The sequence below is a fragment of the Rhinolophus sinicus genome, linkage group LG11 (genome assembly GCF_036562045.2).
Source record: "Rhinolophus sinicus isolate RSC01 linkage group LG11, ASM3656204v1, whole genome shotgun sequence".
Lineage (NCBI taxonomy): Eukaryota > Metazoa > Chordata > Mammalia > Chiroptera > Rhinolophidae > Rhinolophus > Rhinolophus sinicus.
In genome coordinates, this window is record NC_133760.1 from 7717869 (window position 1) to 7787957 (window position 70089).

General features: G+C 49.0%; 4 protein-coding genes and 1 long non-coding RNA gene across 5 annotated transcripts in view; 4 read left to right on the top strand and 1 right to left on the bottom strand.

Moving 5' to 3' along the window:
* The first annotated feature begins 216 nt into the window (after window positions 1-216).
* Window positions 217-4403, top strand: PTGIR (prostaglandin I2 receptor). Its single transcript, XM_074316223.1, has 2 exons — window positions 217-1532; window positions 2506-4403. The coding sequence occupies exons 1-2, from the start codon at window positions 765-767 to the stop codon at window positions 2890-2892; spliced, it is 1155 nt and encodes a 384-aa protein (XP_074172324.1). The 5' UTR covers window positions 217-764; the 3' UTR covers window positions 2893-4403.
* Window positions 4404-9297: 4894 nt separating this feature from the next.
* CALM3 (calmodulin 3) lies at window positions 9298-18390 on the bottom strand. Its single transcript, XM_019752615.2, has 6 exons — window positions 18183-18390; window positions 13954-13984; window positions 11586-11729; window positions 11345-11451; window positions 11003-11138; window positions 9298-10919 (listed from the first exon to the last, which is right to left on the bottom strand). The coding sequence occupies exons 1-6, from the start codon at window positions 18183-18185 to the stop codon at window positions 10891-10893; spliced, it is 450 nt and encodes a 149-aa protein (XP_019608174.1). The 5' UTR covers window positions 18186-18390; the 3' UTR covers window positions 9298-10890.
* Window positions 18391-18562: 172 nt separating this feature from the next.
* LOC141567730 (uncharacterized) lies at window positions 18563-20423 on the top strand. Its single transcript, XR_012490566.1, has 2 exons — window positions 18563-18859; window positions 20144-20423. It is a non-coding gene; the product is annotated as an uncharacterized LOC141567730 (long non-coding RNA).
* A 25778-nt stretch (window positions 20424-46201) lies between these two features.
* PNMA8B (PNMA family member 8B) lies at window positions 46202-50314 on the top strand. The gene has a single exon (XM_019752655.2). The coding sequence runs from the start codon at window positions 46666-46668 to the stop codon at window positions 48541-48543; it is 1878 nt and encodes a 625-aa protein (XP_019608214.2). The 5' UTR covers window positions 46202-46665; the 3' UTR covers window positions 48544-50314.
* A 15902-nt stretch (window positions 50315-66216) lies between these two features.
* The window catches only part of PNMA8A (PNMA family member 8A), a 4572-nt gene continuing 699 nt past the window's right edge, over window positions 66217-70089 (top strand). Inside the window, exons 1-3 of the mRNA XM_019752664.2 lie at window positions 66217-67028; window positions 67153-68519; window positions 69045-70089. The exon at window positions 69045-70089 is cut by the window's right edge and continues 699 nt beyond it. Coding sequence (XP_019608223.2) covers window positions 67241-68519; window positions 69045-69061 — 1296 coding nt within the window. The 5' untranslated portion in view covers window positions 66217-67028; window positions 67153-67240 and the 3' untranslated portion in view covers window positions 69062-70089. The remainder of the gene's footprint in view (window positions 67029-67152; window positions 68520-69044) is intronic.

Genomic DNA, 70089 nt, shown 5'->3' on the forward strand with positions numbered 1-70089 from the left:
TGATGGGGACCATGAGAGGACACAGGGAGGGGAGACAGAAGGGAGAGATGGATGTGCTGGGCAGGGGGACAGAGGGAGCACTCCAGCGAAGGCGGGAGGGAGTAGAGGGGGCCTCTGGAGAAAGCAGGGGGAAGGAAGGCGGGGCAGAGAGAGGAAATGAAAAAGCCTGGGTGAGCCGGCATGAGTAGGGAGGGAGGGAGGAGGAAGGGAAGTAGGGAGAGCTGTCACAGGGAGACCTCACAGACAGCAGCGAGACCAGACCAGACCAGGCATGAGGGGACAGAGGAGGGACTGAGAGAGCCAGCAGAGGTGCGGTGAGGAGGGGCTGCAAAAGCAGAAATGCAGAGAAGGGGATAGAAAGCAGTGGGGGGTGGGGAGAGAGAGGGAAGGAGGGAGAGACAAAGGGGTTGGGCAGGGGAGGGGACAGAGACAGAGATAGTAAGAGACGGAGAGACAGAAGGAAACAACTAGGACCTGGAGAAGGAAGGAGGAAACAGAGACAGAGAAGGAAAGAAAGGGGGGCAGAGAGAGAGGGAGAGACTGGGGAAGACGGAAGGGAGAGAAGCATAGACAGATAGGCAGACGCACAAGAAGTGTGGGTTGACTGGGAGACACCCCACCCACCCACCCTCTCTGCTGCCATCAGGACCATGGGGAGGTGGGCGGTGGGCATCTGAGTGGCCCTAAGGGCAGACGGCTCCCCATTACCCCCTACCTCCCACTCTTGGGGCCCCTCCAGTCCAGGCCGGCAGACAGAGGCCGGGATGGCAGACTCGTGCAGGAACCTTACCTACGTGAGGGACTCGGTGGGCCCGGCCACCAGCACCCTGATGTTTGTGGCCGGTGTAGTGGGCAACGGGCTGGCACTGGGCATCCTGGGGGTACGGCGGCGGTCACGCCCCTCTGCATTTGCCGTGCTGGTCACTGGACTGGCGGCCACCGACCTGCTGGGCACGTGTTTCCTGAGCCCAGCGGTGTTCGTGGCCTACGCCCGCAACAGCTCGCTGCTGGGCCTGGCCTGGGGCCGCCCGGTGCTGTGCGACGCCTTCGCCTTCGCCATGACCTTCTTCGGCCTGGCTTCCACGCTCATCCTGTGCGCCATGGCTGTGGAACGCTGCCTGGCGCTCAGCCACCCCTACCTCTACGCCCAGCTGGACGGGCCCCGCTGCGCACGCCTGGCGCTGCCCGCCATCTACGCCTTCTGCACCCTCTTCTGCTCGTTGCCCCTGCTGGGCCTGGGCCAACACCAGCAGTACTGCCCAGGCAGCTGGTGCTTCATCCGCATGCGCTCCGCCCAGCTGGGCGGCTGCGCCTTTTCCCTGGCCTACGCCAGCCTCGTGGCCCTGCTGGTGGCCGCCATCGTCCTCTGCAACGGCTCCGTCACCCTCAGCCTCTGCCGCATGTACCGCCAGCAGAGGCGCCACCAGGGATCGCTTGTCCCCAGCCCCCGGCAGGGTGAGGACGAGGTTGACCATCTGATTCTGCTGGCCCTCATGACGGGCATCATGGCTGTGTGCTCCCTGCCTCTCACGGTGAGTCCCCTCTGCAGCTGGGGTGGGCACTGGGAGGGTCCTCAATTGTTTGTGCCCATTTCATGGATGGGGAAACCGAGACTCAAAGAGCTCAGGGGCTCTGGCCACAGTCAAACAACTCCTGAGTTTTTGGAGACATCTCTCCCCAGTTGCTTCTGCCCCATTTGACCCCTCCTGACCCCTTGAATACCCTCCCCACATCTCCAGCCCCCCCTCAAGTGCACGCTCAACCTTCCCCTACCCATTAATGATAATAAGAGCCACGATTCATCGAGCACTTGCTCTATGTCTGCCCTGTGCTCAATGGTTTACAAATCTTTTTTCAGATCGTCTTTAAAATGACCTATGCTCTCATTTTCCATTTACCACCAAACAGGACAAAGCTTCTGTCTTGTCACCAGTTTTATAGACAAGGGGCAAATGTCTCTTGCCCATGATCGCACAGAGTCAGGTCTGGACCCCGGGCTCTTTTGATTCCAAAGTCTGAGCTCCCCACTACCCCACCCCCCAAACTTCCCTACCCCAGCCCCACCCTCTGAGTGCCCATGGACTCTCCCAGCTTCACCCCTTTCCTGGAGGAGTCCACTCAGCCTTTTCCTTATTGAAGTACCGAGGCACCCCGTCATCCACCTGTACCTGGGCCTCAGTTTCTCTTTCTGTAAAATGTAAGGCTGGGCTAGATTTGAGGGTCATCAAATGTTTAGGGGATTACCATGACTCAGGGGCTGGAAGCTGTGGGTAGACGCACCCAGGCACAGCCACAGGACCCACCCCATCACTCACTCTCTAGGCCTCTGCTGGCTATTTCCTGAGGCTTTTGTGTCTCTGCTCCCCGGATGCATTTATCTCTGAGTTGTCATTTTATCTCTTTCCCCTCTCTTATTTCTGCAGCAAGCAAGTGGGTGAAAGGGAGTGAGGATGTGGTGGGGTGTGGGGAGGTGGGTGCTTCTTGATGCCCTCACTGTGTCCTCAGATCCGCGGCTTCACCCAGGCCATCACTCCAGACAGCAGTGAGATGGGGGACCTGCTGGCCTTCCGTTTCAACGCCTTCAACCCCATCCTGGACCCCTGGGTCTTCATCCTTTTCCGCAAGGCCGTCTTCCAGCGCCTCAAGCTCTGGTTCTGCTGCCTCTGCCCCAGCCTTGCCCACAGCCACTCGCAGAACCCCCTCTCCCAGCCGGCCTCAGGGAGGAAGGACCCAAGGGCCCCCACCACTCTTGGGAGCAAGGAGGGGAACTGGGTGCCTTTGTCAGCCTGGGGTGAGGCTCAGGGGTCACACCTGCCTCCGACACAGCCATCTGGCAGCACCATGGGACCACCATCCAAAGTGGGGTCCACGGCAGCCTGCTCCCTCTGCTGACATGTAGGCTACCCCGTAATCTCCTGCCCTGTCTTCCGGGAGCAGAAGCTAGATAATCAGGGGCATGGCTGGTGGCTGCAGATAGGTGATCAGAGGGACGGATCCTGGAGCCCTGGCCTGCCAGAACCCTTGAACCTCTGAATTCAGGGGGTGACCAGCTGCTATTTCTTCTCCTTCAGGGTGGCCACAACAGGCTCTGGGACAAGAGGGAGTGAGGGAGGGAAGATTTCTCTTACAGCACAAGAACAGTTCTCTCAAAATAACCAGTGGCCTGGCCGGCCTGGTCTGGCCCTCACTTGGCCATCCATCTCACTGTCTAAATATTTAGAAGGCAGAAAAGTTCCCAGGAGCTCCTGTGCACTTGGGTCTGCTAGGATTTGTGTTCCTACGCTGGTGCCTATCCATTCAGAGTGCCCCAGCTGCCCATCCCAAATCCCCAGGGGATGATCCTGCCATCTCCCAGGCCACTCCAAGAGCCAGGGACTCCCTCCCTGCCTCTCCTCCCTTCTGATTCTCCATCACACTTGGGAGTCCTGCGCCGCCCCAGGAGAGGCGGGAGGAAGGGGAGATGCTGCATTGTGTGGCTTGGTAGTCTTAAGATATGGACTTTGGGTGCATGGGGGTGGGGGGACCACGGGTGTGGGCAAATCCCAGGTACAGCCCAAGAACACAGACCTAAGTCCTTTGTCTGTCTTCAAATAAGTAGCTGCCTCCTGACAAAGCCAACCTCACCTCATGTGTCCTTGGAGCCCTCACAAAAATTTCATTCATTCATTCATTCATTCATTCATTCATTCATTCATTCATTCAACAAATAGTGTACACTGACTCTGCCAGGTGCTGGGAACACAGACCAGTCTCTGCCCCAACCTGGATTCTGCTGAGTGATTTCTAGCCTTCCACCCATCCCCTCGATGGTTGCCATCCCTTGCCCTCAGAAACCTCAGAATTGAGGGTGCTTCAGAGTGAGCCAACTGGCATGAAAGGAAGTGGTGCTTAGGGTGGTAGGAGGGTGAATGGGAAAGCACCACCCTCACCCCGGCTTGTCCCCACCCCTGCCAGCCCCAGTTCCTCTTTCTCACTTGCTCCTGGGTTAAAACAATAAATCCACACCTGGGGAAGGGTGGGGTACGCAAGGCCAGAGCCTTCTACAGCAGCTAACATCAGCGAGTCGTTCTCCATACGAGGTGCCTCCTCTCACTCCAGCCTATTTTTAGAGCCTTTCTACACATGTGGAAATCCAGGCCCAGAGGGGGCAATCACCAGCCCCGGGTCACACAGCAAGAAGAAAGCACGCACAGCCTGCGGTGGAGTTGGTCTATCTCTGGAGCCCAGCACTTGTTGGGCTGGTGACTGCCTCTCTGTACCTTGGCTTCCTTTTACATAGAAGGGCGATCATAACCTAGTACTTAGCTTACAAGGTTATGCTGAGGATGAAGTGATTCCCCCTGAAAAGCAATTTAGCACAAGGTCTGGAGCACAGCCTACAGTAAACACTGCTGTTATTGCCACTGGCCTTATCTTTTGCTATCTGGGCAAATGTAGTTTGACAACAAAGCAATGCTTTGCTCCATTGTTTTGACTATTTTTCAGTTACTATGTTTCAAATCACATTAAAGAAGAACAAGGGGTGCCTGGGAGAGTTAAAAATCTGTCAAGATGACAACCAAATGGGTTCAGGGCTTCCTTTTGGGGTGAAGAAAACGTTCTGGAACTAGACAGTGATGGTTTCATAACATTGTGAATGTACTAAATGTGTCTGAAGGATACAATTTAAAATGGTTAAAATGATACATTTTATGTTATGGGTGTTTTACCACAGTAATAAATAAAACTGTAATACTAAAAAAAAATTGAGTGCATAGAAACTTTTACAGCAGTCTTGACAAAGTAATATTATATTGGTTGAATTTAATGATAAAGTTGACACATACAAAAAGCAAAAATGGCCCAGAATCAGTGGGAACTGACCCAAAGGGACTCCTGGAGGGAGGTGGAGAAGGAATAGGGAGGAGGGGGCTGCAGAGAGGTGGCAGCAGAGAGAAGGGGCCTGCTTGCCCAGGCATGAACCCTAGGGGCCACTCCCCTCCTCTTTCTGTGAGGCCTCCAAAGGTGGGTCAGTTCTGTCCATCTTAGATCTCCTTAAATGCCAGTGCAGGGCTGGGCATTGGAACCCACAGCATCCTGGCCTGAGGGGGGTGCTATTACCGTGACCATTTTTCAGATGCGGATTAAGGGGAGGGGAGGATAAAGTGTTGAAGCGGGTTTTCTGGTGGCTGTTACCCACCAGGCCTAAAATCTCAGGAATTCGCCCCCTCCTCTGCATCCCACTGTTTATCTCAGACCCCCACCACTCTGGCCTGGATGTCTATACTGTCTGCCAGGTCAGGGGGATTCAAACAACTCCCACCCTGTCCACCCGCAGCCCCTCAGGGATGATTTGGGAACTCATCTCCTACTGGAGGATGTCCTGACCCGACTGCCCGTGCATCCTGCTAGCTGCCAAGGTCCTGTCTGGAAGGTCCTGTCTGAGTGGTCACTCCCCTGCCTGCAAAGCTCCAAGGGCTCCCATGGCCTGGAGGCCAAGGGTCAACTCCCACGGGCTCTGCTCAGCCACAGCAGACAACCAAATTTTCCCCAAACAGCCGGTGACCTTTTGGGCCTCCACCTCTTTGCTAATTGAGTTCATCCTTCCTGGAACAGTGTTCTTCCCCTTCTCCATCCGTCAAAAGCACCCTGGCCCTTCAAGAGCCTGCTTAAACTCCTCCTCCTCCTTGAAGACTTAATCACTCCTCTCTCAAGTGTGCTCAGTGCTTTTTAGGCTGCATGGTGACACTCACTGCAGCCTGCCTCGTACAGACATTCATTCACTCAGCAGGCTCTTATTGTGGGCTGACTGTAGGACAGGTCTTGTCCATGTGATGCTGCGGACATGGCAGTGACAGAGACAGCCCTGGCCCTGCCCTCCTGGGGCTCACAGTCAGGCAGACAGGGCTGGAGGTCATGGAGGGAGAATCTAGGGAGACATCAGGGAGGGCTTCTTGGAGGAGGGGACAGCTGAGGATTGGAAGAAAGAGAGCCAAGAGGCGGGTTTCTGTTGTGGTCACAGTTTTAGCTCTGGCCTCAAGTGCCTCTCTTCTTTCGGTTCTCTATTTATTAATTCAACAGATCCCCTTGAACCTACTCTGGGCCCTTGGCTGCTGTGTGCCTACTGGAGATGTAGCAGTGACACTGCCTTGGCCCTCCCTCACTCACGATCCAGTGGGGTGACAATTTTTTTTCCAGTGTTCTTTTTATTTTATTAGTTTCAGGAGTACAAAACAATGTAATAGTTAAGACATTTACCATTTATATTCCTCACAAATACCCCTCTCCCCCAATATACTACCCCTCTGACATTGCATACAGCTGTTACATTTCCACTGTCTCTATTCCTAATGCTGTACTCAGTGGGGTGACAATTTAGTAATCACAGAAATATGTATTGCAATAGGCAGCAAATATACAAACTGATGAGCTGTGATATGTACCAAGACAGCACAGTGCAAGGATCTGTGAGAACACATATGAGGCACTTGCCCTAGTCTGGGCTGGGGGGTCAAGAAGTGACATATTAGGAGACTTTATTCATTTTTAACTTCATTTCGTTATGCATTTCTGTTTTCCTAGCTCCGGGCCTGGCCCACAGATGGGACTTAGCACACACACATACACACCCTGGCTGGTCCTTGGGAGTTGCAGTTCACAGGGATTTCTGTAGTCATTGCCCCACCTGCTGGTCACACTGGGAGTGACATTTAGAAGTGGCCCCAGAGCCATTGCCCTTGGGAAGTGAGGGGGAACCTGGATTTCCATAGTTTGGGTGCTGGTTGGGCACTTCCCAGTGTGTCCCCTCATCTAGTCACCTTGTCAGGACAGGTTTTGAGCTGGTCCCACAGATCTGTGAGCCTGAACTGGAAACGATCTTCACTGCAAGCACCTCTGCTTTGGGCCAGAGTCAGCTCCCTTCAGTGCCTGCCCAGGGTCCATTAGAAGCTCTGAGTGCTGTCTATGTGTCTTTGATTAATAAAGAATGGGAGAAGGAAGTTATAATTATTTAATAATGCAGCCTGTCTGGGAGTAAAAGTCTTTCAAACCACAGGGCCCGAAGGGAAAATGATGACAGGCAGTAGAGACGTTCGGGCACTGGGAGGTGGTGGGTAAAAGCATGGGTGTTGGGATCCGAGTGATCTGGGGTTTTGAGACCCAGCTCAGCCACTTGCAGGAAGTGTGGTGCCAGAGACTTTCCTTGCCTGGGCCACCATTCCTGTACTGTCAGATCTCGGTATTAACTTACCTCATGCCCACCACAAATAGGTGAATTTTATTAGGACTCAATCTGGCCTGGATGAGACTTAAATAAGATGATGCTTACAAAATGTTTGGCGCAACCCTCCAAGAGGGATATTTTATGATCCTTTTATAGATCATTCTCCATTTTGCAGACTAGTAAACTGAGGCCGAGAAGTGAACTCACTGCGTGGTCACACGGCCTGGAGCCCAATTCTGTGGGTCACCAAAATCTGTCTTCCTGTCAACTACGAGGCCAGACTTTTCCACAGGTCTCCTGGAGGCTGAAAGGGCAGCTCCCACCTCAGATCCCACCACTGTGACCTCAGCCTAACTGGCTCTCTCTGGCCTGCCTTTTTTCTTAAATTTCCCCTTTCTTCCGCGTCCCCCCTGCCCCGCAGTTCAAGCCGTTGTTTCTCAGTCTAGTTGTGTGTAGGACACAGCTCCCTGTCCCATGCTGGTATTGAGCCTTGCGCTCTACTGAGGCAGTCCCTCGGCTGCTCACGGCAGCCCAGCTCCAGGGAGGGCTGTTGTTCACAATCTTAGCTGTAGAGGGCGCAGCTCACAGGCCCATGTGGGAATCGACCCAGCTACCTCGGAGTTAGGAGCACGGCACTCCAAACACCTGAGCCACTGGACCGGCCCTGCCTCCTTTTTTTTAAAAGACCCTTTACTCTAAAACTGGGCAACTGAGCATGGACTACTTGGGGTCAGATCTCGTTCAAATTCCAGCTGTGCCACTTTTGACTTAATAACCTTGGAGTTGTCTCTTCATTTCTCTGGGCCTCAGTTTCCTAGGCTGCAAAATGGGGACTAATTGAATCCAGCCCCAATGGTTGCTTGAAGGACTCAAGATCATGGATGTAGAACTTCGAAGAGAATCTGTGAGGTAGGAAACACCCCACATAGAATGCCGAATGCTCACTGGGCATTCACTGGACCCCAGGCCTTGTTCTTCTGGCTCATTCAGTCCTTGACTCAGCCCCAGGAGGCAGGTGCTATTATGCCCCCATTCTACAGCCAGAGGCATTGAGGTCAGGACCAGTCATCTGCTTGAGGCCAGAGAGGCAGTTCGGTGCTGGAGCCAGTGGTCAGCTGCTCTCATCCATTACACCCACTGCCTTACTGTGCCAAAAGCCCAACCACAACCAGATGCAGAAAATCAGGGCACAGACACTGGGGCTCTGGAAAAATGGCTTGCTGCTCCCAACTTCCTCTCCCAGTGCTTGGGCTCTGTGGAAGATGCTTCCCAGGCCAAATCTCTGCCACAAGGAAGGCCCCTGAGGTTGGGTGGGCCCTGCCAGGCTTCTCCATCCTTCCAAGGCCAGGTGAAGATGAACAGAAGGCAGGAGTCTTTATTCCACTGAACTCTTGTCTCTGCTTGACTCCTGTCCAACCTCTGTGGTCAAGTGTAAGCAGCTCAGAAGTTACACAGTTAACTGTTCATTCCCCGAGCCCTGTGGGTGGGGGATGAGTATTTTGGGAAAACCCCCCACCCCCATTGTTATATCCCTCCCCTACAGCACTGCTCTGGATCGCAGGCCTTTCTTCTTTATATCCCTTACCCCTGGGAAAGTTAAGGAGCTTTCTGTAATTTGTGGTTGTTTTGGGCTTTTGTTTCACGTCTCCGTCCTGGGCCCTCTCCTGGAGGGGACTGAAGCTCCATGAGCTCAGGACCACACGGCACACTTAGGCTGCCCAACTGACAGCGACTCACTCAGTGAATGCCACCCTGTCCCCAGAGCACCCTGCTGAGAACCCCCCACTGGGCCTAGGCTCCCAAGATCTGCCCCGCCTTTGCGAACCTGAGGACTTGTTTTTGTCTGATGTCCCCCCACCCCCCAAGGGTGGGCTTGGTCTCTCACATGTGCACGTCCCGTGCTGATGTGTGGTGAGCACTCAAACCTGAGCGGCCTCGCTGGCTGGGACCTGAACTCCAGCTCACGGGCCCCCCACTGGTCGCAGTGATGAGAATCCATCTTTGGAGGGAGCATGGAAGAAAGGCTCTTCCAGGCCTCGGCTGCAGGGTCCGTGTGGGAGCAAGCCCAGAAACCAAGACAAGAGGGCCAGAGCCCATCAGGTAGTCACTGTATTTTATTGGAAAACATTGATATATATTTTTCTTCACAGCTTGAACTGAACACAATATTGCCCGGTTTAAAAAGAAACAAAACCCAAACCAAAACACTCCGAAAATGTCCACAGCCTCATGCCTACCTGCCCTGACCCTCAGCTCTTGGCTGGGTCTCCAACTATGCCCCCCCTCCCCTGGAGGCTGGGTGCCAGAGGGTGGATGACAAGAGATTCTCAAAGCTGGGCAGGTCCCAGGAAAAGCCACTTGAACAACCTGGGGGTGGGGGTAGGGGGCAGATGAAAAGAACAGAAAAAGGAAAACAGAATCCAGACGAGCGAACTGCCCACATTAACTTACTCGTCCCACAGTCAGAAGCAAGGTCACGGATCATGCTGTCCGCTGCAGAGGGGGGGGGGGGGGCAGGCGGGCGCGGCGGGGGAGAAGAGGGCACAGAGACAGCACAGGTGAGGGAGCCGGCAAGTCACCATGGAGGGGGGGGCCGCTGACTGGGAAGCAGAGCCATCACAGGCTGCTCCTGGCAGCTAGCAGACAAGACTGTTTATTGCAGGTATATTCTCTCCAGGGCGGGCGTGGTGGGGTACATCTTCCCTCTCCCCACCCACTAGCTAGCCCAGCATGGTTTTAGACAAAATTTAAAGTTTTCAGGGGCATAAATGAAAAACAACCAGCACATTACAAAGCGACCATCCCCACATTGGTTCCTTTGAGGGGACCTCAACGCGGGGGGGCGGGTGTGTCATGAGGGAGCGCGTGGGATGTTAGCACCAGGTATTTACAGAACAGCTTGAGATCGCTTTAGGGACACGGGCAGGTACAATCTGCAGAGTGGCCAAGTGAGCAGCCCCCACCCAGCCCAGCATCGAGAAGCCAATCAGATGATTTCAGAATAGCAGCCAGTGGGGTCTGAGTGTTGTCCACTCGGTCCGTCCCCTTCTGTGAGTTGGCCCCCTCAAGTGGTAAAAGAATGCCAGCTTCCAAGACTCCCTTGCCCCTCGACCCTCTCTGGGGCCACATCCAGCCAACACAACTCCTCACTCCGCCCAGTCCTTCTGGAATGCCTCTCTCCGCACCCCTGCCCCAAAGGCTGCTGGGATTTGCACACGGAATCACAGGGCTGGTTGCATGCAATGGCGTAGGCATGCTCTTCGGCCTGGGTGAAGGCCTTGTCCCCTCCCTAGCAGGTCCCGAGACAGGGCTGGCAGCCACCCCAGCACCCAAAATAAGATGACAAACCAAAGGAAACAAACCTAAACGGAGGAGAGCCACCCGGGCTGGAGGAGGAGGGCAGAGGCTCCCCTGGGGGGATGGGAGGGGTTATCTTATGAATGCATCAGGCCTTGGAAGAGGTGAATGGAAGGGGACAGGGCAAAAGGAAGAGATGAGGGGCATGAAAGGAGACTCAGGGAGGAGGGAGAAAGGGCAGTCATGCAGCTTGGGACAAATCTTTTGTTGCTTTTTCAGATTCTCAGTCAACCGATTGGTGTTTGTTAGAACCGGGGTACGCAGGGAGTGTTGAAGAGAGTGCGCGCGAGAAGAGAGATCAAGAGAACGGGCATCACCAGCTGCCCGGGCGCTCACTTTGCAGTCATCATCTGTACAAACTCTGGAAGGAAGCGGAGGAGGGAGGTCAGCAGGGGAGCGGGGCCCTCCCTGACACGAGGGACCCCGAGCCTTGCTCCAGCTCACCTTCATAATTGACCTGGCCGTCTCCGTCGATGTCGGCCTCTCTGATCATCTCATCCACTTCCTCATCGGTCAGCTTCTCACCCAGGTTCGTCATTACGTGACGCAGCTCTGCTGCGCTGATGTAGCCGTTGCCATCCTGGTGTTGGGGGTCAGGTAAAGGCTCTGAGCTCGAGGCAGTTGGCTGGTCTTCCCCGGGGGCAGTGGGAGAGGGGGAGCAGGGCAGGAGCTTCCTGTGGGGCTGGCATTGGGACCCAGGCCTCCCGGGAGCGGTGACTCAGTGGCTCCAGCTGTGCTGTGCGTCCCTCACCAGAGTCCCAAGCACTCTGGGAAAGGACTGCTCACCTTGTCAAAGACACGGAAGGCCTCTCGGATCTCCTCCTCGCTGTCGGTATCCTTCATCTTTCGGGCCATCATGGTCAGGAACTCCGGGAAGTCAATGGTCCCGTTCCCTGGAAGGTGGGGAGGGAGCTCGAAACGCCCGCGGCCTGGCCTCTGGGAGATGACCTCCATCACCCCGAGGAAGATGCCCTGTGCTTGGAGGGCGGACCAGGAGGGGGCTGCCCACCCGCGCCACGGGACTCACCATCCGCGTCCACCTCATTAATCATGTCCTGCAGCTCTGCTTCGGTGGGGTTCTGTCCCAGGGACCTCATCACCGTCCCCAACTCCTTGGTGGTGATAGTGCCATCTCCGTCCTTGTCAAAGAGGGAGAAGGCCTCCTTGAACTCTGAGGGAAGAAAGGGAGTGAATCAGAGGTGAAGGAGCGCAGGGAAAGCCTGCCGTCAGGGTGCGGACTTGCTCCACAGAGCAAGGCCGAGGGTCAGGCCCACCTGCAGAAGCCAGAACCCGACTTCAGTGCCGGTCGCAGCCTCTCGCCTCAGCGCTCAGTCAACTTACTGAGCACATCCTCTGGGCCGGGTAAAGCTACCTGTCCCACCACCCTAGCTCCGTGAGGACAGCGGGGGGATGGGCTGACGGCTGTGGTTAGATAATTCTACACTTCTTTGTGGTATCTGGCTTCGGCCTCTCCCTCAAATGATGAAACGGACCAATATCACGGAGTGGATGAGAGCCAAGGGAAGTCTCGATCTAAAGTATGCCAGCCAAGGTCAACTGTCTGGGAAGGAGAGGGGAGGCTACAGAATCCCTCTGGCTGGCACTGTGTCCCTCCTGACTGGTACCACCAGCCCAGCTCCTCGGGCCAATGCTACCGGCTTCCAGAGGAGCGAGTGAATGGCTGTGTGTGGTGCAGTGTGGGGGTGGTCAGCAGCAGAGCACGGCTGACGGACGGTGCGTGGGGCGGGTGGGGGGATGGAAGGAAAGGGGAGGGCTGCCAAGCCAGGAGGATGAGGAGCTAGTGGTGCTGAGTGGGAAGGCCACAGCTGGGGACGCATCAGGAGCGGGGAAGAAGCACGTGGCTCCTGCCCTCCCACTGGGCCCATTTTGGCACCGGGTGCTCCCTACCCCCAAACCTTTAGAGAACAGATGCCTGGCAGCCTATTCCCAGAGGGTGTGGGCTGGGGTGAGGTGGTGGACAGTTTGCTAATGGGGACAGGGTGGAGAGTGGGGTGTTTGTATTACACAAGGGCAGAGAATTGGGGTGTGGGTGGCACGTGTGCTGGGAGCCACACACATAACCGAGCTGTACTCTGGGGCCTCTGGGCCCTGGGGAGAGGGTGAGTCTCCTTGGGGATAATGGCACCTCCCCGTGCTGAGGCCTTCTTGTTCTTGGGGTGCAGGGAGAGTCATGTGTGCACGCTGAACTCATGACCACTAAACAAGGCAGTTCTCTGGCTTGCCTCAGAGGGTCTCCATAGCCACTTGGGGCCAAAGTTTAGAAGCTGAAAGTGTGACTCTGTGTGTTGGCGGTGGGAGTGGGGTGGGAGGGAGGGTTGAGGAGGAAAGGAGAGAAGGCAAGTCCATTCCTGCCTCCTCCCAGTACAGAAGCTGGACACCCACTACCCATCACATAGCCTAGTGATCCTGACCGCAAAGCTACAGCTTGGGTAGTGGCTGGCGCCCAGGGGCCCCATTCTCGGGACCTTTGCTCCTGTCTACTGGACTGGCCCATGGCTATGGAGATAAACCGAGAGCTGGTTTCTGTCCTCAGGCAGTTCAGTCTGGGAAGGGGGACCTGGAAACCCACTCAGTCACATACTAGTTCCTGCAGCTGTGACCTTTTTGGCTAAAGAAGTGAGTTAGATGGGACCCAAGGATTTCTTTCAGCTTACTGGGAGGTATGGGACGGCTCCTTTGTTCATTTATTTAGCCGACAACAATTTACGGAGCACCTACTAGATTCTAGGCACTGAAGGTACAGCAGGATCAACAGAAACAAAGCCCCAGCTCCAGGAAGTCCCATCTAGTGACAGGAGGTATGGCAGATAAAGACATCATGAAATAATGTCACACGACCAGAAAGGCTATGAAGAAAAACCCCAGAATGACGTGAGAGTAAAGGAAGGCTGTCTATGTGGCAGGGAGTCAGGGAAGGCCTCTCCGAGGTGACCGGTGAGCTAAGACGGAAGGAGGAGAAGTTGCTGCCATGCAGAGAACGGGAAACGCACTTCTGGTGAGTGTGAGCCCGTGCAAGGGGGAGTGCAAAACTGGGAAGTGCAGAGGTGGGAGTGACCGGCATTTCCTGGGTGGCTCCTAAAGTGGGACAGGGAGGCAGGGAGCTGACCTGCTGAGCCTACCTGGCAGGAGCTGGGACTGACAGCACAGCTCCCCCTGCAGCCCTTGCTGTCCGGTGAAGGCCTGTGTCAGGACCACGGGGCTGGGTGTCACTGGGGCACTGGTGTGCTCTTATAGGCCACTTATTAACATTCTAAGCACAGGGCAGAGCACTAGGTGACGTAGGGGACACACAAGTTGGCCTGTCAGATGTTACCCCTGGCCAGGAATGCAGAGGCCTCCTGAGGGAGGATGAGGAGTGGGGTAGGTAAGCTCACCTGCAATCTGCTCCTCAGTCAGCTGGTCAGCCTGGAAAAGCAGGAAGCAGAGAGTTAGTCACCGGGAGGGCTAGCTGCCATCAGGGCTACACCTTCCTCGCTCAGCCCAGCCCCTGTTGGTGAGGCCAGCTCCACATGGCATCCCATGCACCTGGGCAAGGGGGGGACATGCCTGAGTCAGGGTGCGGGAGAAGTGCTGCTCCAGCCCCAGACCAGCCACATTGGCACAGCAGGTTCCTGTCTGTGTCAAAGCTGCTGCTGGGAGCTCCAGAGGCTGTGTGAAGGGAGCAGTTGCCCTGGAGGCCTAATCAAGCAGCTCTATAAGTCTCCAAACTGAAACAGGCCAGTCCTTGGGTAGGGCAGAGGGAAGGCGTCTGGGCTGCCAGCTAGTTTCTGTGTCATCTATTTGGAGGCGCTAGGTCCAAGCACAGTGTACCTAACTGGCAAAAATTCTCCTATATGGTGGCTCTGAGTATCTGAAAGAACCCCGGTTAGGCTAGAGGCAGTTGCTCTACTCCCTTGCACACAGGGATGGCGCAGAGCACCATTTTGTCCTGTTTCTTTTGGGCAGGAGGGCCAAATGTCAGGGAGGGGACTGCAGCGGGCAGCAGCAGTGGCTGCAGAGGCTGTAGGACTTCCCCAGCTGCGCTGCAGTTTTTAACCCTTTCCAACCCTTGCTGCATGCGGGGTTTGGAGGTGGGACAGAGGAGGGGCAGACTAGCTTTTCCTGGCCGGTGTGCTGGGAAGCAGCCAGGTACAGGGATCCTCTGGGGGAGGAGAAAGTGGGGGCCGAATCCCAAGATTTAGCTTTAGGCAGTGAAAAGATGAATTTTCCTTGGTTTCTGTAAACGCTGCCAAGAAGGTACCACCCTCCCCTGACCACAGTGGGTCCAGACTGACTGCTCCCCCTCCTTTACTTCCTTTCATAATTAGGGGAAGGCGGCTCCAAGTCTACAGCAGGTTCTTTCTTTAGGTCTGAGGGCCCCCCAAACCAATGCACCCTGTTGTATGCATTTGCATTATTCTACATAGAGGTTCCAGAGCTTGTATGGAAGCTAGCAACAATCCCCACCCTGTCCCAAATATTAAGAACTGGTCACACTGGAACTGGTCTAAAATGTCTTTTTTTTTTAAAACCTAAGGGAAGAGGAACTTGAAGCCAAGCCCCAAATAGGCAGAATGGGAGGGGAAATCAAAGTAATGGTGACAGAGGAGAGATGGCTAAGGGAGGGGACAGAAGGAAGGTAGAAAAGGAAAAACACTACATATGCACATTCTAGAAAAGTCTAAAGTCTAAAGAGAAGGGTCGGAGGCCAAATGGAGACACTTCTTTATTGCCTGAAAAAAAGCCTCGGCCACTGGGCTCCTAACACCCATCAGGCAGCCCCAGGCTCATGAGCCCTTTGCTCCACGCACTTCCGCTGTTTCCTAAGAGCAAAGCCTGGGCCCACATCTCCAAGTCCTGTCACCGAGGAAGCTGTTCAGGGAAAGTGAGAAGAGGATGGGCTCTGGTTACCAAGGCCAGGCAATCCCAGGGGAAGGGAAGAGGAAGATCAGAGGAGAGGAGCCGTCTGGGGAGGAGGGCCGCCATGCCACCTGCTTCCATCCTCTCCCCTGGCCTAGATGGAAAAGCTAGCCCAACCAGGGACCTTCCTGCCCAAACCGCACCACTAGGCAGGAAGCCCAACTCTCCCCTTCCTTTGGGCAATGCTGTCAGGGGTGTGGGGCCAAGGGGCACGGAGGCCGGGGCAGGTTGCAGAATGTCCTGGAGTGGCTCCGAAGGCAGTGTCTGCTACTCCCCACCCCAGATGGGCCAGAAGGTGCAGGTGAGGCACTGCACACTATCTTAGGGTTGCTGCAAATAGCTGTGGCTCGGCCTGCAGAGCTGGTCAGACACTCTCCCTCCAGGTCAGGAAACCCTCCCCCACCTCCCGCCTCTTCTGCTGGGTGAAGGAAAGTCCCAGCTCCAAGCTACAGATCTCAAAGCATGGCAGCTGCCCAGAAGGGATTGTTGCTGGGGACCCCTTCTCAGGGCTTCTTTCCTTTGCAGAGCTGAAGATCAATAGTTTGCACCAAAACCTGTCTCCAAAATAACCCAGCTGGTCTCCTACTTCCGTATTCCTCATCTTAGGTTCCAGCAAGACGCTGGACAATGAAAAAAAAAGTGGGGTGGGTGAAGGAAGAGGGTATTATTTCTCTGCCTTGCCCCAACCTCCAGCCAATGCCAGAGAGCAGTGTTAGATGAGCTCAGAAACCAAGGCCAGGGCCCCTCACCAGGGCCAAGGAGGAGCCACAGTTCTCAGGCCAAAGTCCGTCCAAGGCTAGTTAACAGTGACTTGTCCCACCCATACCTTGCTGATTATAAATGGAAAGAGAAACTAGCTGGGGCCAAAGTTTGGGTCCGATTTGGGAGATGGGGGGGGCCTCTTGGCACCTGCCAGTGCTTCAGCACCCCTTTTGCAAGGTTCTGCTGGAAGAAAGTGGGGTAGCAGTGAGAAGAGCCATCAGCTCTGTGGCAGCAAGTCTGAGATCTGATACACAGCAGCGGCTGCCTGTTCTCCCCAGCCCTGCCAGGGAGGAAGGCTGCGCACGGTTCTGAGCCTGAGCCTGGGGGGGCTGGGGGTGTTGTGGGTGGCAGGGAGTAGGAAAGAACCAGTTTGCTGGTTTTCTCTCAAAGCTCAGCTGTGTGAATTAACAGAAGCATTCAGTACCAGCCCTGAACAGAGCAAGTGGCCCTCAGGCTGATGAAAGGGTCCCTCTGGAGGTCCTCTCTGGTCAAGCTCTGCAGCCCCCACCCTGAGGCCACACAAACAGGCTGTCTGATTGTCACCGACGCCACACTGTACTGCACTGTCATTTGGCACAAGTGAGGAGATGCAGAACAGTGAGTGGAGCCGGAAATCATGAGAAAACCAGCATTCCTGTTTGGGAAAAGCAGCTCTCCTGGTCTGAAAGGGGCAGTCAGGGGGTGAGGCTTAAAAAGCTGGGTCATTTGATGTATCCTAAACTTTGATCCCTCACCCCCATTTCATGGGACTTCAGTGCGCAATAAGGGCCTGAACAACTCCGCCCACCTGCTCCAACTGCCGGGGTGCCTTCTGCCCAGCCATGTTCTTCCTGGAGAAGGGGAACCGTAGAGCCACTCCCTCTGGCTCTGCAGCCCACTCCCCATCCAGACTGAACAGTCTTTGTCCCGGCCTTTTCCCCAGAGACTTCCAGGGAGCTACCCACATCCACCTCCAAACCGAGGCCCACCTTGGCTGCCATTCATTTTCTCCTCAAACTCCCCCACCCCAAGCTTCCTTCCATTTCACTTCCCACCACCCAAGCTCAAGTCCTCTCCCACCCCTCACCTTGTAAAGCCCCCTCTTATGGATCCTGCCTGCCCCCCTAACCCCCCCCAACGGCCTCTTTCTAGAGCAACAGCCTTTACCCACTGGTAACCTCAGAACCTTTTCGGGCTGCCCCCAAATCAATCATGAGGGCTCCTGTTGCCCCACCACTGGCAAACACCAATCTTGCCATCATCCCCTTTTAGCTACCTCCGTGACCCCAATTCTTTTCAGTCTCTGCAGGTTTCAAGAGCATCTTCTAACCTCCACTGCCACCCACCCCAGGCCCTTCCTCCACGAAACATGTGCCTCACCCTCCTCCTTCCTCTGCAATGCTGATTTTCGGAGAACCCCCACCCCCCTCCAAAGCTCTGATCTGCAGAAGTCAACCCCATCCCACCCAAGGCCCAGCTACCCACAGCCCCCTCTCGGGGAGCTCCCCAGCAGCGCGGCCTCCCTCTGGATCCCCCTTCCCTGCATCCTCTCAGGACTCCAAACCTTCATCAGGGCCCAAATAACCGGCTTCCCCAGCCAGCGTTTCTTATCTCTCTCCCTGGGGTTCACCTCAGAGACCAAACGCCCTATCCAGGGTGCAAAAGCCCTTGGGGGGGGTCCAAACGCCCCTCTTAGGGTCCTGATGTTCCATCCTGGGTTCAAATGCCCCGGTACAGGGCTCAGGTGCCTATTTCGGGGTCTAAACAACCCACTTGGTGCCAAAAGTAGCTTTTGGAAGCCCCCAAACCCCTTTCTTGGACCCAAACGTCCCGCTCCGGGTTCAAATGCCCCGGATTGGGGGCCAGAGAGGGTGGACAGGCGTCCACCGGCCCTCTCAGGGGTCCTGCCCCGCCGTGCCCGCCTCACAGTCCCCAGCCTCCGCGGCCCTCCAGCCTCACTCACCATGGTAAGGCCGGGGTGTCCGGAGCGGGAGGATCAAGGTTCTTCCGGCGGCGGCAGCAGCTGCAGCAGATCGAGCTCCGCCGCGCGTCCGCGCCTCCACACTCACTGCCCGCAGGGCTCGCCGCCGCCGCCGCCCGCCCCAACGGTCCCTCAACGGCCGCCGCGCGCGCCCCGCCTCGCCCGGCCCCGCCCCGCCCGGCCCACGTGCCGTCGCACTGCGGCTCCCGCGGATCCCTCCGCGCCTCTCTCCGCGTCGCCGAGCCCTCGGATCTCCAGTTCCCTCCCGGTACAGTGCCGAGGTTTGCTGCTGGCCGCGCGTGCACGCACCCGCCGCGGGACTACTTTCCGTCGCCGCGCGCCCCCAACCCCTGTGGCCTCACCACTTTCCTCCACGGCGGAGGGGCACGCTCGGCGGCGCGTGACGAGTCCTTGTGTGAGCCGCGCCGCTATTGGGCTCGGGCCATGGCGGAAATGAGAGCGCGGCGCCGATTGGTCGGGCCTTCCCTGCAATGCGTCAAACCGGGACGAGCCACTGCGTGGTGGTGGTGGGGGAAGCCTGAAACGTGTGGCCGCGTGGAGCCGTGAGGCGGAACGAAGTGAATGGGGAAACCGTGTGGCTTCTAGAGAAGCAAATACATCGTCTTAGTGGCCAGAGAGTGGAGCAGGGCCGGCGGAAGGTACAGAAGGAATTTCTCGGATCTCCCCTCTAACAGATGGAAGATGGTGCAATCCAAAATGCTGGGGTCTGGAAGCCCCGCCCCCAACTGGGTCCTAAAAGGTGGCGGGGTCTTCAAGGTTTTGTCTGTCACCTGAAGGTTCCGCCCCCTGGGACAGGTGTCTGCGCTCTGAGACGCACTGCACGGGTGTGCGGGACCCATATCCCCGCTTCAATCCTGATCAGCTCAGGGTCTATGAAATTGGGGCGGTCCCAGGGCAGCCTCTGAGAATAGAGTATTAATTCAGTCATTCCCTCAATAAACATTAATGGGGCACCTGCTGTATGCAGGGACTCGTGCTTAGGTGGACTGGGGAAACCATACTTCCCAACCATTAGCTTGTCGTCTTCTAAACCACCTGACTCTTGCATTTCTTGTTCCAAGCTTCCAGCCATAAGAGGAAAAAGAATTAATGAGGTTAGCCGAGACAATTTATTTACCGGGGCTCAGAAATGCACCCCTACTTCTCTTGTTTAGAATAGGAGCTGCCATTCGCTCGTGTGCCCCTCCCTTCCTCACCGTGATTGGCTGAGGGATGGGCAAGTGAGTCAAGCTGGGCCAGTTATTATGCCCCCCCCCACCCAACAGAATGTAGGCTAAGCTAATGAGAGTCCTTCTCTGGGCTTTTGGATCTGGAGTTTGGGGGCAAGAAGCTTTTTCCTTTAGGGTGGGGAGGCTGTGAAAGAATAGTTTCAGAGCTGTCAGTGGCCATTTTCCTACCTACCGGGAGGAGAGATTAAAACTGACACTGGGAGGAGCAAAAGAGAGATGGGGTGAGAGTCCCGTTGGCATTCACCTCCCCTCTCTCCGGTACTCTTAAGGCCAGCTGCACCCCATCATGCCGGAATTGTGATGACATGAGCTATTCAACTTTCCCTTTTATCCCAAGCGAGTTTGAGTTGAATTTCTGTAACTTGCAACCAAAGAATTCCTGATGGATATGAGCTGGGCTAAACTTTGTCTTGATCATCTGCACTGGCCCCGAAACAGAGAAGGCCAAGGAGCAGCCAACATTTGCTGAACAAATAAGTAAAAGGAATCCAGGCTCCTGTTTTCTCCCCCTTCTCTTTTTTTGATTCTCAATTTCACCAGAAAGATCTTCTGAATTATTTAGGGCTATGAAATAATAAATATGCTACCACTAACGCCTTTGAGCGCTTACTGTGTTCCAAGTACTTCGTGTGCATTAGCTCATTTAATTCTTACAAGCTCCCTACAGGCTTGTTTCTTCCATTTTTCCACCAGATGAAACTTTTAGTGCCGCTGGAATTAGATGAAACCAAGGAGGTAGAAAGGCTTGACTAAGAAGAGAGAAATGAAGCAACTTCTGGGTATGGCCTTAAAGGGAGGGGACATGTCCTCCTTCTCCTTTTGCCAGCTGGAGGAGCAGCCATCGTGGGCATTAGATGAGAGACCGGTGGTGAGCATACGCACCCGCGACCTTGATGATTTCCTGGAGCACCGCTCACTTTTCCATTCCCAGTGTCCAACTTTTATTTAAGAAATAAACCTCTATATTGCTTAAGCCACTGTTGCTTTGGATCATTTTGTTATGGCAGCCAAACATATTCTTGCCCCACATTTCTACTCCTTTTTAGTTACTGCTCTTGCTTGCTTTGGTAGAAGATGACTCTTGTGGGTACTTCAGTGAGTGGCCATGAGGTTCAGGCGTAAACCAATCAGCATGCCCTACTTCCATACCTCTGATTGGTTCAGTCAGCTGTATGACTCATTTTTTGTTTTGTTTTTTGCATGGGTGGCTTAATTTACATACAATAAAATGTTATAGATCTTAAGTATTCAGTTCAATGAGTTTGACAATTGCATGCAACCGGGTAACCACCACCCAAGACAAGCTCTAGAATATTTCCATCACCCCCAAGTTAGCTCCCTTGCAGCACTTTCCAGTTAATTCCTGTCCCCTTCAAGCAATCACTGTTCTGGCTTCTGTGACTAGAGATTAGTTTTGCCGTTACAGAGTATTACAGAAATGGAATCATATAGCATGTATTGTTTGTTTTGGGCTTCTTTTGCTCAGTGTAATATTTTTGAGCAAAAGTTGCATGGAACATACTTATACTAAAATATATATTTTTGTTGTTTATCTGAAATTCAATCGGAGTCCTGTATTTCTAATTGCTAAACTTGGTCACCCTAGTCTCAAAGCACCCTCTTTCCAGAGAAATGATCTTATTGACCTTACAGGGGACTTCCTGGGCCCAGGTTGTCTTATGCTACAGGTAGGCAAAAATACCAAGGTAGTATCTTCAAATCTTTTGAGCTTTAGGAATGAACAACAAACTAATGCTGAACCCCATTATAATCAGGGAAGTTCAAATTACAATGACAACAACACACCATTTGATATCAGCTGGACAAACACCAAGGCCAACAATATTATCTATTGCTGGACCCACAATCTGGAGACCCTGTTATTTCCCTGAACTCACCTCCCTATGGTCTTCCTCTTGCTCTCTCTGTTACAGCCACACTGACCTCTTTGCAATTCCTCCAACACTTGTTGCTGGCTCCTGTTTCAGTGCCTTTGTCTTATTTCCTCTCTTTCACATGCTCTCTGCATAGCCATGTGGCTTTTCCCCGTCTTAGCTTCAAGTCTTTGTTCAAATGACACGTCCTCAATGATGGCCTACCATGACCATGCCATTTAAAATTGTAACCCAACACTCCCCATTCCCTTTATCTGGCTTTTACTGTTTTTCGTAGGAGTAGCCACCATCTCAAGTATAATGTTCCTATTTATTCTATTTATAGTTTGAGTCTCTCACTGGAATATAAGCTTCACGAGGTCTGATCTTTTTGTTTTGTTCACTGTTGTATCTCCAGTGCCTAAAACAGTGCCAGGAACATAATAGGTGCTCAATAAATATTTTCTTAATAAATATGGGGAGACAGATATACTTCTACAATACTGGTGGGAGTATTTATTGATACAATCATTCCAGTGAGTGTACCATTTAAGATACATTAGGTTATAATGCAGTAACAACTGTAAAAAATCTCAGTTAACACAATTTGAGTTTCTCACTCTCACACAGTCCACATGGGTCTCGGACGCTCTGCAGGACAGCTATCCTCCATGTGGTGACTCAGTGACCCGGACTCTTTCATCTCTCCTGAAGTTCTCTATGTTGACATAGCAGGGGAAGACAGAAACCGGAGATTCTCATAGCCTAAGTGTGCAAGTGACACATGTGACTTCTGCTTACTTTTCATTGTCTGGAACCAGCTACATGGTTTCACCTCATTGCTAGGTGATCACTAGGGGGTCTCACACATAACTAGTGTGTTCTGGGGCACGGACACGTTTTTTGTGTGCCCCAGAAGAAAAAATAAGGAACAGAATTTCATTGCCATATCATGGTCATGGTCGCAGAGAGCCATTTGACAATCTCTACAGGCAAGTTGCACATGTCCATTTGCTCAGTCTTAACCTAGCAATTCTACTCTTAAATGTATCCTTGATTGGTGGCTTTCAAACTCTTTTGAATAAGGTTCACAGTAAGAGCTACTTTTTACATCATAATCCATCCATCCATACACACACACACACACACACACACACACACACATTTTCAAAAATTTCAGAAGCAGAACTTAGTCTTACCATGAGCAAGAGACTCTATTTTCTTTTCTATTTCATTTCATGTTTCAGAAATGATGCTTGTTGTGAGCTACTGATGCCACCAAACCTATAATGGATTGCAACTCACAGTTTGAAATATGCTTCCCTACACAGAAGTCTCATACATGTATATTCACAGGAAATATGCCCAGGAATTTTGGTCTTTTATCTTCTTGACTTGCAGAAATAATTTTTATCTTTCTTGATGTTTATTTAACGAACACATAAAGCATTTCCAACATGCCCAGGATGGTTCTAGTACTTTAAGAGCTCTTCTGCCAATGTGGTAGCCACTAGCCACACATAGCCATTGATCCCTTGAAATGGGGCTAATGCTGCATATTGAAAATAGGTATTTTGAACATATTGGGTTAAATAAAATATACTATTAAAATGAATTCCCTCTGTTTTGTTGTATTGTTTTAAACAGGAGATGATTGGTTTTAGATTTCATGTCTTAACTACTACACTACACTTCCAATCCATGGTAGGTTTTTACCTAAAATAAGCACTTTAAAGCTATACGTTTCCCTCTAAGCACAGCTTTAACTGCATCCCATAAATTTTGGTATGTTGCATTTTTATTTTTATTGAGTGCAAAATATTTTCTAATTTCCCTTGTGATTTCTTCTTTGATCTCTAGATTATTTATAAGTGTGCTTAATTTCTAAATACTCAATGTTTTCCATATATCTTGCTATTGATTTCTAATTTAATTCCATTTGATCTCTAGATTATTTATAAGTGTGCTTAATTTCTAAATACTCAATGTTTTCCATATATCTTGCTATTGATTTCTAATTTAATTCCATTTGATCTCTAGATTATTTATAAGTGTGCTTAATTTCTAAATACTCAATGTTTTCCATATATCTTGCTATTGATTTCTAATTTAATTCCATTATGATCAGAGAACACATTCTTCAATCCTTTGAAATTTATTGAAACTTGTTATATGGGTTGCCATGTGCTATGTATTTGTTATTATTCTATGGAAGTTGGAAAGAATGTGGTTGTTGTGTATTCTATAGAGCCTAAAGTTAGGTCAAATTGATTAATAGTGTTGTTCAAGTCTTCTGTATTTTTATTGATTTTTTTGGTCTACTTCTAGAAATTACTGAGAGAGTAGTGTCAAATCTCCAACTGTACTTATGATTTGTCTATTTTCCCCTTTAGACTTGTCAAATTTTGCTTCATGTATATTGAAACTCTGTTCTTTAGTCTATATGCTTTTATGATTGGCATGTCTTCCTGACAAACTAACCATTTCATAATTATGAAGTAACCCTCTTTATTTTTGGTAATATTTCTTGTTCTGAAATCTACTTGGTCTGATATTAGTATAACTATTCCAGAGTCTTATACTTTCTGTTTGCATGGTATATATTTTTCTATCCTTTTACTTTCAACATGACTCTCTGTTTATATTTAAACTTTTTTTTTTTATTGGACAGCATATAGGTGGGTTTCCTTTTTATCTAGCTGGACAATCTCTGTATTTTAATTGGAGTGTTTAGCCCACTTACATGTGATTAATCATGGTGTGGTTAAAGTTTGCCATCTTTCTGTTTGCTTCCTATTTGATCCATCTGCTCTTGTTCCTCTTTTCTTGTCTTCTTTTGGGTTACTTGTATAATTTTTAATATTCTGTTTTTCCTCTGTGTTGTTTTTTAAAAGTTCGTATTTAGAGTAGTTTTAGATTACAGAAAACTTGCAAACATAAAACAGAGTTTCCACATACTCCACGCCCAGTTTCCTCTATTATTGAATTTTCACATTAGTAGGGTACATTTGTTACAATGAATGAACCAATATTGATGCAATGTTATTATTATTATTATTATTAATCTTTTATTGGGGAATATTGGGGAACAGTGTGCTTCTCCAGGGCCCATCAACTCCAAGTTGTTGTCCTTCAGTCTAGTTGTGGAGGGTGCAGCTCAGCTCCAACTCCAGCTGCCATTTTCAATCTTCAGTTGCAGCAGGCACAGCCCACCATCCCGGCAAACTTGTGGTTGAGAACATGACCAACTGAGCCATCCGGCTGCCCCTCCGGCAGCTCAGCAGCAGCTCCTTGTCTTCAATCTAGTTGTGGAGGGTGCAGCTCACTGGCCCATGTGGGAATCGAACCAGCAACACCATTGCTCAGAGCTCGTGCTCTAACCAACTGAGTCATCTGGTTGCCCTGAAACAATATTATTAACTGACATCCATTTTTCAGTTTTTATCTAACATCCTTTTTCTGTTCCAGGGTCACATCCAGGATATCACATTACATTTAATTATCATGTCACCTTAGTCTCCTCTGGACTATGACAATTTCTGAGACTTTCTTTGTTTTGATGACCTTGACAGTTCTGAGGAGTAATGGTCAGGTATTTTGTAGAATGTCTCTCAAGTGGTGTTTGATGTGTTTCTCATGATTAAACTGGGATTATGGCTCTTGGGGAAGAAGACCACAGAGGTAAAGTGTCATTCTCATCGCATGATATGAAAGGTGCATATTATCAATATGACTTATTGCTATTAATGTTAATCTTAATCACCACCTGGCTGACATAGTATTCGTCAGATTTCTTCAGTGTAAAGTTACCCTTTTCCCCCTCCCTTTCCATACTGTGCTCTATGGCAGGAAGTCACGCTGCACAGATCACACTGAGGAAGTGGAGAGTTTTGCTTCACCTCCGTGAGAGGGCAATATCGACATAAATTATTTGGAAATCTTTTGCATAGGAGATCTGTCTCTTCTCTCCCATTTGTTTATTTATTCAATCACTTTATTTTTATCCGTGTGGACTTGTGAATATTTATTTTATATTGTGGGTTATAATCCAATTCTACATTTTTATTTTGTTGCTCAAATTGTTCCAGCTTTGACTGTTGTGTGCTCTTTTAGTTGGCTCCTGTGTCCCTTTGACATATCCTTATCGTGTGTGTGTGTGTGTGTGTGTGTGTTCTAGTATTTCCTTATTTTTTTGGCACTATAAGATGTTCCAGGCTCATCTTGCATATTTCCTGCTCCATTCTTAGAACCAGCCATTTCTCCAAGGTGCCCTGGCTCCTTTTATTGGAGAGTAATGTTGGAAACCAAGATCTGGACTCTGAGTGTGCTTATTGCTGTTGATGATTGGTTTTTTAACTACTTCTTTGCATTATATTTCAGTGATTATTCCATGTATCTTAAAATGGTCACAGTTGGTGACCTATCTGTAATTTTTACCTCATATTAAAGTTTTCTTTAAAAAATCATATTTTCTTTTTTAAAAAGTCACATGAAGTTTTCATATTTATCTATTATCTATCTATCTATATCACATAACAGAAGGTCTGGAGGCAGGGCCAGCCCAGGACTGATTCAGTGGCTCAATAATGTAATCAAGAACTCAGACTCTTTTTCTCATTCTGCTCTCATAGCCTCAGTATATCCAGTTTCTTGCTGTGTGGCCTTGGGAAAGAGACTTAACCTCTCTGTTTTTGGAGTCCTCGTCTGCAGAAAGGGAGGCAGTCATAATTCCCTCTTTAAGGGGTTGCCATGAGGATGAAAAGTGTAGAGGTCATCGCACGATGCCTGGCACAGTGGACAGTAGGTGAACATAGCACGTGCGGAGAGAGGGAGGGCATATTTCTCCACCCTCAGCAGAGTCTCCGGGATTTCTGTCCTCGCTCTGCACTCCACCACAAGTCTGGCCGGGTGGGTGGTGGTGGTGAGCACTCTACAGAGGAGAGGACGAAAGGGGGTCTCCCAGCAGCGACAGTCCTGTTGTTTTCTTATCCCCCACCAGCGGGCGCTCTGGTGAAGTTAAAATTGCAGTTCACCTCCAACGTGGTAACTACAGCTACCATTTGTGCAGACCTGGCTGTGCCCGCGGATGAACGCTTTGGTTCATTTAAATGAGACAGGACTCTCAATGTCCTTGTTAAAATAGGAAATCTAGCAGAGTCACAGGCTTTGATTTCCATTACGTTTGTGGGAGAAAAGTGCCAACAATCCTCTTCTGATTGAGCGCGGGAAGGAAAACCTACAAGCATTTATTCCCTTCAATAAGAGAGATATGCTGTTATCACCATGGCAACAAATGATTAAGGAAGACGACCAATCGGAATTGCAAGACTCTCTGGGAGGTTGTTTTTCTCAAGCTATGGCAACAATTTCTAGGGAACTCTCACAAGACTCTTTTGTTCAAATTATCCTTCCAAGGACAGCCGTAAATGAACAGATCAGGTTGGTGACAGGAAGTCAAGCCTCCAGGTTGCCCAGGAAAACAAGATGGGGGCTCTTGAAACTGCTCTCAGTTTGTTACCTTATGGAGTGGATTCTTCAGCGCGGCTTGGTTATGCAAATCAGTATCTTTCTGTCTGGAGCTGCAGGAAAGAGAAGATCTTAACCTCTTTTCTACATTTTAAAAGTTACGTTTATTTTTTAAAGAAATTATCACTTTTTAACACCCCTTTGTTAATAGTTGGGGATTTGCATTTTAAAACGCTGGCTCTGAATTTACTGGGTTGGCATCACAGGCAAAAATGATGATTTGGGAGCTCAATTTCACTGGCAGAGCTTTGAGCATTTTCTTTCAACAGTTCATAGACATTCATGCAGTCTTTCCTCACTGTCCTCACAGTTCTTCTGAGGAGCTGTGCTCAGTGTGGCCACAGGCAGAGATGCCGGATCATGTGAGAAGCCATAGAATGTAGGTTCTGGAGCCAGACTGGTTGGATGTGAATTCGAAGCTGTGTGGTATTGGACAGGTTACTTAACTTCTCTGTGCCTCAGCTTGCTCATCTGTAAAATGGGCATAAAATAATGCCTACTTGTGATGATTTTAAAACATGTTCACAGATTCTTTACAGCGCTTTCATAAAAAGGGGGGTTCTTTTAATATTCCCATCCTCTTGATTATGGGCCAGCCCTTTTTGCTTGCTTCTCATGAATAGAATGTAGCCGACAGGATGCTGAGTGACTCTGAGGCGAGGTTAGAAAAGGTGACACAGTCACTGCCTGGGTCTCGCTGTCTTGGGACTTGCACCTTGGCATCCCTGAGCTGCCAAGCTGGAGATACCTCATGGGAGACCCTTGCACCAGCATGTGGATTAAGAAAGCTTCAAGATGGTCCCAGACCTGGCCACCATATGGCACCATATGGCAACTTCAAGCTGGGACTGCCTCGCTGAGCTGCTCCTCAATTCCTGCCCCACAGACCCTCTGAGAGATAATAAATGCTCGTTATTTCAAACACTAAATCTTGGGCCTATCTGTTACACAGCAAGAGATAACTTACACACAATCTCAGGGTCATGGTCCTTGAGATCATACATATTAGCTGTCTGGCACATAGGAAATGGACTGAAAAACCAGGAATTATTATTATTATCAATTTGTGCTTACTTGAGTGTTATGGATTGAATGTGTCCCTCCCCGTCCCCAAATTCATATGTTGAAGCCTTAAATACCAATGTGATGGTATTTGGAGGTGGGGCTTTTGGGAGGTCATTAGGTTTAGATAAGGGCACCCGGGTGGGGTCCCCATGATGGGATTAGTGTCTTAATAAGAAGAGGAAGATGGACCAGAGCTCTCAGTCTCTCCTTGGGCACAAACTGAGGACAGGCCCTGTGATGGCCCTCACCAAGAACTGAATCTGCCAGCACCTTGATCTTGGACTTCCCAGCCTCCAGAACTGTGAGAAATAAATGTCTATTGTTTAAGCCGCCCAGTCTATGGCATTTTGTTATCAAAGCCTGAGCTGATTAAGACATTGAGTTCCCTTCTTCTGCCCATAGGCTCAGCAGCTCACAGAGTAACACACACCCCACCTCCATCCCCACTTCCCATATACCCCAGAAAAAGGGTTTTTGTCCCAGATCAGCCTGAGTGGGCAGAGGTTGAAAAAAAGTTCAGTTTTCCTAGAATTCTTTAGTTGTGTCATTGTCCTAATAACCACCCTTCACCTTGCTTCTTCTCCAGCCATGTTCTGCCTGGAACAGAGATTTTCATACAGAAGCTGAGTTCTGTGGAGCCGTGGCCTTTGTGTCTGTCTTATTTCACTTAGTATGTCTTCAAGGTTCACCCACATTGTAGGATGTGTCAGCTTTATTCGTTTTTTATGGTTGAATAACATACCATTGTATGGATATGCTGACTTAATTTATTCATTTATTTGTTGATGGACCTTTGGGTTATTTCCACCTTTTGGCTGTTATGAATAATGAATGTGGCTATGAACACTGTTGTACACGTGTGAACACCTTGTTCTTTCTGTTTGGGGGTAATGAAAATGTTCTCAAAGTGATTGTGGTGATAGTTTCACAACTCGGTGAATATACTCAAAAGCATAGAATAGTACAATTTTACAGGATGGATTTTATGGTATGTGAGTTATAGATCAGTAAAACTGTTACAAAAAATCTGAAACTCCTTTAACTGAATTTTTCATTTACTTACATAAACTTACGATGGAAGGGAAGGCACACGGGTTCTTTTCGTAACTCCAGGAATATCTTGACCATTTCTGCTCGAGGTGAATTAATTATAACTGGATTAATGACAATATCAGGGGTTAAATATTACAAGCTCAGGAAATAAATTCTATTTCCTGTCAAAAACACATAATAATTAAATACACCTCCCTATAGCAAACACGTAAGCCAAGCTTTGTGATCACCTCGGCCTCAAGGTTAAAAATGAAATTCCAGGGGCCGGCCCGGTGGCTCAGGCGGTTAGAGCTCCGTGCTCCTAACTCCGAAGGCTGCCTGTTCGATTCCCACATGGGCCAGTGGGCTCTCAACCGCAAGGTTGCCAGTTTGATTCCTCCAGTCCCGCAAGGGATGGTGGGCAGTGCCCCCTGCAACTAAGATTGAACACAGCACCTTGAGCTGAGCTGCCTCCCAGATGGCTCAGTTGGTTGGAGCGCATCCTCTCAACCACAAAGTTGCCAGTTCGATTCCTGGACTCCCGCAAGGGATGGTGGGCAACACCCCCTGCAACTAAGATTGAACACAGCACCTTGAGCTGATCTGCCACTGAACTCCCAGATGACTCAGTTGGTTGGAGCGCGTCCTCTCAACCACAAGGTTGCCGGTTCGACTCCAGCAAGGGATGGTGGCCTGCGCCCCCTGCAACTAGCAACAGCAACTGGACCTGGAGCTGAGCTGCGCCCTCCACGACTAAGACTGAAAGGACAACAACTTGACTTGCAAAAAAGGCCTGGAAATACACACTGTTCCCCAATAAAGTCCTGTTCCCCTTCCCCAATAAAATCTTTTTTAAAAAAAAATGAAATTCCAGCATGAATGAACACAGACGGTTATGGGGAAAGGCATTTCTCATTGGGAAGCTATTCAAGAAACCAGGCAAGAAACACTATTTTGTCACAAAATTGAAAGCATTTGTATAGGTCCAACTTCTCAAGAAATATTTTTGAGCAGCTACTGTGAGCCTGGCGCTGTTCTGGGACAGACTTTTTCGGCCCCCACTCTATTGACATTTAGGACCTTTGTTAGCTTCCTATGGCTGCTGTGACAAATGACCACAAATTTCCTGGCTTAAAACAACACCAGTTTATCCTCTTATAGTTCTAAAGGTCAGAAGTCCAAATGGGTCTTAAAGAGCTAAAATCAAGGTGTCAACAGGGCTGTATTTCTTTTGAGAGGCTCCAGTGGAGAATCTGTTACCATTTGCTTGTTTCAGTTTCTAGAAGCCACACACTTTCCTTGGTTCATGGCCCCTTCCTCCATCTTCAAAGTCACCAACATCAGGTCAAGTCCACCTCATACCGCTGTCTCTCTGGTTCAGTCTTCTTATTCGCTCTTCCACTTCCAAGAACTCTTGTGATTATATTGGGCCCACCTAGATAACCCAGGATAACTCCCTATTTTAAGGTCAGTTGGTTTAGCAGCCTTAATTTCATCTGCAACCTCAATTCTCCGTTACCATGTAACTTAACATATTCATAGACCCTGGGGTTTAGGACACTGACATCTTTGGGGGCTATTACTCTGTCTACCGCAGGGCAGGACCATTCTTTGGGGTGTGTGTGTGTGTGTGTGTGTGTGTGTTGGGGGGGGGCTGTCCTGTGCACTATAGGACATTTAGTATCATCCCTGGCCTCTACCCACTAGATGACAGTAGCCCCACCACCAACCCCAGTTGTGACAACCAAAAGGTCTCATTGGTATATGTCACTTGGGGGACATAATTGCCCCAATTGAAAGCCACAGCTCTAGGCCATAGAAATCCAGAAGTGAGCAAAACAGACAAGTTCTTGCTCATGTGGATTTTCCGTGTTTACAACAGAACCAGCCCATTTATCACATCTCACTGGGAAACACTGTGTGCCCAATCTCCCCATTCAAGTGTCCCATTTATACCGTTGGAACTTGCAACCTATGATTTCTAGATAATTGCAACCAAGGCCAAATGGGGCTCTGGCAACAAGGCTGGGCAGGAGAGCCACATGGGGAAGCCGTAAGCATAGAAGTGACATTGGGACCTTCCCTGAAAAGTGGGAGTTCCACACTGCCTACATGAGAGACAGGTGTCAGCCCCTGGCTTTTGTCCTGCGTGCTCCTGTCGTCTCTGTGATTGCTTTGTACCAGCCTCCCTCGGGACCTCCTCTTCTGTGGTCAGGGCATGGTACATGGCTGCCCCATGCCAAGGCCCCAATGCTACCTTCACCCTTTCGCCCTGATCTCATTCACTCCTACACTTCTATCTCTAACTACTTCCTCTCCTTGCCTGCATCTTTGTCCTCAGCCCAAAGGTATTCATTTCCGATTGCTGCTATAAGAAATTACCACAAATTAGTGGCTTAAAATAACACGTCTGTATTACCATATAGTTCTGGAGCATAGGAGTACGACACGGGTTGCATGGGGCTAAAATAAGGTGTCAGGATGGCTGTGCTTCTTCTGGAAGCTCTAGGGGAGAATGGATGCACTTCCTAAACTTTTCCAGCTTCTAAAGGCTGGCTACCTTCCTTCCGTGGCTCGTGGACTCTTCTCCATCTGCAAAGACAGCCATGCAGCATCTTCAAATCTCTCTCTCTGACCTGTCACCTCTCTCTCTCTCTCTCTCTCTCTCACACACACACACATCCTTACTCTATTACCGATCTACACCTGCTGTAACAAAGTACCACAAGCTGGGTAGCTTGAAACAACAGAAATTTATTGTCTCATGGTTCTGTAGGCTAGAAGTCCAAACTCAAGGTGTCAGCAGGGCCATGCTCCCTCTGAAACCTGTAAGGGATTCTTTTCTGGCCTTTTCCAGCTTCTGGTGGTGGCCTTGGTGTTTCCTGGCTTGCAGCTGTGTAACTGTATTGTCTATCTCCGTCTTCATATGCCATCCTTCTCTTGTATCTTCACCTCATCTTCTTATAAGGACACCAGTTAAGAACTAGATTAAGAGCCAGCCCACCCTACTCGAGTAGAAATGTAAGGGTGAAATTCGGGGAATCAATAGCGCAGTTAGACTTACCTCGTTTGCAGTTTGACTCACTGCAGAGCTCGTTATCTAGCCGTCTGTTATTAGACTTAGTTTGTTTGCAGTTTGATCCATTCTGATAGTCATCTATTTTCTCTTTGTTTCTCCCCTCACTGATTGACTTAAGAACTCTGTTTTATTTCCTTTCTCAAGGAAATTAACATTTAATTAACAGAATCCTAACTTGGAAAGAACAATATTTTCATCTTCAGATGCCCTGACACCAGAATCCATTTTGCAACTCCCTAGCAGTTTTTACTGGTGATGCATGAAGCCCCAGGCCATGGTAGCCTAGGAGTTCAGAGTCAGAGTCAGGAGATAACATTTGTTATCTTTTTTTTTTTTTTTTTTTTTTTTTAAGATTTTATTGGGGAAGGGGAACAGGACTTTATTGAGGAACAGTGTGTACTTCCAGGCCTTTTTTGCTAGTCAAGTTGTTGTCCTTTCAGTCTTAGTTGTGGAGGGCGCAGCTCAGCTCCAGGTCCAGTTGCCATTGCTAGTTGCAGGGGGCACAGCCCACCATCCCTTGCGGGAGTTGAGGAATCAAACTGGCAACCTTGTGGTTGAGAGGATGCGCTCCAACCACCTGAGCCATCCGGGAGGCAGCTCAGCTCAAGGTGCCGCGTTCAATCTTAGTTGCAGGGGGCACTGCCCACCATCCCTTGCGGGAGTTGAGGAATTGAACTGGCAACCTTGTGTTTGAGAGCCCACTGGCCCATGTGGGAATCGAACAGGCAGCCTTCGGAGTTAGGAGCATGGAGCTCTAACCGCCTGAGCCACCTGGCCGCCCCGCATTCATTATCTTAAAACAGATCAGACGCCCGGGAAGCAGGAAGTGATGTCAGCCCTCAGACCTGCCTGACTGAGTCCCCCTTTCCTTTGTTCTTCTTGAGTACCTATAAAACCTTCTGACCAGTCTAGGAAGGGGGGAGATGGCCTTTGGACAGGAGTCCACCCTCCTCTCAGAATGCATTCTGTATAAACCAACTTTTCTTTTGGCCAACTTTTACTCTCGATTTTTAACTTTTTCAAGCAGCAGGGAGCTAGACCGTAGCCTGGTATCAGAAACCCATTTTAATTTAACTACCATGTTTCCCCGAAAATAAGACCTAACTGGACCATCAGCTCTAATGCGTCTTTTGGAGCAAAAATTAATATAAGACCCAGTCTTATTTTAGTATCACATAAGACTGGGTCAATATAATATAATATAATATAATATAATATAATATAATATAATATAATATAATATAATATAATATAATATAATATAATATAATATAATATAAATATAATATAACATAATATAATACTGGGTCTTAATTTTTGCTCCAAAAGACGCATTAGAGCTGATCGTCTGGCTAGGTTTTATTTTCAGGGAAACACAGTAATTACATCTGTAACAACTCTATTTCCAAATAAGGTACCCAGGGATAAGACTTCAACATATCTTTTTGGGAAGCACCATTCAACCCATAACACTATTATATAGACCATTGTGTTTAATGGACCCACAGAGATATAATCCAGAATAATCTCTTCATCTCAACAGCCTTAACTTAATCACATGTGCCCATTCCTTTTTGCCATGCAGCATCCACAGGTTCTGAAGATCAGGGAGTGGATATCTTGGGGGACCCATTATTCTGCCTGCCACGCTAGCTCTCTCTCTCTGAACACCAGGCTTGGGGAGCCAAAGACCTCCTGGATGCCCCTCCCTGGATAGTCAACGAGTTATTTTTAGCATAAGTATGCCCTAAATGTTGCGTGGGACATACTTATACTAAAAAAGGCATTTGCTGTTTTTCTGAAATTTGAATTTTCAAGTTTAACTGGCTGTGTGAACTGTGTTTGTTCTGGCAAATCAACAATGGAGTCAAAAACTTCCCACCTTGTTACATACTCTGTTGTTTACCATCCTTTCCCATTAGGTGGAGCCGTGATCACATTTATTATCACTTTAACACGGCTCCTGACAGGCAGCCTGTACATGGCCTCCAATGACTCTACCTCCTGGTATTCACGGGCTTTTGGGATCTAGACCCCTTTGCCTGTAGGTTGGACACAGTGACTGGCTTCTAACAAATAAAATATGGCAAAAGTGATGGGATGTCTCTTCTGGGATTAGGTCACAAAAGGACTCTGGCATCTGTCTCACTTGCCCTCTCTCACTCTTCTGCTTGCTCTGTGGAGGTCGGCTGCCTCATTGTGAGCTGCCTGATGGAGAGACCACGATCAAAAACTGATGTCTTCTGCCCACAGCCAGCAAGCATCCGAGGCCTGCCCACTGCCACCAGAGTGATTCCGTGTAATGCAGGAGCTTGACTCCTAGCACGTTCTTGAATTCAGTGAGGCCAAAAAAAGACAACGGAGCCGCAGGTAAGGGGTTCATACCACGGGTATATTCTCAAGGGCAGCCGGTTGACACACATGGACAGCACCCGCTGGGCATCCGCACGATCCACGCCTACTGGGGCAACACCAACAGTTAAATAGCATGCAGAACAAAGGTGGCTTACAGTCGCTGGTTACATAAGGGGGTTGGGGGCATCCAGGTGGTCTGAGCAGACATGGGAACAACCAGTGACTTGTAAGCAAGGCCAAGAGCCTGAGAACTGCTCTTCTGGACCTTTCTCTACAGTGTGGAAGCGAGTCTTCCACCTTGATGTGACTGCAGCTCAACCAGCTGTTTCTGGTATCTGTTTCTCCTTTTGTTGTTCTGTCATATTCTTTCCTCGGCTTATTTAATAATGCTCTATTGAATGCTGGTCATTGGGTATAAAAATTGTAGCTATTTTAGATAATTTATCTTCCTTCAAAAGAAGTTCAATCTTCCCTATGCTACACTAATTGAATTGTGGATGCTTACTTTAGTACAATCAGGAACTATGCTAAGTCAAGGCTGGGTTGCAGTGCTGATAATTCTTAGTCTACCTTCGGCTCACCCATAGCCCTCTCAGGTTTTCATCTGAGAATCTGTTATCTACTCCAGGGCTCTTCTTTGGTGAATCATGAACTCTAATCTTCATCTGTGAGACCATGGTAAGTTCCACTTTGCTTTTCAGAGACTTTTTGCTTAGGTTTTCAATTTCATGCATTATATAATGTCTGACAGTGGGGCAAATGTGTAATGGCCACCATAGAAGAAGGTATCTTCAGACCAAAGAACAATGCAGGCAACTCCATAGAATATAACATAATTTATTATAGGGTAATTGCTTACAGGGAAGTAGGAGCAGGAAGACACAAGACCCAGTAGTTCTGTGCAAATTATTCTCTGCTAACAGATCCTTGTTAGTGTACTTTCTTATTGTTTAACTCAGTGCTAATAATTGACAAGACAAAGGGACAAAGAATGAAGTACCGCCAGTGGCCATACCTCCTGGTGGTCTTTGATAGACGATTGTTTAAAATTGATACCATCACCAGTTGGATATTCATCTCGGTTGTCATGCCATTCTGGTGGTTACTAATAAAAGTATTTGTGGGGCAGAGCCAGGAGTGCAGTTTCCAGGGTCTTGGCCTCACGTGGAAAGGTGCTGGCTCAGGTAGTAAATGGCCATCAACTGTGATTGGATGGCCATTAGCTGTAACCAGTGAGCCATTAGCCACTAATATAACTGGCGTGGCTACGCGAGCAGAAAATGGGGGCTAGCAAGAAGATGGTGGCCGAGCTAGCAAGAGCAGATTGCAATTAGCATGGCGGATTGCAGTTAGCAAGTGAGGTTGGTTGGCAGAACAGCGGACAGCAGGTTGCACGTCGTGTGAATCCAGCCTCCAGTGAGACTACAGTGGTATGACTCCCCTACCTATGGCTCCGTGGGTGTTCCTTTTTGGACTCACAATATCCTGTGTTCTTGTGTGGGGAGTGGGAGCTGAGACCCTGCCTGACACCCTGCATGACAGTATTTATGGCTACATTTTAAGGAACACAAATAATCATCACCTAGAGAGTTATTATATGCTTGCTAAGAACACTGAGGTTGGGAAGGGCCCCAATGCCAACTCTTAAGTCTGTTGTAATCTTGGATTTCTCTAATAAAGCCACTTAACCCAGTAAAAACAAACAAACAAACAAGAAACAGTCAAAGGTCACAACATGCAACTTAAAAATGAAATGACATCTGGGACACAGAGAGAGAGTTGGTTTTGTTCATATCTACATCTATACACATAGATCCAGGTTTTGCAAATAACAAAAGGGAAAAACACCTGTGTCCTTGAGGCTTCCCAAGTGTCTGCCAAAGTGTCTGATTATGGCTCTGTCCTCTAGCAGTGGTTCTCTGTTGGTGCAAACCCAGGTTCTCAGCCTCCTGTTTACTCGCAGAATCAGCAAATGCCCCAGGGTAAAAGCAGCTGTAAAAGTCAGCTCACTTCTCTGAGATACTGAGCAATTACAGTCTTCAATAGGCCAGGCTTATGGTTTCTTTTATAATAGAATTCTTTCAAATACTTGGTTGATTTTTGGTCTATTTGTTTCCCCTCAGTTCCATGTCTGAATCCCATACCTAAAGGTCTCTTTTCTTTGTATTTTTTAAGCATTAATATTTTTCTTTTTTTGTTATGGGAAAATTTAAACTATCCCAAATTAAGAATAACATATAATGAACCTGTAGGTATCCATCAGCTGGGTTCAATAATTTTCAATATATGTCAATCTCACTTCATCTATATCCCCCTTACTTTCCCTTAGATTAGATTATTTAAAGCAAATCCCAAGCATAATAATTAATCTTTAAACACTTTACTGTGTATCTCCAAGAGATAAGGACGATTAAAAATAATTAAAATACCATTATCACACTTAAAAATTAATAATTTTTAATATTGCCAAATGTCTAGTCAGTGTGCAAAGTTTTCCAATTGTCTCATAATTTTAAAACATTTTCAATCAGTATCAAACAAAGTCCACATATTTCGTATGATCAATGTGTTTCAAGTCTCTTAGTCTAAAGTTTCCCTTCCCTTTTCCCCTTGTGATTTATTTTTCAACAAGCTTTATTGAGCTAAAATTCATATACCATATAATCCATCCATTTAAAGTATACAACTCAATGGTTCTTACCATATTCACAGAGTTGCACAATAACCACCATAATTCATTTTCATACATTGTGATCACCCCCAAAATAAACCCTATCCCTGATCAGTCACTTCTTATTTCCCTCTGCTTGCAGTCCCTGGGAACCACTGATCCACTTTCTGTCTCTATAGGTTTGTTTATTCTGGGTATTTTATATCAATGAAATCGTACAATATATGGCCTCCCATGACTGACCTTTTTCACTTAGCATGTTTTCAAGATTTATCTATGTTGTTGCATGGATCATTATTTCCTTTTTTGCAATTTATTTTTTGAAAAAAACTAAGTCATTTGTCCTATAGCTTATTTTTCTTTTGTCCTATAGCTTTCATATTCTGAATTTTGCTGACTGCTTTCCTGTGGGGTCTGTTAATGTATTCCTCTATTCCTTATTTATCCTGTAAACTAGTAGTGAGAAGCTTGATCAAATTTTAAATTCCATTTTTTGGCAAGACAGCTTAGCAGGTGATGCAGTGAGCCTCCATAAAGTGTCCACAGGCCATTGCTAGCTTCTGTGATCACTTCATTTTTATAGCAGCTATTGAGGCCATTGGAAACAACGGTATTGCGTGGAGGAATAATATATAAAATCTGACCTTTGCAAGCAAGGACTCATGATTGTCCAGGTTAGGAGCTTGCCCCTTGGGTCTCACACTGGCTGAGGTTTCCCTAGTCCATCTGTGGACTAGTGGACCTTGACTCCAGCAACTCTGATGTAAGCTGCTGCAGGTCACAGCAGGTCTTTCACAGACCCACTCAGAGGTGCTGCTCTGTGAAGAGGGGCTTCTTTGTCATCCACAAGGACCCAGAGAAGACTGAGGCTGAGAACTGCCAGAGCCACACTGGGTAAGACCCAAGATGCACCCCTCATCCTCTTAAAGGTGTACCCTCCTGACAACGTCTCCTTTCCAGGCCTTGTGCTTCCTGCCTGCTGCCATCCGTGGCCTCTCATCACTAAGTGGCTAAAGGGGATTTGGGTCACAAGGCCTTGAAGGATCCTTTTGACAGCGCTCCGGGGAGGTGTTGATTAGGGCTACTGGCACCTGGAAATCTTTTATTTCTGCTTTCAAGAAACCAGGAACAGCTTGAGATTCTGAGGCTGCTGCTTTGGTCCTGCATAAGCCCATCTCCGCTTCTCCCAGAGCTACCTGGCTGGAGACTTGTCAGTATGTGAGTGAAGAATCTTAGAAAAGATTCCTTTCTCAGTAGAGTCACCCCCAGCCAACGCCACACGAAGAGATGAGCATTGCTCCTGGGTCCTACCTGTTATATTTATGTACAAAATAAATAACAATTTAAGGCATTAAGTTGGGGGGCAGTTTTTAATGTAGCAATAGATAGTCTCATCTATAGTAACCTCAAGAACATATATGAAATCCTGTTTACTGCCTATCCAAAAAACTATCTCCCACCACTCTTTCTTTCTAACAGAACCTGGGTTTTGTTCAGAACTTCCTTAATCAGCCCCACCCTTGGTAAAGGGGGTAACCATGGGACCCAGTACTACGGTAGCCAAAGAGATATAAAAGGAGGTCTGCTGGGGCCTTCTGGTAAAAGGCATTCTCACCCTTTAGGAAAAGAAATTTCCCGCTATCTGCTTACCCCTACTTCCTATCTTTGAACATGGTGTGTGAGTGTCTGGAGCTGCTGCAGACATCTTGTGACTGAGGAGAGGCCAGGAAAATTGCAGACTCTGACAGTGCGACGTTGTTGAAGTCCTATATCAACCCCAGCAACTCCCACTGTGTGACTGCTTGCTATGTTTAAGCCACTATTCGCTGAATAGTCTGTGAGTTGTCCCTGAAAATCATCCTAATGATGCACTGGGTTTCCTTTTTGCCCTGTACTGAATCTCTGCTATCATTTCACTACCTGTCTCACTGTTCCCTAGATTGAGACAGGACAGAAACTGTGTGGATTCCTAAGCAGCCAGAAGGTGCTCTTCAGAAAAGGAAGATTTTGCCCATGAACCCATTACACACCTTTTAACCTCTTAGCCCCAAGTCAAACCCTTATACACATGAGTGTGTGCTGGAGTGGAGACTGGAGAAAATCCACTGGCAAGTTGCTCCTCCAGGAACTAACAAGTGAACAATTCCTCCCCACTCTGCTTATGTAGCTTTAATTTTTATGGGTTTGGCAGAAAATGAGCCAGGAGATGATAAAAATGTCTGTGATGGTTTAACAATATGTCCACACAATTTTTGATGCTCTTCCCTTCCTTCAAGAGGTGGAGCTTAATTCTCCTCTCGTTGAGTGAGGTCTAGATTTAGAAACTCAACTACTAATAAATAGAATATAGCAGAAGAGGCAGTGTGTGACTTCTGAGTGTAGATCACATAAGGCATTGTGGGCTCCTGGCTTTCTCTCTCTGCAATCATTCGCTCTGGAGGAACCAGCTGCCAGGTTGTGAGGACACTCAGGCAGTCCTAAGGAGATGCCCTCGTGGTGAGGAGCTGAGGCCTCCAGCCAACAGCCATGGGAATGAGTCATGGAAGCTTGTCTTCCAGCCCCAGACAGGCCCTCCGATGACAGCAGCCCCAGCCGACATCTGACCCAGACCACCCAGCTAAGCCACTCACCAATTCCTGACCCTCACAAACTGTGAGATAATAACTGTTTGTTGTTTAAAGCTGCTAGATTTCAGGGCAATTGCTAACCTAGTAACAGATGATGAATACAAGCTCTTTAGGGTGCCCCATCCTAGTTCCTAGAAGATATGCTCTGTTAATTTTGTACCTTACAAGCAAAGAGTTAAGTTGATTTTCCTAGGTGGATGGATAATCTGTCATTCTCAGTCTGTTAGCTTGTTTTATTATTCTCCCCTTCATCTCTCATCACCCCCCCCCCCGCCCCCAAAGAATCCACATCTGCACTTCATGAGACCATCAGCAATTGGAGGCCCAGTTGGAGTCAGTGATGGCTGTAGAAGCCACAAAACCAAGCCAAGACCATGACATTGACCAGACAGATCAGAGATGTGTCTGTCTGTACCTTCCTCCTTCCTGTCCAAAACGACCAGCAGTAAGACTTCGAAAGAAGGGGGGAGGAGGAAACGAGGATGGGCCTCTGCCAGCTGCTAGTCCCAGGGCCAGAGCTGAAGAAGGAGAAAGGAGGATGGAGCTTTAAACAGAACGGATAGACTTTTTCCCCCCTCACTAAATGTGATTGAGCTGGGCCCTAGATATCATGGAGGGAAAGGGAAGATCCTAGAGGAGGGAAAGGGAAGGCACAGTGACTGGAATAAAACTAAAATGCGTCATTGTTCCCCACCTCCTGCACCCACTCAATCTCAGACCTCTCAGTTAATTAGTTATGTACCAAAATGTCAATGTGTATGCCCTGGAGATGGGGAAAGCCATATCTGATTGGATTTCTCCACCCAGGTAATTGTTGGGAAGGGAACTGGCCTCTTCTGCTAATTCTACTTCTTCTAGAGAAGAAAGCTGGAGGTGAAATATTAAAACTATTTCAACCAGTATTCTCAAGTCCCAGCCATCAGAGAAATGCTGGCTGAAATCGGCACCACAGGTGTAACCAGGCACCCAGGTGGACTATCAGCTTTGACTCTGGGGCTTCTTAGACTGCAAATTGCAAAAACACCCCTGTTCTGGGCCTACTAGGGCTGGGCTGGTTGAGATGATCCTAGGGGTAAGGACTGAGGACTGGGTGGGGGCACAGGCACTGAAGCAGAAAGGACAACTGGGTGTAAATCAGTGACAGGGCAGTCCCAGGATGTTCTAGATGAAAGTCAGCCATAATAGGTGGGGCATTGGTGGCCCAACTTCGGACACTCCTCGCCCCCACTGCCCAGAGCACAGAGAGACCAGGTCGGAATACTTAGTTCACTTTACTGAAGGATCCCAGGTGACAACAAGTGCACAAGGAGCGGGGCCTAAACTGCTACGGGAGAAGTTAGAGAAGTTACACGCGGGACCCTCCCCAGCCCACGCATCTCCGGAGGCCACTCAGCCCACACCAGGCGCTGAAGTCCCCAGGGAGGACTAGACTTCCTCCCCAGCCCTAGGCCCACCCTGACTCGATGCACGATGCACGGGAAACTTGTCTGTCCCAGGGAGGTCCCTGAGCGCAAGGGACCCACCTCTAAGCAGTTCCCAAATCTGCTTCTACACCGAGATGTCTGGAAGTGGGGCTTGGACAGTCCATTCGGGCTGTGAGGAGATGCACAGGCCCCTGTGGCTTCCTCAACACGTGCAGGGAGGACCCTCCTGGCACGATGGACTGGTCACTTCCTGGGGACCAGAACTGGGACACAGATACACACAGCCACAGGGTAAGAAGACTTGGAGGGGCGTGCAGTGGAGGTTGCTATTGAGGGAAAACATTGAAATGGGCAGAGAGGGCCGATGCACACGTCACCACATGTACACTGACATGACACAGGAGCATCAGCACTTGGGACAGCAGGTGCTGACCTGGACAGTGCCAGGCCAGGGTACTGGTGTTGTGTGTGTCTGTGTGTGTGTGGGTGGGTGGGTGGGTGGGGGGGCGCGGTGACTCCAGGGCTGGACTGTCGCTCCCTCCCAGGGACATTTCCTCCCCTTTAAACACACGATCTCGGGCAGCTCCTACACTGGCCAGAACCAGACCAGCAGGGTGTTGAGTAGGGTATTGATGTCATTCATCTTCATTATCATAATTCCTTTTTTTACGTGGAGCAGGCCGAGGCGCCTCAAAAGGGATTTGCTGGGTCAGCGTGCCCTCTGGTGGGCACAAGGAGACACAGCTCAGGGAAAAAAGACGGAACCAGCGATTCAATTGTAGAGATTCTCCCTCTTTCTCTCCCTCCCTTCCTTCCTTTCTTTCTACCATTTTCCTTTCTTCTTTCCACACGCAAATCCCCCCAAAACCTGCTCCCACCTAGCTAGAGACCCAGAGATGACTGAGACAGTCCAGCCCTGCCCTCCCGGGGTTCACAGCCCAGTTGGGGGTTGGGGAAACATAGGAATCTCTTCTGAGTAAAGCTTAACACCGAGGTGGGGGTAAGGGAGTGGGGGATGGGGGTAGAGGTGGGGGTGGGGGCTTTAGGCTGGAAAGATACCACAGAGAAGGGCGGGGCTGCAGTATGCAGGGCCTAGGAGGCCATGGGGCGGAGTCTACAAAGAAAGGTTTAGGGTAAGGGAGAGGCCAAGGTCAAGTTTGTGATGTCTTGTGGAGGATGAATTGGAAGGGCTGGAGTGGGTCTGAACCCAGGGAGGAGGCTGGATGGGGGCGGCGTGGGTGGGGTGGGGCAGGCCTGGGGGGGAGCCGGAAGGAGGAGCTGGCATAGTCCAGGGCACCCACCCCGTTCCTAGTTGGAGGGTAGAGTCTCCCTTCCTGTTCTCGGAGGACATTCCCACTCTGGTAGTTTGATGGGGGCTCCCCACACATACCTCAGGACCAGGTCCAGGCCTCCAGCTTGGTGACCATGTAGAGACAATCCAGCAGTGCACTTAACTCCCATGATTCATTTGTAACCCACTGGAGGACCCCACTCTCCCAATAATCTTTTTCTTATTTGAAGGCCTCAGGGAACGTTGTGTTGTAATCTCTAATACGCAGTACTCAAACTATTTGGTCTTGGACCTCTTAGAGTATTAAAAATTGTCAAGAACTTAAAGGAGTTTTTTTGTGTGTGGGTTCAATCTATCGATGTTTATGGTGTTAGGAATTTCAGCCAAGAAATTAAAAGTATGTATTATAGTTATGAACTCATTTTTTATTTTTTTATAGGTGGCTAACACCAGGAGGGGGAGAACCAGGAGAGTCCCCGAGATAAAGAAGTTTTCTGCAGCTGCAATGAGCTCTTTTTTAAAAATACCAGTAAAAACATATGTTATACGTCCGTGAAAATAACATATATAAATAGCTATATTTTCCTAAACAAAAACAAATTGTGAAGAGTGGCATTGCTTTACGTTTTTTGCAAATCTCTTTCGTGTCTGACTCAGCAGAAGATGGCTGGATCCTGGTACCTGCTTCTGTCATTTGTGGTATCGTGCGCCATGTAGCCTCTGGAAAATTCCACTGAACACTCGGGAGAGAATGAGAATGAAAAAGGCAAATAATGTCTTGATATCTTATGAAAATGGATTTGATCTCATGGGCCCCCTAACATGTCCTTGGGGATCCTTAAGGGTCCCTGATCCTCTGCCATGGAGCTGCTACAATGTCACAGGGGCCCTCAACTTCTTGGACTCCTCCTTCTTCTGGAAGTTTCTGAGTCTCTAATTTTCTACTCCGCTTCTGGGATCACCTCCCTACCCACTCTGCCCTCCCCCACCAGGGGGCAGAGCAGCCAGGAAATGAACGAGAGGACAGATTGTCACACTTGCTTTTCATGAATAAATGTGGCCTTAAGAGAAGTGGAATTGTGCTGGAAGCATGGCGGGGCCCTAGGATAAAAGGTGGCATAGTCAGTGTCAATTAAAACCACATTTTAAAAAGATGCTCTATGTTTGCATGTAGAACAGAGTTAGGTTCTGAGCTCAGATCATTGTAAACTGATTTTCCCCCCCACAGATATGAAGGGCTGGTGGGGTTTCCTAGGGTCATGGAAGATGTGGGCCAACTCACAGTTCCTGACAATTCCTGGGCATCCCACACACTGAGCATCCCCAGAATGCCCAACGGTGCCTGGATTATGACAAAAACCGCCTCCCAGGAGGTCAAGCTGCTCCCAATAGGAGCTCCTGAAATACACTTCTGGGAGAGGGACTTGCTACTGAACCTGTAGGTACTGGGTGCTTTCCTGGGGTGTCCCCCCCATAGTCTGCATGCAGCCCAGAAGGCCATGCTGTCCTGTCCCCTGGTGAGAATGAAACCTTTGTCCCAGTAACACTCAGGGCTGGGCATTGTTCCAACACCCACTCAAGGCACCTCCTGCATCCTCAGCACTTCATGATAAAGTGGAGACACTGAGGCAGGAAGAGATGAAATGACTTGCCTGGTTAGTGGCCCGTTTTGACAATAGGGCTTCCAGGTAACATTACAGCACCTTTCTGAGGAAGTAGAAAAAGACCCCTTGCTCTTAACCAACTCTTATAAAAAGTGCCTTTTCAGTTCCTCAAATGGTTAAACAGAGTTACCATGTGACCCAGCAATTCCACTCTTAAGTATCTCCCATGAGAAATGCCCACACAGAAACTTGGACATGAATATTCATAGCAGCATTACTCACAATAGCCAAAATATGGAACCATTCCAAACGTCCATCCACTGGTGAATGGATAAACAAAATGTGGTATATTCATACAATGGAATAGTATTCAGCCATAAAAAGGAACGGAGAACTGACACGCTACAACACGGATGAACCTTGAAACCATGCTGAGTAAAAGAAGCTAGACACAAACTCACCACGTATCGTATGAATCATTTCTACGAAATGTCCAGAAAAGGCAAATCCATAGAGATAGAAAGTAGAGTGGTGGTTGCCAGAGGCTAGGGGGAGAATTGGAGGGTGATGATTAAGAGATGTGGGTTTCTTTTTGGGATGATGAAAATGTCTTAAAATTGATTGTGGTGATGGTGCACAACTCTGTGAATATACTGAAGCCACTGAAGTGTGCACTTTAAATGGGTGAATTATATGGTATATTAATTTTCATTTTCATAAGCACCTCACCCATATGCCAGCTTCCTGTGCCTCTGTTATTGGGCTTCCCAATCTTTCAGGGTTATAAATAACAGGGAGGAATAAACTTCTGCTGTACACACACACACACGCACACACTCACTTTTACACACATCCCTAATGAATTCCTCAGAATAAATTCCCAATAGCCTTGTGTGGCCGTTGAGCCCTTGAATGTGGCTGCTCCAAAGGGACTCATTATGAAAAAGGGAATGTTCAGTACCTCATTAATAATTGTTTTATACTGATAACCAGTGCAAATGATAATATTTTCTCTATTCGGGGATAAATAAAATCTTTTCTTAAAATTCATTTCCTGCTTCTGTGTGTTTATTGGTGGTGGTCACTAGCAATTTAACACTGTGCATGTGGCTTGCGCTTGGGGGAAGCATTGTATTTCTGTTGGACAACGGCTGCTCTAGAGAGAAGGGTAACATCCATTGGAGGATCAGGAGGGTAAAAGCAGAAGAGGAAAGCAGGGAAATCAGAGCTGCAAGGGGGTTGGTAGGAGAGTGAGTAAGCAGTTTGGTTTGCCATAGGCCCTGTTGCCATGGTAACCTTGCAATTAAACTCTCTTCCTGAATTTTAAAAAAACAGTGTTTTGGTTATTTATTTAACAAATGCTTACATAATGGTAAGTCCTCAATAAATAATTCCCATAGTCACATTTTATGGAGCACGAACTATGAGCCAACCTCTCAAGTGTTTTCATGGGTCACCGCTTTAATCCCCATAAAGACTCTATGAGGTAGGGTTAGTAGTTACCACCATTTCACAGAGGTGAACACTGAGGCTTAGAGACTCTCAGGAACCTTCCTGGAGTCACAGAGCAGGGGTATGCGGTAGAGACAGAAACCCAACAGCTGGGCCACAGCACCTGACTTACATAGAGTGGGGCCGGGGACAAAGGATGGTGAAGCAAAGGTATGTCTCATGTTCCTGTCGGTGGACCCAGTTAAGGGAAATGCTTTCTTGCAGAAGTCCTGTCTGACCTCACTGATGACCATACATCTGTACAAACCATATACCAAAGCACAGGATTAATTGCCCATGCATCCTGTTGAATAACGGAACGTAGGCCTGATTTCATTGAACAAGGCCTGCACCCCGTCAGTGAGGTCTGTGCACCCTGAATAGTGCCGGCCCCTGACAAATGAGGCCTGTGTACAGCTACTGAAGCTTGTTTCCACTGAGTGACACCCGTAAACTCTAAACCCAAGAGTGAGTCCTGGTCCTATTATGCGAGACTAGAGCCCCTTGATTTAGGTCTCTACATCCTCGCCCCTCATGAATTTGGCCCTTTTTGGGCTCATCACTGAAGATGGTGCTACCAACAACACCCATATTCTCATTTCATTCATGGGGTTAAGAACTGCTTCCCAGACCCCTACTCCCTCCAGCCGGCCCTGTTGCCATGGAGACCTGGCCAGCTCCGGGAGGGGGCGAGCCCAAGTGCGCAGGCGCAGAACCCAGTAGCCGCGTTGCAGCGGAACTGCTGAGATTGGAGCGGAGGGTGTGAGCCCAGACGCCACGGGAGCCCGGCCCCCGGCTGCTTCCCTCCCTCCGCCGCTCCAGGTGCCAGAGCGCCGCCTTCCCCTGCACCTGGCCCAGCGGCGCGTCACTTAGGCCAGGGACAAAGGGCGGAGCGGCGGGGCCCGCTACATCCCCGGGCCAGACACGTAAGCCCCCTGCGGATTGTCGGACAGTCCTGGGGAGGGGACCTCGAGCAAGGCGGCTGCGTCAGCCGGCCAGACGCTGCGGGAGCCCCCCAACCCCCATTCCCGAGCCCTCAGTCCCTCCATATTCACCTGAACCTGAACTCCAGGCCCTGTGGCGCTGTTCCAGGGTGGGATTTGCATAGGGTGCTGCAGCCCGCGTCAGCCTCGGGCTCCCTCCTGCCCCGTGATCAGCGCCAGCGGGCTGAGCACCATGGCTATGAGCCTTTTGCAGGACTGGTGCAGGGGGCTGGACGTGGACGTGCACAAGGCTCTGCTGGTCACCGACATCCCCGAGGGCCTGGAGCAGGCAGCCATCGAAGCCGTCTTGCAGCCCTCTTTCCTGCCCCTGGGCACGTTCAGGCTGCGGAACACGAGAGCCATGAGGGACGAGAAAGCCAAGGCCGCCCTGGTAGAATTCATGGAGGACATTAATCACTCCTCCATCCCTAGGGAGATCCCAGGCAAGGATGGCGTCTGGAGAGTTCTGTGTAAGGACCGCGCGGAGGACACAAGAGTCCTGAGGCAGATGAAACGCTTGCTGCTGGATGAAAGGCCCAGGCAGGCTGAGGTGGCCAGGGTCCCCGGGGACACACCCACCCCTCCCACCTCGGAGACTGAGGCCCAGGGGTCGGAGCCAGCGGCCAGGGAGACTGGCCCTCCTCATAGTGCAGCCAGCAAGGCTAGGAGGGGCCGTCGGGCTCGCAGAAGCAGAGCCAGAGGCAACAGGTTTACCCAGAAGGGCAAGAAGAGAGGCCGAGGAGGGCGGCCGTGCACCTCAGCCAGGCGCGAATCCGAGGACTCTTCAGACGACAGCCTGGGCATCGTCATAGAGGAGATCGGTGAGGAGGACCTGAGCGGGGACGACGACCAGAGAGCACTGTACGCCACACTCCAAGCCGCCGCCAAGGAGCTCGTGAAGAAGTGGTCCCTCCATGGCGACACAGATGAGGAAGACGGTCCCCGCGAGTTCTTGGCCCTGGTGACAGTGACGGACAAAGCCAAGAAGGAGGAGATGGACAAAGAACCCTCTAGGGCTGAGCCTATCAGCCTGAACATCAAAGACCGGAGCGGGTTCCCCGACTTAGTGGCCCTACTTGCTGTGAGAGACACATCAGACGAGGAGCCGATGGACAGCGACGCTTCCGAAAGCGAGTCGCCGGAAAACGGGGACCAAGAACCAGAGGGGGTGGGCAATCCCGAGTTTGTGGCCATTGTGGCCTATACAGACCCCTCGGATCCCTCTGCCCGGGAGGAGATGTTGAAAATCGCTTCTGTGATCGAGTCGCTGGGCTGGAGCGATAAGAAAGACAAAACAGATATACTTCCCGAGGTCTTGTCCGTCATGTCCAAGGACACTTCCGGACCCCGCGTGAAGGTGGAGGAGGCAGGCCGCCAAGTGGACGCCATGGTCCTGAGGAAGGCCAAGGACGACGGGAACCTTCTGGAGTGCATGTCTACCTTGGCCGAGACGGAGACACCCTCCAAGGGGAAAAAGGCTGCGCGTGGCCTCCTCGGGGGCTGGGGCGATGAAGAAGACGAGGTGGGCCTCCTGGAGCTAGTGGCACTCCTGGCTGCCCAGGACACGGCTGAGGTGATGCAGGACGAACAGGAAGAGGCCTGGGAAGGCGGGAAGTTCAAGTACGCCAAGGGCAGCCTGCGGGAGGTCCTGGCGCTTCTGGCTGCGCGTGAGAACCGGGAGTCGGAGGAGGAGTCTGAGGGGGTTTCGGACGGAGGCTCAGAAGAGGCGTCCGAGGACACGGAGAGCGAGGAGTCAGAGCCTGAGGACCGGGCGTCCCGGAAGCCCCGAGCCAAGCGCGCCCGCACGGCCTCCAAGGTCCTGGGTCAGGCCGGCGCCCCCTCCGGGTCCCGCAAAACCCGACCGGGAGGCCGAGGCCGCGGCGGGAGGGGCATCACTCCGGAAAAGAAAGCCAAGGACGAGGCGGCGGGTGACAAGAAGAAGAAAGGGCGCGCAGGCGTCGGGGCCCGCGCCAAAGCCGGCGAGGCCAGGGGGCAGCCGCCCAGCGGTTCCAAGTCAGCTCGCGGGAAGAAGGCTCGTAGGGGCCGGAGGCTGCCCCCCAAGTGCCGCTAGTGGCTTCCATAGACAGCGAGGCTGAGGCCGGCGATGTGGCTTCTCCGCGCTCCCTCCTCCCTCCCTGCAGCAGAGGCCGGTCTCCCGCTTAACCGTGTGCTCTGTTGTGCGCAAGGCGCGCACTGCGGGTCTCACCTTTACCTTTCAATCCTTCCTTTGCAGGTGACACGAGTGATCCTGATAGAAGGAAAGAGAAACGGGCACCCGGAGGCAGCAGCCCCAGGCGATGGGGCCGTGTCTCAGGAGCACCAGGCGGCCTTGGCTTTGGGTGGCTCCTGGCTGGCACAGGTGTGAGTGTGTCCGTGGACACGGGTACCTGGGGAGGCCATCTATGCCAGTGAGTTCGTTATGGCTTTCCGTGGGGCCCCGATGATTCCAGACACATGCCTCTGGCCAGTGTCTGTAGGCCACTGTCCTCCCACCCCAAACTGATGGGGCCTGAGGGCTGTGATGAAGGCTTGGCCACCAGCTGGGCAGTGGGTGTCAGGGTGAAGCTGAGCTCCCTGCCTGGGGGAGGAGATGATTCCAGAAAGAGAAGTCTGAGGGACAGAGGGGGCTGCTCCTGGGGAAGGGAGAGTAGGTAGGGGAGGGGAGAGGAGAGTGTGGTCTCTACCAGGAGCTGGAGAGGAGGAGGAAGAAAGGGAAAGAGGAACCAGCCTTGCCCACCTCAGGTGTAGCTGATGCAAATGAACCAGCTGCTCAAGGCCAAATCCACCTTCTGGTGTCCACAGGCTGAATCTGTCACTCAGACTGCAGTGTTTTCCAAAAATCCAGATTATTTGCCAACATTTTCAGTTTAGGACAATTCACATCCAGATTGGCTCCTTTCTGCAGTGCTGGGCAGCGCCTCTCCCACAGGCCTGAGGCTCCTCTCTGTTGTCCCACCAGCTGCTGCCCCCTCCTGTAGGCTGACCAGCCCCTCAGTGCTGTCTTTGCAGCCCCTGACAAGATAATAGGGTCTCCCGGTTCACTATCTCAGTGAATTAAAGGGCAGAGGGGACCTTGAGAGGGCACCTGAGGTGTGGGAGCTGGTCCAGCCAGTGTGGGAGCTGACCAGGGTCCTGTATTTAGAGAGGAGGAAATGTCCCTGGGAGGGAGCGGCAGTCCAGCCCTGGAGTCGCCGCGCCGCCCCCACACACACCAGTACCCTGGCCTGGCACCGTCCAGGTCAGCGCCTGCTGTCCCAAGTGCTGATGCTCCCGTGTCATGTCAGTGTCCATGTGGTGACGTGTGCATCGGCCCTCTCTGCCCATCTCAATGTTTTCCCTCAATAGCAGCCTCTACTGCACGCCCCTCCAAGTCTTCTTACCCTGTGGCTGTGTGTATCTGTGTCCCAGTTCTGGTCCCCAGGAAGTGACCAGTCAATCGTGCCAGGAGGGTCCTCCCTGCACGTGTTGAGGAAGCCAGAGGGGCCTGTGCATCTCCTCACAGCCCGAATGGACTGTCCAAGCCCCACTTCCGGACACCTCTGTGTAGAAGCAGATTTGGGAGCAGCTTGGAGGTGGGTCCCTTGGGCTGCCGGGACCTCCTTGGGACAGACAAGTTTCCCGTACATCATGCATTGAGTCAGGGTGGGCCTAGGGCTGGGGAGGAAGTCCCATCCTCCTTGGGACTTCAGGGCCTGGCCGTGGGCTGAGTGGCCTCTGGAGATGCCTGGGCTGGGGAGGGTCCCGCGTGTAACTTCTCTAACTTCTCCCGTAGCAGTTTAGGCCCCGCTCCTTGTGCACTTGTTGTCACCTGGGATCCTTCAGTAAAGTGAACTAAGTATTCCAACCTGGTCTCTCTGTGCTCTGGAAAGTGGGGGCGAGGAGTGTCCGAAGTTGGGCCACCAATGCCCCACCTATTATGGCTGACTTTCATCCAGAACATGCTGGGACTGCCCTGTCACTGATTTACACCCAGTGTCCTTTCTGCTTCAGTGCCTGTGCCCCCACCCAGCCCCCTGCCCTAATCCACCCACATAAATCCTGCCATGCCTTAACTTCTACCTGCCCTGCCCCTGGCCCCCTCCCTCAGCTCCAACCTCAGCTGTCTCCTGTCCTATCATGTCTTTCAAGTCCCAACTCTCCATTCATTTTTTTCAGTTGTATCAGCCACATCACAGGTGCTCAAGAGCCACATGTGGCCAGTGGAAGTAGAGGAAATTTCCATCACCGCAGAATGTTCTCTGGGACAGCACGGGTCTACTCACTATCCCCATTTTAGCTCACTGCCTCATTGCCCACCACTCATGTGGCTTCAGTCACCCAGAGATCCTTGCTGTTTAGGTCCCTGCCACTAGACCCCCTTTGCTCGCCCACCCAAGTACACATTCAGGGGCTCCAGCCCTCACTCCTAATCCTGGCCTCTAACCCACCTCCCTCCCCACAACCTGGGCAAAAGTCTCCACCCCATTCACTAGCCCCCATGTCAGTCTCCTCCCAACTTGACCTCACCAGACCCCAACCTGACCCACACTCACCCCATCCAGCTCCCTAACCCCACCATACCAATCCTGGGCCCATGCCGCCTGCATTCTCCTCACCCTGGCACTGACCTGGACCCTTCTTTGTGCTCTGTGTCCTGTAACACTCTATGCTCAGACCCCAGCTCCCGTGCTTGATCTTCAAGGCTCTGCACTGGACCCTGGGCTAAGAGGCCTCCCCTCCTACCTGGGTCTCTGCTCCATCCCCATATTTGGCTACCCGACTGCCAGAGGAGTGCTCTTAGGACTAATATCTGATGTCTGAAGGAGTTACTCCTCTCTCCAAACCCTTTAAAGACTTCCTTTGTACCCACAGGTCAAAGCCAAAGACCTTATAATTCTTAGACCTCCTTGGTCAAATACCACTGGCCAAATGGGACTATTTAAATTTAAATGTAATTAAAATTTGATAAAATAGAACATGCAATTTTTCAGATGTACCAGGCACATTACAGGGGCTCAAGAGCCGCATGTGGCCAGTGCAAGTAGAGGACATTTCCATGATAGCAGAATGTTCTCTGGGACAGCACGGGTCTACTCACTCTGTCCCCATTTTAGCTCTCTGCCTTACTGCCCACGGTTCTCACATGGCTCCAGTCATTCAAAAATCCTTGCTGTTCGGGGAACACGTGGGATGTTTTCCTGCCTCAGGGCCTTTGCACTTGCTGTTCCTGCTCCCTGGAGAGCCCTTACCAGGATATTTACGTGGGTCTGTCCTTCACTTCAAACGGGTCTTTCTTCAAAGGTCACATTCCCCAGGAGGGCTTCCCTGACCACCTTTGTGAAAATGTCACCCTTCCCGCCCATCCCCATCTCATTTTGCAGAGCTCTGATTGCCACCTGCCACAGGTATGTGTTTCTAAGCCTCGCACTGACTGTTTGTCAGGGAGGTTAATAGAGGGAATTGGCGACACGCATTTTGCAGCAAAGTGCAGAAAGGGGGAGATCACGGAGCCCACAGATTGGGAACGCAGCGAGCTGCTCCCCGCCAGGGGACTGCTGCTGCCCAGAGCCCAGGTCGCTGGGCGCGGAGGCTCCGCGAACAGAGCCCGTGGCCCGAGGAGGGATCCAGGAGCCTCGGCTCAAGTCGCTGCTGTGGCTGCCACCGTAGCCCCGGCAGCCTCCGGATCGCGTCCCCGCCTCCCACTTCTAACTGCCACCAGTGCCCCTGGGCCACCAGCAGCAGCGCAGCTGGCAGAGGAATCGGGACGTGATTGAGACCGAGGGTCCCACCGATGATGGGGAGCTGGGGTGGATGAGGGAGGGGTGAGGGGCAGCAGAGTGGGAGCAGGACCGCTGTGGGGGGAGGGCAGGCGAGACTGTGGTTCGTCCTGTACCGGGCCGCCTACCCAGTGCCCGCACACCCGGGGGCTGCTGTTTCCAGTTGTCGAATGACTGATTGAATGAACCACGCGTGCTTGGAGAACCGGACCCAGATGCGCCGGGCGAGGAATGTGCTGCAACGCTCCGCCCTGGCGGGAGGGAGCCCAGGGGCGCGCGGAGCAGCGTCTCGGGTCCAAGTGGCAGGGTCTAAAAGGCCTTGAGATCCCGCTGGAAAGGGCGGCGCGCGGGGCTCACACAGGCCGGTTAGCAGCGGGTTTGTCCCCACGGGGAGCCCGGAGGTGCCGCGGCCCCGAGGACCCCACGGAACGCTGCCGCCTCGGGTGGGAGAAGACAGCTCCTGGGATGAGGCCGAGAGATCCGCGAGAAACGTAAAGGACGTGTTTCCGAGCCCGGAGCTGTGGCTGCTGCAGGAAGCAGGACAGACAAATGCAGAGCGTCGGGGAGCGTTACCCGCGGGGGACAGATAATAAGCCTCCTAGAGAAGCGCAGGGTCCTGCATTAGACAGTGATGGCTGCAGGGGAGAAAAACCCGGAGGGAGGGGCCTGAGGAGGTGGGGCCGGAGAGGGTTTGCAATCATCACCTGTTCAAGGTTGTGCGGGGAAGCCCTCACTGAGGAGGTGACATTTGAGCAAAGACCCGAAATAAGTGAGGGGTGAGGCAGGCGGATACCCAAGGGAAGCGCATACAAAGGGCAGGAACACAGGTTCAAAACCCCCGAGCCAAGGCTGTAATACCAGGGGGTTAATCAGGTTTCATCACTGACCCCTCCAGTGCCAGGCTTTGGTGCTGGGCGTAGGAGATGAGTGTTTGCAGAACAGGCCATCAGCCTTCATAGAGGTGGTTGTCTAATTGTATTCCTTGTGACTGACCTTTAAATGTGAGGCAGGCTTGAAATGAGCATGCAGAATCACTGGGGTCCGGGTGGGGTCGGGGCAAGCAGATAGTCAGAGGCTGTGCCCCCAGCACGGGCCTCCAGGACGAGCCTGTCCCGGCCCCTCAGCCGGCTCAAATGGAGACGGGGCGCCCTGAGATCGCGGGGAATGTGAGCAGGTCCAAGAACGGCCGGGAGGGAGAAGTCAGTTTTGCAGGAACAGAGAGAAGTAGACCCCTTCCTCTCCAGCAGGTTTCTCCAAGGTCTGGTGCCCTCAAGGCCCGCTTGTCTCAGAGCAGACTTAGCCCCATCTCATAGGACGCTCTGCCCCCTACTTCTAAGCCTGCGGAAGAAATGCCAACTCACGAGAGTTGCGGCGCTTTGTTTTCCCACCAAATAGCGCTCCAAGACCGCTGCTTAAAATCGCGCCCCGCTCCCCCCACCCTCCATGGCTCTCAGGGTGTACACACGGTTCCCACCAGGAGGCGCTCGAGGACTGGTGGTTAAAGTTCCGTGGAGGCGGCGCCCCCTTAAGTGCTCTATACCGAACGCTGGTGCATTGCTTTGAAGCTCCAAAGCTCCGTTTGTCCTTTGAACGCTAGGCTGTAGGAAGTGGACTTTCCTATAGGGCAGCGGTATCGCAAAGTGAGAACAGCTACATCAACATCACCTGGGAATTTCTTAGATGCCTCCGCAGACCTACTACACTTGGATCTGTATTTTAACAAGGTACCTGGGTGATCTGGGTACACATTACCATTTATGTATTACCATGTGACTTATCAAAAAATAGGAAATATTTGTGTGGATGAACAAAAGATCTATTAATACCTTGCATTGTGTTCCTGTAAAGAAACAGAACAGCACAGTGGCCAAGAGTCTAATCTCTGGAGGTAGGACCTGGGTTTAATTCCTAACCACCCCATTCACTGGCTGTGTGACCTTAGGTGAGTCACTTCTGTAGGCCTTGACTTCCATATCTGAAAATGGGGCAATGCTGAAGTTGCCGCTTCTTCGCAGAGCTGCTGTGAGGTTTCAATGAAGTATTAGGCACAAAGGACTTAGAACAATACCCAGCCCAGCACTGAGTGGAGTCTGTGTAGGTGAAGCTGCTCATTCCTTGTGTCACTTACATTTTGTAATCATGTATAAATAATATTCCCCAAAGCGAAACTTCTATAATAAAGATACTGACTCTCTTTTTTGAGGTTTGACCATTGACAGCCTTTAACTTGCCCTCTCCACGTCTGGAAAGCTGATATAAAAGTTGGTTGTGTCCCACCCTTGGCGTGGATGTGAAGGTCAAGACTTGCAAACCCCTAGACCCAGCCCTCAGTCACTACCGAGGCCTAACCCCTTCATTCTGATTTTGTTCAAGCCACCGGAACTGGCTTGTGCCTGCTCTGGTCCCCCCAGAAAAATCCCAGCATGAGAGGAATAAACGTTTTGATTCCCTCTTCCTGCATGTGGCATCATCAGTCTCAACATCCTAACCGATTCTGGGTGGGCGGTGGATCCACTCAACTACAAAAAGACCTCTCTATGAAAAGTGGGTGCTCATCCAGGAATCTGGTCCTGTGTGTACTAACCAGAGACGCGTAAACTCACAGGCTGTCACAGAAGGGAGTTTACTAACATCAAAGGCAGTGGTTCTCAAAGTGTGTCCTCCTGAGCGGCAGCGTCAGACTGGGGAACCTCAGAGAAGGACGGAGGTTCTGAACCTTGGCTACCCATTTGAATCCCCAGCGAGTGTTTAAAAAACTGTGATGTCCTGGCCACACCCGTAGAGAGTTTGAAGCTGTTGGTCTGGGTGGGACATAGCTATCAATCATTTTAAAAGCTCTCCAGGTGACTCTAACACGCAGCCAGGGTTGTGAACCATTTCTTCCCATTCCTTCCGAAATAGGCAAGAAGCCGATGGTCAGAATGGGGAAGGCACCTGCTGAGATCACAGGGCAAGTTGGTGATAGAGCAGGAGTAGAACCCAGGAGTCCTGAATCCCACTCAAAGCTTCATTATATATGGTGGCCCTGGGACCAATTGTTGTAGTAGTAGGTAGTAGCGGTAGCAAAATAATAATAATAATAATAATAATACTAGTAGTAGTAGTAGTAGTAGTAATTGCCATGGAAGGACTGATATGACTTGCTTTAAACGCTTCCATAATCTTTAAATTAAAACCAATATTCTAACTTTAAGAAGCAAAATGTTGTACATTAAAATGTCAATTGTATATGTGACAAAATAATGGGTGGCTTTTCCATGTTTAATGAGGTTTTTCTGTAGTAATCACACATTACTTTTATAGTGTGATAAAAAATGTCTATATAAACGGCACTGGGGGAAAAAACAAAACAAAAGTAAGTGGACTAAGTAGGGTGGAAGGGACAAGGAGCATTTTAATGAAAATGCTAGCTCTAGCCAGGCCAAAAAAAAAAAAAGATGTACAAATGACTCATTTTTCCCTTCAGCCTTTAAGCTAAAAAACTTGTTGGTGTGCGAGGGGGTGGCCCCAAGGCAGCCTTATTCCTGTATAAACCTTATTTCAGTTGGAATAAAACATCTCTATTCCTGAGTCATACGAATGTGCCTTATTAGGATGACCCCTCTGTCCTAATGTCCAACATATCCCATTTCCTTACATTAAGGGCTTAAAAATATGTGATTTTTTTCCCTCCACATGACATTTTCCAGGCCCATCAGAGAATATGATCTCCCTCCATGAGAAATGCTAGAGAGACCCTCTCTTCACTATGCTTATCAAATTTGGGTTACCAGTTGTTTTTCTGCCATGTTGCCATTTTCAAGTAGATATTTATAATTTTTGTCAAACATAAATATACATTTAGAATTCAAAGACTATAATACACATCTTCTTTAAAAAAAAAAAAGTAAAATAGTTCATTCTGTTTTTTTCCCTTTTGCTTAAGAGCTTCAGACAAAAAGCAAAACGTAGTGACAAAAAGTCACCAGCCAAGACTATTTTGACTATGTGACATTTTACAGACACTAGGAAGACAAACAATCAGCTTCCATAACATACATGAGAGAAGCTTCACCTGACTATTTTGTGCATTTAGTTTACAAGTCTTTTGAAAATTCACACTTGTACTCCTGGGTTCAGAGTTCCATCCACAGAACATTCTAGAAAATTGGTATAACATTGATGTCAGTGCTGTACCCTGACTGTGTGACTGTTTTTTAAAAACAGTTTTTAGAATTGGAAATATGTAACACACATACAGAAATGTGCCTCAAACACAAACATACAAATAATTATATAGCAAACTCTATGGTACTACTACTACGACTCATCAAGAAATAGGCAGCCCAGAAGCCCTTTATGTGTCCTGCTCATCACTAACTCCTCCCTTCCCCAGTGTAAATAATATCCTGTTTTGTGATAAACACTTCCTTGTTTTCCTATAGATACCATTTTTATTACCAAATGTGTAATAGTTTGGAAATAAACATGTATCTCTCAAACCGTAGATTTGACTATTTTTGAACATTATATTAATGAAATCTTACTATCTGGATTATTTTCTTGTGTGCCTGTTTTTTAGGAAAAATAAATGAAGCAAAAAGAACGTGGGGCCTCTCAGTTTCTTGGCAACGTCTCCTCACTTGGAACCTTGCTCCCTTGCAGCAAAGCTTGGAGACAGCTGCTGGATTTTTGTCCAGAGGAAATTCAGGGCCAGCAGCTGGCGGCTGTAACCTGAGCCCTAGCTCAGATGAGAACACATCTCTTCTCTCTACACATAATCCCAAGGTCTTGTCAGTTATTTCCAGAAAGAAAGAGAAAGAGCTCAGCATGGCCGTGGGAGGGATCGAGTTGCCAGGCCTGCGGTATTGAAGCCTGAGGCTGTATTTTAGATTCTTGTTCTGTGCAATGCAAATGTACAAACCAGAGACCATGTCTTAAAAAGCATCATCATTTCAAACAAGTTAAGAAGTCACATCTGAATCCAAGTACAGAAAAATCTGTAGGGCATCACCCACCAACTCTTCTCAGCTCTTCATTTGAAATAGCAAAACATTGAAAAAACCCCCACATATCCAGCCAGAGGGGAATAGCTAATTAACCTATGGCAGTGGCTGTCACACATTGTGGACATGGTGAAAAACACGTTTTGCTACGACCTAGGACACACACACACACACACACACATCACAGAAAATAAAGCTTCATAAAACATATTACTACTTGAGATGAATTCAGATATTTTGTACTCTGTTGTGTCCATAGGGAAAAATTTTGAAAGACTGAAATGTGCCAAAAAGCTGACTGATGTCTTTCCTGGAAAGGTAGGCATTGTCTAGCACCCTTTTCCAGGTTTTCTGATTCTGTGGGGTCTCTGAGTCTTTGAGCTCTTTACACCGCTGTAAATTATAGACAACAAACCAGTGCAAATGATCCTTGTCCATAGACATGCAAGTGAATTTTGCCTGGTGGACCGTTGACTTCCCTCCCCCACTGGGGGGAAGTTGGTCTTCTACTATATACTAAAGAAATTCATGTTAGCATCCGTAATGGCCTACATGTCTGTCTGCCCTGTGGATTTTCCCTTTGAACTGGTTGTAGTATCTTAGTGAGTTATTTGATGAATTAAATAAAATGTTTGACACGTGTCCTTGTTATAGTTATATGAGAGTCTTGATTTTACCTTTAAAAAATGATAACAAGTTTCTCCATGCAACGTAAATTTGTGGGAGATTTTTATTTTTCTCTTTTCAGTATTTGCCAACCCTTCATAACAAATATATATCGCTCATTTTTGGTATTCTATAATCAGATAAAAGTGCTTATTCATACCCTCCCCCCCAAAAAAATACAAAACAAAACAGAAAAAGACAAAAATAAGCGCTTGTCAGAAAATCATTTCCCTGTCTTGGATAATAACAGTGATAAAAACAGACTCATGCTGAGTGTGTTCTACGTGCCAGGCCCCATGATTCACATGCATCACCCCCAGAATCCTCCTAACACCCTATTTGCAGACAGAGAAACTGAGGCTCAGGGAGATGGAGTGACATGCTTAAGGTTTCACAGCTTTGAGGTCTTGGTTCTGGATATGAACCCAAGCCTGATCCAAGTTGTTTTAACCATCACCTTAAACCTCCTCCCATTTTGCATGAATGTCTTTGAAGAATCTATGGCAAATCCATACAATAAAAATATTTCCTGAGCCCTTCCTCTGTGTCTGGCTTGTCCTGGGGACATGGGTGACCAACAACAGCCCCAACCCTGCCCTCCCATGGCTCACAGTCCAGTGGGGGAGACAGACCCATCTCCAGACACTTAGAATCCAGAGTGTGCAGAGGTGGGAGGAAGGAGCCTAGAAGGGGCGCTGGGCCCAGCTTGGGCAGTCAGGGAAGGCTTCATGGAGGAAGAGGTGAATAAGCTGAGACCTGAAGGACAAGAAGGTGTGATCCAGGTCATGAGTGATCAAGGCTTTGCAGAGAGAAGCCCAGGGGGCTGAGAGAATCCAGAAAAACTTACAGCAAGTGGAGGAGTCCACGCCAAACAATACAAGTAAATTCCAGATCTTCACCAGAGCGCTCTCAGATAATCACATATTTCAGGACTAGCCACGAGGTTTGGTCTCCAGCTGGTGGGTGATGGAACAGAGGAGGGTCTCTGATGGGAGCAGCTGTCAGTCTTTACCAGGCCCAGCCCTGCTCAGGATACTCCTTGGATCTTCGTCCTCCCAGCTATACTCTGCTCAGTTCCAGAGCTAGCGTTGCCAGCCAGCTTTATCCTCTTTGCTTGGGGTCCAAGTCTCCAGTCAGGGGCACAGGAAGCCAGATAGATGCAGTCTCGAATCCCGGCTCCCCTACAAACGGGATGCGTGGTTTCTGAGCCCCAGTGTTCTCATCTATATGACAGGTTGATCGTCTCTGTTCCACGTCCTGTTGTGTGGGTTAAATACAGGTCAGATCCCTCTGTTCACAACCCCACAGTGTCTCCCATGTTCCTCTGAGAAAAAAGCCAAGTCCTCCCCAGGCCCTGCACAATCCAGCCCCATTTCCTCTCTGACCATGTCTCCCTTCCCCGCTCCTCCCCTCCCTCACTCTGCACCAGCCACACTGGCCTCCTTGCTGCTCCTCAAACATCTCACAATCTCCAGCCCATTGACCTTTGTACTAGCTGTTTGTCCGGTCTGGAAAGCCTTTACTCCACATATCTGCAAGGTTCAACCCTTTGCTTCATTCCGGTCTCCGTTTAAATGTCTACCCTATCCAAAACACATTCTCTTGTCACTCCCCTGCCTTATTTTTCTTCATAGCAGCTCTCTTCCCAATGTTATGTTCCATTTATTGTTCATAGTTTATCTCCTCTGCTAGAGGCCATGGATTTTGTCTGTTTTCTTCACTACTATACCCATGATGCTTAATAATAATAATAACAATAGCAGTAATTCTATGTTTATTAATATGTTAATATAATAATGATGATGGTGATGACAATAATGATTATTACAAGCCCCGAAGCATAATCAAGCAGTCAGACTCATCCCTGACTTCACCCTTCTTATCCCTGGCTCTGCCTTTCTCTGGATCCCAGCATGCACTGCAGCCAGGCCAACATGAGTTATTCTAGAGCATGGCTCTCACTGGCTCTCACCATCTGGTGATTCTTTTAGCTGGACCATCAGGGAGAGGGAATTCAAGAAATCCACCAGGAAAGCTTGCTAGGCTAAAAAATAAATTTTGTGGTAAGGCCTGATACAAGCAATGAGGTTTTTTGAAAATATATGTGTGGGGTGAAGGTGGGGGCTAGAGCTGTGAATATTCCAACCCTATTTGACAAGGGGGATCTGAGCTTAGAGAGAGGAGGCAGGGAGTTCAGATTGGAAAGTTTCCCTAGAATGACCACCCACAGGATTTATGGCCACCTGGAGTGACTGGCCTCATTGATCGTCATGGGGAAAAATCTCCGTCCAAGGCAGGGGGAGGTTGGCAGTTTCTCATGTAGAGTTTACTATTTACATGTCTACACTGATGAATAAGGGCTCCTTTGTTCTAGCTTTCTTCCCAGTGCTGCAGACTGAAACAACCTTCTTACTTTCCTCTCTTCCTCCTCCTCCTCTTTCTCCTCCTCCTAGAGAGTGTCTCATTCTCTGGCACTAGTTAGAGTTACAGTGGTTGTGTAAGTGACCCTCTTCATTTCCAGCCCAGGGTAAATATCAATAGACATTTATTTATTCATTCAACAAATAATTACTCAAGTCTCTCTGAGGCAAACACTGTCCAGGTTCTGGGGATATGATGGTGAGCAAGACAAAGAAGGTGCCTACCCTTGAGGGGCTTACATTGTCCTGTGGAATACAACTTTAGATACTATCTTTAAACCATTTTTTTTCTGGGGGCTCTTTGTTATGCAGCAAATGTTAACTGATACACTAATAAACCAATGTGATGTGACAGTAACTTTCGTGACTGTGTATAAGGGAGAAACTACTTTGGATAAGTGGAGTGTGGTAAGGCTTCTTAGAGGTGGTAGCATTTGGACCTTGTCCTAATGACAAGGAGGAAACTTCATGAAGGGCACAGGGAACAGCAAGTGCAAACATCCTAAGGTGAGAATCATGGGGGATAATGGCTGAAAAAGGAAATGCTTCATTTTTTTTTTTTTTTTGAAGATGGGCGCAGCTCACATTGGCCCATGTGGGGATTGAACCGGTAACCTTGGTGTTATCAGCACCATACTCTAACCAACTGAGCTAACTGGCCACTCCAGAAATGCTTCAATTTTTAAGCTAGGGGTGGGGAGGGTGGGTAAGCCGGCATGCAGATGTTTATTCTATTATTCTTTATACAGGTACACCTTGGAGACGTTGCAGCTTCTGTTCCAGACCACTGCAATAAAGCGAATATCACAATAAAGCAAGACATATGATTTTTTGGTTTCCCAGTGCATAAAAAGTTATGTTGATACTATAGTCTATGAAGTGTGCAATAGCACTATGTCTAAAAAAACAGTGTACATAACCTTAATTAAAAAGATTTTACTGCTAACATATACTAACCATCATCTAAGCCTTTAGCAAGTTGTAACCGTTGTGCTGGTGGAGGGTCTTACCTTCAATTTGTAAAAAAAATGCAATATCTGCGAAACACAATAAAACAAGGTATGCCTGTACCTTTTTAAAATATATCTAAGTATTTAATAATGACAATTTTCTAAAAGTATGAGAATGATTATTTAAATAGAGAACAAAGTACATATTCATTTGGTTAAATATTTCAATAAAATAAGAAGGGGTAGGGTGCCTTTTTCTTCAGTTAACAATATGAACTTTATCTTTTAAAAGTTATAGGATGGCGTATTTTATGAGACAATCAGTACAATTTTATTGTTTACTTTAAAACAATAAAATCCTGTGGGGATGCATTTTATTTTTTCCATAAACCACGCTAGCAAAATAAAACAGAATATCAAAGACAGAAGGCATTTTCTTACTTTCCTTTTTAAAAAATTTCATTACAGAAATTTAAAATATAGACAAAAGTAGAGAGAATATTATAATGACCTCTAGGTATAACAATTATCAAGTCATGGCTAATATTGTTTCATCTACTCCCCCTACCCTCTTTTTATTTTCTGGAGTATTTCAACAGTAATTTTTTAAAAAGAGATAAATTGTGGCTATTTAAAATAGTCTGTGCATTTTTAAATGATTATATGAGATGGAGAAATGTATGTGCAGACTCGCACCAGATGTTGAGGTTGGCAACCTGGGAGTTAGAGGTGGGGGGAAGTGGTGTAATTGGGGAGTGAGGAGGAGGGAGAAGGGGACCTTTTGCAGGTACAAGCTGAAGAAATACACGGGAAGACAAAATAAAAACCCAAAGGTAAAACAGAGAAAAAGAGGATGGAAAGGTAACCCAAACCCAAAGTGCAGAGATGAGTGGGAGTGTTGGGACTGCAGGGATGTGTTGTCATGGAAACCACAGCACCATGCGTTGTTATGGAAACCACTGCTACAACTCCTATCAGGGATGCTTCAAAACTATTTTTAGATCTGATGGTAATCAGGGTGGTTCCTTGATGGGAGGAGGGGCAAGCAGCTGCCTCCACCTAACACACACACATACATATTTACGTGCATATACACATATAATTGTACATTTATAAATATATATTTATACATTCCTTTTTATATATGTAAACAAATAAAAAATGTTTTTAAATTTATTGGGGTGACAATTGTTAGTAAAATTACATAGATTTCAGGTGTACAATTCTGTATTACATCATCTATAAATCCCATTGTGAATCAGTTCTCGCAAATAAAATTTTTTATCTCTGGTAAACATTTATTTAATCTCTTAAGTATTGTGGCATGCTTAATTAACTCATAGTAATCAGCTTCTCTGATTGAACCCTGATTGATACACTCATAGGCATCTGGGCAGCAAAGGGTTAACTCAACAGGCCTGGGTTGTCCAAACCCTGCACATTCCAAAGAAAGGACTGGTCCTTGACTGGTTCCTAGGTAACCTCTAAAGCCTTGGATAATCCTGTACCAGTACTGTGATTTATGGTGGGGGCCTTGGGCCACACAGTACCAGTTTGGCCTCTGGAGGGGCTGGAGGCTGAGTAACTAACGCCAGCAACACAGGTGCTCCATGCCTATGTGATTGACCTGGGATAAAAACCCTGCCCACTAAGGCTCAGATGAGCTTCCCTGCTTGGCAATACTCCACGGGTGTTGTCACATATTGTTGCTGGGAGGATTAAGCGCCGTCTATATGACTCCACTGGAAGAGGACAACGGGCAGCTCTCGCCTGGTCTCTCCTGGACTCTGTCCCGTTCACCTTTTTCCTTTGCTGATTTTAAACTGTATCCTTTTGCTGTAATAAACTATAATTGTGAGTACAACAATTTTTCTGAGTCTCATGGATCCTCCTAGCAAATCATTGAAATTGAGGGTGGTTTTGGGGACCCTTGACAGCGCATGTCAAACTCGACATGGCCCCAACTAAATTTTTGATTTGCCCCCTTCTCTCTTCCCGAAATCTGTTCTCTACCAAACCTTCCCTATGTAAAAATAACTGGCATCATTCTCCTCCTAGTTGCTCATTCCAAAATCCTAGGGGTGACACTTGCTTAATTTCCCTTGAATCTCACATCCAATCCATCAACAAAACTTTAGTAAAGGTTATTATTGAGTAAAAATGGTTACAGAAAAGTGCACATAACATAGGAATAGAGTGTGCTGAATTTCCACAACCTGAACACACCTGTAACCAACACCCAGCACAAGAAAGAACATTGCCAGCTCTCTCTCTCCTGGGAGTCACACATTTCAAGTCGTTAGACGTTCCATAAAAAACCACGATCCCATCTTCTAACAGCACAGACTAATTTTGCTTTTTTTGTATTTCATATAAATGGAATCATACTGTAAGTGCTCTTGGGTATCTGGGTTTTTTTTTGCTGAACATTTTGCAAGATTTATTTATATTGTTGTGTGTAATTGTAGGTCATCCATTTTAATTGTTTAGATTTTATTTTGCAAACATGCCACAATTTATCCATTCTTCTTGATTTGCATTTGGGTGGCTTCTAGATTTTGGCTATCATGAATAGTGCTGCAATGAATATCCTTGCCCTTGGCTTTTAGTGACTACATTTCTGTTGGTTTATCTATCTATCTATCTATCTATCTATCTATCTATCTATCTATCTATCTCTCTCTCTCTCTCTCTCTCTCTCTCTCTTTTTCTCCCTCCAGGAGTAGAGTTCCTAACTTGCAGGGTTTGCATGTTTTGTTTTAGTTGATATAGCTAGAGTTTTCCAAAATGACTGTGCTAATTTATACTGCCCCAGCCATGTACATATATGAGAGTTCTAGTTGATCTTCTCACCAACACTTGATATTTTATTACTTTTTTTTCATTTTATCCATTCTCAGTCAGCAAATTTACAACAACTCTCTGTGCTAGCACTAGATTTTAGCACAAATTGCCACACTCTTTTAACCTATTTGGTACCGTGTCTCCCCAAAAATAAGACCGGGTCTTATATTAATTTTTGCTCCAAAAGACGCATTAGGGCTTATGTTCAGGGGATGTCATCCTGAAAAATCATGCGAGGGCTTATTTTCCAGTTAGGTCTTATTTTCAGGAAAACATGGTAGCAATTCTGCCATACCCTCTTGTTACTTTCCTGGACCCAGTGGTTCAACCAACCCAGAACAAACTCCAGGTCATTAGAAAGACAGTGTAAGAAGAATGCTGCTCAGAAGTGGGAAGGCCCCTTGGAACTCTTGCCTTTACAATATTAATAACAGCTTGCTATGTATCAGGACCAAATACACATTTTGACAAAATATTGAATGGCTGAGTATTTGGTCACAAATATCACCATCATAGAATGAACTTTAGGGAATTTAAGAATAAATCTGACATTCTATCAATACCTTTAAATTTTATCACAATTTTATTTTTTAAAAATTTAGTAGTCAGTGTAATTTTACAGCACAGTCAATTACTAGCTTGCTCCTCTGGCCATTCTACTGCCCATATATGATACTAAATGGATAATGAAAGAACAAGACCTTCTGACCAGCACTGCTGATGATGACATGCCACCCAACTATCAAGCTTTCCTTCTTTGCTAACTAACTACAATAGAAGATTTATCTCCTCTTCAACTCACAAGCTGGAAGAGCTAGTTGATGGTGATGATGCTACTTCACTGAAAAAAATCCCATGAAGTGAAACTTTGTGCACTGTTAGAAAAAAAGCTGCTTTAGGGAATCTTTACAGGAGCTGAATTAAGATTGTTGTTTTCCAGTTATCTTTTGTAGCAATGCTTTGTCAATCGTCATTGACTCTTGCTGCATTCTACCTTTGCAATATCTTCCAGTTACCTCTTGCTGCATAATAACCACCGCAAAACTTAGTGGCATAGAACAATAACTGTTTTGTTGTTACCCATTGATTCTACGGGTTGAGAATTCACATGGGGTAAAACAATGACGGTTTATTTCGGCTAGATGATGTCTGGGCTCAATTGGGAAGATGTAAATGGTTGGGGAGTGACTGAAATGGTTGGGGGCTAGAAACATCTAGAAGTTTCTTTAGTCACCTACCTGGGCTGAGATCATTTGAAGGCTGGGCTCAGCTGGGAACAGTTGACTAGAGCACACACACATGTGGCTTAGGCTTCCTCACAGCATGGCAGCCAGAGGATAGTTGAACTATTCACTTGGAAGCTTAAGGATCCAAGAATGAGTGTGTCTTAATGAACAAGGAAGAAGTTTCTTGACTTTTTATAACCTAGACTGAGATGTCATAGCTTCCCTTCCGCAATACTCTACTGATTCAATCATTTCCCTTCTACCACACTTGCTATTGGTTAAAGCAGTTGCAAGTCTGCTCAGATTCAAGAGGAGGGGACATAGATTCCCACCTCTCAAAAGGAGGAGTGTCAAAAAATTTATGGCCGTGTTTTAAAAACCACTGTGTAATGATACAGGTTCATTCTTCAGCTATTTCATAGAATTTCAACATGTAAAGAACATGGGGTTTTAAAACTCTTGTTATAGCTGACGTGTTTCTTTATTGGAACATGACTATTTAGATTTAACAATTTGAATAACTTTTTTTTTTTTTTTTTTTTGCATGAAATATGGTGGGTACTTTGGCATCCACACAAATATTGATCAAGCCCAAGTTTGGGGATGACAGATAACAGTAGAATAGGTATTCAGTTATTCGGCCTTGCAAAGGCCAATTCCAAAACGAAATCCAAATAACAGATTTTGGTTGACTCCCCAGGCCAATACTGTAATTCAGTGTACCTTTCGTACGTGATCTCCCTGAACTTCAAAACTTCCAGATCAGGAAGGCTTTTATTGGCATTTCTATTGTGGAGAAGAGTTAGGAGCTCAAATAGCTCAGACTACTTATCTAAGACGGTGGCGTTGCTAAGTGTATCAGTGAGTGCAACTCAAACTCAGTCACTGAGTTTAATTATTAACAAAGCTGTTGCCTGCGGGTAGCAAGCTGAGGCTACCAGCAAGGAAAAGAGAAGCACTACCCCCAGGCTTGGGGGCGGTGAGGTGGGGGGAGGTAGAAGCAATAAGTTTCTGGAAACTTCTGGAATCCAGGAACTGTAGCTGCAGAGGGCTCCGGCCAGGAGCTGTGACTTTTGTTAGAGGAACCCAGGGAATATTAAAGCCACTTTCCTCTCTTTGATCAGGTCTCCCAGGAGTCTTGTTGGCTGAACCCAACAGAAACGCAGAAGATAGGAGAGCTAGTTGGTGCAGCAATGGAAGCCGGTGTCCTCGCGTCCATCTCCAGGCCCATAATGAATAGAGAAAGGTGGGAAGATGGAGGGGCAATCAGAGAATATGCAGACTCCTAGCTCGGTGAACAGCTGAACACTGCACTCCCACCCGGCTCCCCAGGCGGAATAGCAGAGATCACCGGCAAGCCACTGTTGCCATAGAGACCTAGGACCCTGCGTGGCGCGGCGGCGCGGGAGCAAGTGCGCAAGCGCACACTGCAACGCCGGCCTTCGCTTGGCTCCGCAGCGGAGATCTAGCGGTACCGCGGGATCTGTCCGGGTCCGAACGGAGCGGACACCGGCTTCCCAGCGCAGGTTCGGCCCCGAGTCGCCGCGCCGGGGTGGGCCGAGGCGGTGCCTAGAGAGCAGCTGCATCCTGGAGGCCTCTCCCAAAACCCGGTGGCCCGTCGGCAGGGCTGCCAGATCCCTGCCCGGCGGGCGGAGAGCCAGGCCCGGAGGAGGGGCCGAGGGCGGTGTTCGGCGGCTTCCAGGACACGTGTGAGCACCCAGGGCGGGGTTTGGGAGGAGGCTCCTGGGAAAGCGCGAGGCCTCCTGTGGGCCAGCCGCGGAGGGCCTAGGGGTCTTCCCGGGAATCTGATTTCCGTCTCTTGTCACCATACAGGATTAATATTTGGGGACGGCTGCAGCCCCAGTTCACCTGGTAGACTCTTCACTACACATGGGACTAGTGCTACCAGGTGATCGCGACCATGGCGATGAACCTTCTGGAGGACTGGTGCCGGGGGATGGAAGTGGACATCCACAGGGCCCTCTTGGTCACGGGCATCCCTGAGGACTGTGGCCAAGCGGAAATTGAGGAGACCTTGAATGGAGTCCTCTCCCCGCTGGGCCCGTACCTCGTACTCAACAAGATTTTTTTGAGGGAAGAGAATGCCAAAGCCGCCCTAATTGAGGTCGGTGAGGGTGTGAATCTGAGGGCCATACCGCGGGAATTTCCGGGAAGGGGTGGTGTCTGGAGAGTGGTCTGCAGAGACCCCACCCAGGATGCAGAGTTTTTAAAAAACCTGAATGAATTCCTGGATGCGGAAGGGCGCACCTGGGAGGATGTGGTCCGCCTTCTACAGCTCAGCCACCCCCCACAGTCCCAGAACCAGAATCTGCCCCCAGAGAACTGGGCAGAAGCTTTGGGGGTCCTCCTGGGGGCAGTGGTACAAATCGTATTCTACATGGATGCTGAGATCCGCAGTCGGGAGGAAGCTAGGGCTCAGGAGGCCGCTGAGGCCCAGGCAGTGGCAGCCTCCGCTTCAGCAGCAGGGAGGAAGATCAAAAAGGAACCAGGGCGGGCCGCCCAGGTGGTCTCTGCCTTGAAGATGGAGAACCTGGACAGCTGGAATGACATGGAAGATGAAAGTGACCCTCCCAAACCTTTGGTTTGTAAGGCTGGAGCTAAGACTCGCTCCAGGAGAAAGAAGCAGAAAAGAAACCCCAAGCAGGAACCAGTGTCCTGGAAGAAACCCAAAGGCCATCATTCCAGCAGCTTGGGCTCCTTAGAGGATCCTGAGGCGGATGTTGGTAAAAATACGGAGATCTCAGAATGTCTCAGGAGCCACAGAAAGCCCTGTGTGAAGCAGGAGAAGTCGGCTTGTAAGAAGCCCGTGGAGAAATGTGCCTGGAAGTCGCCCAGAAATGCACCTCGGGATGCCGGCTCGGAAGCTGTAGGCACTGGAGTTGCCTCTGAGTCAGACCAAGATGGTGGTCAGGCGGGCGCACCAAAGAAGAAGACCGTGGGCTGGGCCTCGGCAAAGAGCCCCACCCCCATGAGGAAGAAAAAGAAGGTGAGCTTGGGCCCTGTCTCTTACGTCCTTGTCGATGTGGAAGATGCCAAGAAGAAACCATGGATTCCAAAGAAAGGGCCAGGCTCGAGAAGGGGTGCGCCCGGTCAGAAGCCCCCGCGAGGCCCACAGCCTACTGAATCACCAGCTTCCACCTCACAGGGTGCAGAGGCCAAGCCAGAAGGCTCTCCTCACGGTGAGAATGACAACAGAAGTCATTTGGGTTGTGGCAACAAGTGGATGAGGGGGGAGGAGCAGGGGCGGCAGGTGAGGGCTGATGAGTCCAAGGGGGTGGCATGTCACATGGTCAGTGAGAAGGACACCAGTGCAGTGGAGGAGGTAGGTGACACATCAGTTGAGGTTTTAGAGGGTAAGTGCCCTGACCTCCCTCCTAGAGGTCCCTGAAGGCCAACACTGGGGACACCTGTGGGGACAGGAGGTGGCAAAGCAAACCCACCAATCTACCTTTTGTTGATGAGTTTTGCTGTGATATTCTTAGGTCATCCTGCCGCTCGCTCCTTGTGACCGTCTCCCTCGAGAAGAATTGAGTGATTTGGGGGGTTATAATGTTTGTTGGGATAGGTGACTTTGAGGGTGGAGTGTTCTGGAGGCCTGGTTGGGGGATAGAAATGTTCGAAGACTTAAAAAGTTCCAGGAAGTAAAACAAATTTCTAATGATACCTCCCCCTGCCTCCCTTGAGCTGTTCTGATTTATCCACAGAACCCAGGAAGCTTTGAGTTGGGGGGCCACCCGAACCTAAGGAGTTGAAAGAAGACCAAGAAAGAAGTTCCAAGTTGGGAACAAAGTTTTCTCTTGTCATTGAATGAATCAAGACTTTTCACTCTTTTAGGGACCCACATTGTAGAGATCTGGTTCTCAGAAGTAAATGCTACATGAGATCTTAGGTGGAGGAATTCAGGGAGGGAAGCATATGAACCCTGAAGCTTTTCTCTTTGCCAGGCCTGCTTTCTCACCTCCCAGACTCACCTTCAAGGTTGGAAAGTTGATAAGCAGATTGGGAAGATTCTAGAACATTGATCCTGACACATGGGCATGGTCCCAGTTATGCTTATCCATGTTTGGCCTTTCTCCCCCATTTCTTGCTTGCTCTTCTGGATGGTGGTCTGACCTCTGCAGGGTCTGGCATTTTAAAGAGCAAGGCGGCCATTTTCTCCCTTCCACCTTCTCTGCTTTGGCCGCGGGTAAGTTAAGCCAAGATGTTTGAGGCAGACCTGGCTTCCTTGCTCCTCCTGTTAGTCTTCAACTAACATTCTCCAGTTACCTAAACAGAAGGTGGTACGGTCCTGAGAGTTAGTTTTGCGGAAGAAGAATATCCTTGAAGTATTTGAGTTTTAGGTTGTGTTAATAAAAATGGTCCTTGGATTCCCGTTTGAGGCAAAACACTTTCAGGAACTTGCGGGGAAGAGGGATGGTTGGTAGAGAAGGATTCGGGTTGTCCTGGCTTCCCTGCTCTGATTCCACCCAATGCCACCAAACTCTCAACATCCTTGAGGTTGAAGACACTTCTCACATTATAGTAAGAGGGAAAACGTTCTAAAAAACTGGCTGTCAATTTCTGCCCTTTGAATAGACCAGAATACCATGTCTCCAGTGTGCACATGTGCAGGCAGAGGCACAGGCTATCTGAGGTCATTGGTTTCTAAACTATCCCAGGGAAGCCCAATGCATGCTCAAAGACGGAATTCAAATCTATTTTTCTTATGTATTAGAAGAAAAACAACAACACTGAAAAATGATTACTTGA

Excerpts from the sequence above, each read along its gene's own strand:
- CALM3 (XM_019752615.2), bottom strand. Across the intron at positions 11,139-11,344 it reads CCTTCCGTGTCTTTGACAAG|GATGGCAACGGCTACATCAG; the intron begins GTGAGCAGTCCT and ends CCCCAACACCAG. Across the intron at positions 10,920-11,002 it reads CGGCCAGGTCAATTATGAAG|AGTTTGTACAGATGATGACT; the intron begins GTGAGCTGGAGC and ends GCTTCCTTCCAG.
- PTGIR (XM_074316223.1), top strand. The coding sequence starts at position 765 with ATGGCAGACTCGTGCAGGAACCTTACCTACGTGAGGGACTCGGTGGGC. Across the intron at positions 1,533-2,505 it reads TGTGCTCCCTGCCTCTCACG|ATCCGCGGCTTCACCCAGGC; the intron begins GTGAGTCCCCTC and ends CTGTGTCCTCAG.
- PNMA8B (XM_019752655.2), top strand. The coding sequence starts at position 46,666 with ATGGCTATGAGCCTTTTGCAGGACTGGTGCAGGGGGCTGGACGTGGAC.